This window comes from Larimichthys crocea, chromosome I (genome assembly GCF_000972845.2).
Source record: "Larimichthys crocea isolate SSNF chromosome I, L_crocea_2.0, whole genome shotgun sequence".
Classification (NCBI taxonomy): domain Eukaryota; kingdom Metazoa; phylum Chordata; class Actinopteri; family Sciaenidae; genus Larimichthys; species Larimichthys crocea.
The window spans coordinates 15,858,279-15,930,367 of NC_040011.1; the positions used below are offsets into that span (position 1 = coordinate 15,858,279).

Sequence of the window (72,089 nt, forward strand, 5' to 3'; positions counted from 1 at the left end):
AAAAAAACTGTTAAGATACCATACAAATGAAAAAAGCTCTTTCTTTGTCGCTTAAATTGATATTGAACTTTGTGAAAGACCAGGAGACTGTTTTACTTTTTCATAAAACCTTGATACACACAATGTGTTATGAATAAATAAAAAGTATTAAGTGACCTTGAGTTATTCATACACATATACGTACACTAAAACTGCAGAGCAATTACTGCTGCTACATTTTGGAGCGGGTGTTCACCGTGGCATTATGAAAGCCTTTTATTTTGTATTTGTGAACATGTGAAAAAGCCCTCCTGTTGTGCTCCTCAACATATCTAAAAGATAATTTTCTCATGCCAGAGGAATTCTCAATTTTCTAAACTAGAATAGACCACAAGAGCATGGACAGTGGTACTCCAAAGAAAAGCTTTCATATATTTCATTAAAAACAGGACATTCAGAGATCATTTGCATACATAATAGATTGCATCTCTTCTAAGATACTGTAAAAAACCAAACAGGGAGGTCAACAAGGGGTGAAAGCGAATATGCAACCTTTTCTGACACATAAGCGCAAGTTCAAATCACGTGTATTGTGTATTACTAAGAGACGACCTCTGGTCAGGAATAAAGAAACATCTATTCTTTATAGATACTCTACCTGTGTGGGGCTAATGATGGGTAAAATGCACAGCAGAAGCTGTGCTTTGATGAATCGGGTGATTATATTCTGAAACACTCCTTTGCTCTACAAACTGCTGTGGCATAAAGTAATCCTGTTTAGATCTCACTGACTAAAAAGGCCTGCTCGCTATTGATGTGCGAATCCCACAAGCAGAGGATTTCTGCCGTTCATGCCTCAGATTATGGAAGGATGCACCTTTTACTTCAATCAAGCACTGCTCAGATGTTACCGTTTATGTATGAGTTAATACATGGCATTTACACATTAGATTTCTCTTGATAACTGCAAAGCTACGGCAATTAACTGCGCTGAATTATTCAACAGCAGGGTCTATAGATCTATAGGTCTTCTGGTATTTCTAAATGAAGTACATGTAGTGCATAAAAGGGTCATATTAACGGTGCACAGGCTTTCACCTGTAGCAGTCCATTATGTTGTTGTGCTCAATTTCTGTGCATAATGGAATGCTCTGAGTTCCAGGAAATAGATCTTTAAGAAAGCCCATCATCATTACATTTGATAAGATGAGCATGGTTTAGAGAAAATTTAGTCTCCAGTTAGACTCATTATTGATGCCCTATGGACCTGGTCTGCTCGCTCCAATTTTGGGGCTGACTTTAGATAAGGGCTGGATGATAATTCAATATGATTCTTTGTCTTCTTCTGAATTAAACATTACATTTTGTTTCGTATAATCCATAACAGCGATGCACACAGTTCATTGTTTAGTACATAGAAGCTAATTACCATGTTGTCATATCAGGCTGTCATCTTTAATGTTACTTTTATAGCATCAAATCATAACAGAACAGAAACAGAACTTATCTCCTGTCACTTTACCTATAGAACAGGTCTAGGCTGTACTCCCATCATGACCAAACCTTGCACAGAACACAGTGGATATGTATTGATACGCCACCATTGCCAAGTGCTTGCTTGGTGGTGGAAAGGAGAACTTCCTTTTTAGAGGCAAAAGCCTTGAGCAGAACTCGACTTATAGTGGGTATGTATTGATATAGGAAAATATCTATAATAATATTGTTATAATTATCTCAAACAAATAACTCCTGCTCGGACGCTCCGGGGAAAGTCTTTGCTGTTGATCCCACCCAACCTCCTTTGAACTTCTTGCAGTATGTAGAGTTTGTACCTTGTTGCTTACAAATTCCCATTAAGTACAGTGCAAACTCTGCAGCTTCATTATTTGCCCAGAGATTACTTTGTACTTCCCAGGCCCTGGTGTGTCAGTAAGTTTGTGGTAATTCTTATTAAACTGAACTACACTGAGAACAATCTAAGCAAAACTAATAGAACTCTTAAAAGTAGACGAGAGCCCAGGTAAAGCCAAGGGCATTGGCTATAATGCATACCTGCCTTAGTTGACACTGTACTTTAAAAAATGCTATAACAAATTTGCAATTACTCAATTATTAAGTAACCAAAAATCAACTGACATTTAACTGAACTTGGGGTGTTGAAGATACTGAGGGATTTGTATTTGTATTTTTTAATGGAAGAAAACCGTGTGTGTGTGTGTGTGTGTGTGCGTGTGGGTACAGAAGCAGGCAAACAGTCCACTGGCTGGAATAAACATTTTTATTAAGTTATAGTTTTAGAAAAAAAATCCAACACAAATTCACAAACAATGACTAACATGCACATTTTTAGTATACAAGACAAAACAGTTACTTTTCAATATGAAAATGCCATTCTACATGTCAGTATCTCACAGAGATCATTGATTAATACACCAGTATTAAGGTCGGAGAACACACTATAGAAAAGCAGTAGGTTTGTCTTTGATGGCCATGTTTAAAAAATATACGGAAGCTATTTACACTGCACCAAGTACACTCCTTTCTAGCAACAACAATCACAGAAACCAATTTAAACAAACCGACCTTATGGATATAACAGATATGTTGTTCTGAGATCAAATATTTCAACCATCCCAGATGTTGGCTCCAATCATCTCTAATTTTCCTTCAGATTTGTACTTTTTGTAGTTTTTTTATTAAAGCACAAGGCCAGAAACACGTTTATTTTTTTTCTGATATGAGCATGAGCAGAGGTCAGAAACATTAGGCTAAATTAAACTATGTAAATAATAAAGAAACTCTGAGAAACTACCACACATTTAAATGCTGCAAATTAATGACCAATGACTCTGCCATCTGGCGATGAGGTTGCCTTATTTCGATATTAACGGAAATATTAACACCACTCGGATCACGTATTTGCGCACACAAACTGCTTTGGGGCCCGGTCACACCAGAAAGCAATACTCAGCTGAACATCTTTGTGAAAACAGGCATTGCTAGTGGCTTGGTGACATAGTGAATATTCACAGGGCTAGTTGATGAAGCTCTCAAGCTAATGGCTAAATAAGCTAGACAGGTGGGAACATGCTAGTTAGCTAGCTCATTAGCTTGGTAAATAACGGAACATTATGTTCACATAGTTTATTCAAGATATATTTATACCATCAAAACTGGTCTAAAAAGCCAGACCTCCTCATTTGTGTAGCAGGTTGTACTCTAACACAGGAAGATTTAATGAAAAGTGTGAGTGCAATGCAGCTAAAAAGCTACATTAGCTTTGTCTATTTCGGATTCTCTGGTTCGCTAATAGTTGAGGCATAAATGTTGAACACCACGCAAAAAAACCCCAACAACTTTGCCCTACATGTGAATCTGCCGCAAAATGTTACTGTTGTAAATGCTGGTGTGACTGGGCTTGAACACTGTAACGCTGGAGCATGACAGCCGCAACAATGGTTTGCGTTCGACGTGTAACTCAAAAGAATCAACCAGCCAATTAATTTCAGGTCGCTTGCTCCAATTCAAAGTCACAATCTACCACTACACAACAAAATACTTGTAAAATATGTGATTAAAAATTTGAGCAAACACAGTGAGACTTCTAGCAAAAGCAACGACAGAAAAAGAATGCCTTTGAAGTTGTCTGATAGGGAGAAAAGTAGCGGAGGACATCTGAAACATCATTGACTGTAACACAACAGAACGAGTGCAATAAGAAAGCGGCCATCAGTCAATCAAGCAGTCGAATTGTGACAGCTGTAATAATGGGGCCGGAAAATCAATATCCCATTGACTGGTCTGCAGCAGTCTAATCAACGAGCACAAAGCTTTATGAAACCAGTCAAGGAGCAGATAGGACAGCCTGATTATGTCGGCCGTTTGGACTTTTTACGAGGCCTCTGGGGTCTGCACACCTGTTCAGACGGCTAAGTGAGGACATCCAGTCACCTTGCGTCAATTCCTTGTGCTTTCATTCGACTTTGAGGGGGGGGGGGTTGGGTTAGAGAGTGCAAAATACAGACGACGATGACAGCCTCCGAGCTAATGACCTACACAGCCCCATGTTTGGCAAAGGCACAGTAATGTGTAGCAGTTCAGTTGACTGCATCCTTCCACATCCACATGAACATTGTCAAGACCCCTGTAATCACACCTTGGTTCTTACTCGGGTGGCTTTTGACAGACCCATCCACATGATAAAAGGGCGTGAAAAGTAGCTCCCTCAGCAGAGTAGCAATGTTCTTTTGTTACTGTTCAGTCAGGTATGTGTCCAAAAGACGGTGATGGGGCGGGATGGCGGGTGGGGGTGGGGGGTAAAATGACAGCCGTGCCTTTCGCCCCATTTCCAGTCAGGGGTTCTTTCACTGTGGAATTGGCATCAATTATTCTGATGCCTTAATAGCCCATAAATTATGCCACGGATGGAGTCATACATTTATTATGCCACAGGCCATAAATACTGAAACCAAAATTTCCGGCTTATATCTCAATCCGCTGCAGCTTTCCTCAACTTCCAACCCTTTTTTTTTTTTGTCTTGGGTGGCCCGGTGTTCCCGTTCTGCTCTCATTGAAATTTGAAGCAACATATCCTTTCCAATATCGGGCTCCCTCTACGTCCTGGGCTTCCTGTCCTTCCTCACTTATTTCTTCAAAAAGCAAAAAGCAAAACAATGCCTCTTCTCCAACATGAATCTTTCTCCTCTTTTTTAAAAAAAAGGAAAATCAAACATGAGTGAGCTCTAGTGAAGGCACTATTATCCTGTAGTCCATTGTGCACTGGGCCAGCTGGTCATCGGGGGTGTAGATGTAACATATTTCGTCATATGATATACGTATCTAGAACACAGGTCGTCTAAATGGAGAGAAGGAACAGTACACATGGGATCTGCTTGACTTAGTAACACCACACGTCTCCATTCTCTGTAATCCCGGCTTTTTTCACTAGACTGAGAGCACAGAGCCTGATAGGCATTTATTATTTAGGGGAGGGTGAGATAGAGAACAAATGCCAGGATCTTTCAGAGCGCTGTAGAGAGAGCCTTAAGCTCAGGAGCCAGTGGCTCTTGGACAGACTTAATAATATTTCAGTACATGGTGATAAGTGAGTTAGCGGCACTGTTGATCAATTTGCTATGCATCTTTCATTTAGCTGACAAAGCCTGATAAAAGTTTTAAGCCTGTGATGGGTGTTTCATTTGGCAAAAGCTGCAAAAATGTGATATTGGTGGATATCAGTTCTGTTGTTCGAATTTGAGTTTCTTTTGGAGAAAATATGGATGTAACCAGTGAATATAGGCTAATCACCTGCTGAGTTGACCTTGAGAGGATAAATTCTTGTGAATACACTTCCTTTTTTTTTTTTGCAAAAGATTCTTATATAGGATTAAAGAAACCATAAAGCAAGCAGCCTCGGTCACCTACTTTGGTATGGACTGTATGTGTAAAATGGGTTTTAAGGCAGTAGTATCTCCAGAGATACTAATAAGATAAGTCATGTAGACATCATAACTCCTAAAATGAAACCTAGAGCATGGTGGCACTTACGACGCTGGAAGAAATACTGAAAGATATCATGCACGCAAATCGTCACGTCTCGATCCGATGGTTCCTTTAAAAGAAAGTGGCGTGGTCCCTTTAAGAGTTCGGCAGAGTCCAGTCCATTCCAGTCTTTCCTAGCCCTGCCACTGAGGCCCAGGCCTCGTGCCAGTCCAGTAGAGGGTTTACATAGGACGGGCTGACTGAAGGGATGTAGGGGGAAGGGAGGGCGCTCCGTGGGCTCTGATTAGACATCACCAGACGGAGCAGAGCAGTGCACTGATGAGGACTGCAGAGAGGTACAATGGGCTGAGGCGGATCGCTCCCGAACCCCGCGCTCCCATGCCTGAAACGACAACCAGAACCCCCCCCCTCCAATCAGAAAGAAGAAAAGCTGCACTCTGCTGTGCTATCCTCCAAATTTCTGACAAGTCATCATAAATCAAAAGCCAACTGTGATTTTTTTTTTTTTTTGTTCCATATCTACATTATTACTGGCTTTCAACAGGAGAGGCTATTTAAGTATCCTGAGAAGATAAAGTTTGTATCACATCAAAGAAGAGAGCGGCAAACTGAGCCGCCTCGCAATTTTGCACAGCAGTGAGACGGGAGCACAGAACTGCTTTATATGCTGCAGCGCTGCGCAGCCAGTCAACAAGGAATAATAACCCAATGGCAGAGATGGATGACACCGTGCACGCATTTCTAAAAAGGTCGCTTTTCTCGCACTCGAAATAAGTCTATTACACATGGTTGGAAAGGGATGCAATGAAGCCAAATTAAACGCTGTCTCTAAATTATTGAATCCTTACTCAAGCTTCATCCGCTCAGAACGGAAACGATATGCAGAGGGAAAGACAACAGGGAACTCACTTAATTTATGGATGTGGATGGGTTCACTGCCCACACCTTCTCCACCCTCGCTCATAGCCTTGATCTGAATGAGATAGTTGTCATTGGAGGAGAGGCTGAGCTCCACAGTGGTTTTGTTGGTCAAGATAGTGGTGATGTCATTGTAGCGATGCCTCTTCAGCAGCACCTGGGGCGGGCAGAGGGTGATGCGGAAAAATGAGCTCATGCAAAAAAGGAAAATTGTGGAAATAAATTGGAGCTTTGCTGTGAATTGAGACCTACCAAATATCCAGTGACCTTTGACTCCGTCTCCATAGCTACTACAGAATCCCAGTGGAGCGTGAGTGTGGAGCCAATCATGGTCCATTGTATGTTGAGTGGAGCCCGATCTGGAGCTGGAAAAAGAACCAAAGGTAAAGATATACCACAGGATGTCCTGCAGAACTAGTTCCTGTGTATATAAACTATTTACTGTGGGGCTCCTGCATCATGCAGTGGCTCCACTTGGAGAGATTTTGGATATGAAAAACTCTCGTCTTATCAGTCTGAATAATAAATCGCTGCAGCAGTGGTGCACCCTCGCTAATTAAGACGGAGTGAATTCTAAGGTGGCCCTGAGAGCTCGACACACTGCAACTTAGAAAACATATGCAAATGGACGAAAACAAAAAACGGCAAATGGAGAAAACATCTTCACCAATTTGGCGACACGTGTGCAGCATTTGGAAACAAGTGTGACACAGAGAGGAAACAACACCAAAAGCACTGACGTGCAATATTCACACAGAATCTGTTTTGTCACTTTGCAACCTTTTCCTGAATACTTCATGTTTAGAAACTGGTCCACAGTGATGTTAAGCAACTTAATTTTTTTCATTTGTGTTTTGTGTATCTCACTAATTTCCCCAAATACATTTGCAGCATCAAGTACTGGCGCTACGATCGCCGGCAGCAGATCTCTGACCACGGGAAATGAAAGAGCGACATGGCCAAAGGAAGCTGGATTCCTGGTGTCATGAAACATGAGCATCTTTGGTTACTTTATTACTGAAAATGTCTGTGGGCTAGAAAGAATCTAGCTGGCGCAGCACTTGTCTAGTTTAGCTTTAGCGTCACTCATCGCTGCAGTGATGTTCCACCCAACTCACAGACGTATCTCTTCTTTTTTGCTTTTTTTTAATGTCAATGAAAAGCTCTCTTGTCAGATTGAATCTCGTGAGCACGACCAACAAAGCAGATGAAATGCGGCGTCACGTCATGTTGAGGACAGCACGACGTCATCTGAGAGAGAACGAGGAGGCCATTTAGAAATGATTTCACTGCCCATCTGGGACGGACTCACGTGGTTTCTTTGTGGTGGTGTTGATAGGCGCAGACTGTGGCCCAGGGCCGGCTGTATTGAAGGCCGCCACAGAGAGGTAGTACACCGTGTTCGCTTTCAGCCCCGTAATGTTCACCAGCGTGTAGTTTCCAGATATGCGAACTTTGCCAATGGTGTCAGGTTTGGTGTCGTCTTCCCAGTACACGACCTGTTGGGCAAATAAATATATAAATAAATGAAAATGGTGCCACAAACATCCAGATTCTAGCAATGCATTTCACTGCATTATTGAAATTCATATTCCATCATGAAATCTAAAATGCTGTTTGTATTACAGAAGGGAGGGAGGAAGCGATGATGAATAATACATTTTTGACTAGCGGAGTCTCGATTACTGATGCACATCCTCTCTACCACCCAGGCCATATAAACAGGGCATTAGTGGGTCATATGATAACTGACCTAGGAAGAGAAATGATTTCACGATGATCGCTGCCTCTTCACTTCATGAAAACAACCTCAGCTCTAACTTTTAGGAAAAAACATTCAAAGTTTTCTTGGAAATATTTCAAAATGCTTAATTTGTACTAAGAAATCACCAAAACCGGTTCTCTGTTTAACAAGATGTGAGTTTGTTTTCCTTCAGGCTATTAGTGTCCAATTAAGGGATGTAGATGGAAGAGATATTCAAAAAAGCAAACGGGCTGATTTGCTGCTTGCTTTGGGTCAACCTCAGTATTTATGTGTCAGGTATTAAGTGACATAAGAGTTAAGTCGATGAATAAACTGAAATGTGAAGTCCGCCCTCGGGGATACTCTCTGCTATAAATTATTTCAGTTCAAATTTGTTATCAATTAAAGCTGTGTATGATAAGCAGTTTACAGTAATGTAATCTTTTCAGCAGTAATAATGATGATTACATTAAACTGAAACGTCTAATTAAAGGGCTGAGCTCCATGTATGTGCGGCTCCGTGGCTCCACAGATCCATACTGTCGGTGGCCTATTGAGATTCAGCAGCTTAAACCCACTTCAGGACCGTGTTTGGAGAAATAAGCTCTGTTCTAAAAGGACAATGTGGCCACTGCTATGGCAACTGGAGAGCTTTGTGCTGTGGGCCAGAGGTGACAGATATTGAAAGAGCACCGGGGGAGGAAAAGGAAGAAAAAAAAAACACAGCCCTCTTTGCATTCTTGAAAGGATGAGGGATTTTATTTTCCTCCTGTGGGTTTGCTTTTGAGGTCATTTCATGATATTATTACACTTATAACACAATCTTTGCATACATGAGACCATAGAGTAGAATATTTTATGCTTAAAAATAAAGAAAAAAACTAATTTTAAGAACAATGAACGGACGGTTATGAGCTGATAAACAAGCCACGGGGAAAGGCTCAATTATCATGCTATTTGAAGGGGGAAAAAAAAAAGAAAAGTCATAACGTACCTCATATCCAAGCACTCTTTCAGGGACGGTGGGGAGAGCTTCCCAGATCACTTCAATTTGCACTGCAGACACACTTCTAGTCCTAACCCTCTTAGGAGCCACACTGGGGACTGCAGAAATAGAGAATCCCAGAGACTCATCCAACACCATCACACACACACTAATAGCAATAAGAGGAAAGGCACAGAATAGACCTGTAGTTTCGCTGAAAAGCCACAGCTCTCTTTTAATGGGATCTGTGACTGACATAAGGGAAGACTATCTGCCCAGCAAATTCAATTAACAGAATACCTCCCTGACAGCACAGTGGAGTAAGTGTCTGCTAGGATTTCCTGTAATCTACCAGCATGATAACTAATATCAAGTTGACATTCCCAGCTTGAGAGAGGAGGGAAATAACAGTACCGGGAAAAAAAAAAAATCATTTCATCATTATTATTCCAAGGTCATAGTTGTAAGGAGAGAGATTATAGCTTATTTAAGCAACACTTCTGTCAGGGCAGTGCCGTACCTTCCTCTGCCGAGTACACGGTGCCAATAGAGCTGAAGGGCCCCTCCCCTCGGTTGTTGTACGCCCCCACTTTCACATCAAAGGGCGAGAAGGGTGGGATGGTGTCGTTGCGGAAGACGTAGCGCGCCACGCCAGGTGTGGAGATAACCGCCCGCGTCCACGTGACCGTGCCCACGGGCCTGAAGGCGATGATGTAGCCGAAGCCCTCTCCGTTCTGCATTTCCTCGGGAACAGGCTGAGAGCAAAACACAAAACTATAGTGATATTAAAACGCATACAGACAAAGAAACAGACAGGCCCGTCTCTGCTGCGCCGCGTCTCGACAAGGGCTTCTGCGATTAGACACAGCCACTCCTTCTTCTTTGCCGGCACCACCCAGAACACTCCACAATCACCTTTCTTGCCTTATCTTTTCCTTCTGCGCGGCTATGCAATTGTAGCTAAAGTGCAAAACTCTTCAGAGGCAGCGCTCTCTGTCCCTGCTTTTGGTGGGAGAAATGACACTGGGAGGCTGAGCTGGAAGAGAGGTGTCTCGCTCTAATGTGGGTCATAAAATCGCTCCGTTCAATTCTGCACAATTAAGCAAAACCATTACTCGGCCACGGAGAGAACAGTAAAATGTGACAGATGACTTACCTCCCATGTTATCACTAATTCAGACTTGGTGCCTCCTCCACCTCCAACATCAGTGGGAGCTGTATCAGGAACTGAGAGATAAAGTCCAGAGGGGAGCAATTAGAACACAGTTTACAAAGCTCAACAACAAATCTCAACCGTACCGGTAGCCTTATGACAAAGGTGCCTGCTGCAGATCCTCTTCTTCCAGTTTACACCCCACAAATCCCTCATTCTGTGCAAACATAAACATTTCACAGCGCCGCGAATTACTCATATTTCCCAAATGTCACTGTGCATAAATACTGAGCCAAGATCTGTCGTAGTCTGCAAACGACATTCGCCTCGCTCACCCCGATCCCATTCACACTCAGCTGTTTGTTGCACTGCAGTGTGATGACAAAGCTGATAGTGGAGGTGGAGGAGCACTCGTGCACGTCCTTATAGTATCCTTTAGTAAGTGGAGCATCACGTTTAATGTGTCAGTAAATGGTTGTTGGAGCATTTATGCCTGATGCCCATGTACAGTTGCTTATTAGGCTTGAGTGTCAGGATGCTTCCTGAAAATTCTCCGACTGTGTATCTATTAATTCAAGACTGTGCACTGAAACAGACGTTCACGTTGCTGTCATAGCTACATCCTGACTTTGAGATGCTATTAGTACTGTAATATGACCCTTAAATATTATTTAACCAAAAAAAAAGAAAGTGTCTGTGAAGACCAGTGTGTTCAAAGTGTTCTTGGGCAAAATACTGAACCCCAGACTGCTGCTGAAGGCTGTGTCATTGCTGTGTGAGTGAATGAGATTCGTTGCTTTCTAATAAGCAGTTGGCACCTTGCACGGCAGCCTCCTGTGAATGTGCTAGAATCCAGTGCTGAGAACGGGTGAATGTGATGTTTAGAGTAAAAGCACCTTGAATGGTTATACGAATAGAAAGGCACTTTAGTATAGTCCATTTACCAATGCCAAAGCCCGCTCCTTTATGAACAATATAACTACACAAGTCAGGGCAGGCACTCGGCTTTTAGTGACCAAAAACTAGATAGGCTCCAAAAAAATCCATTCACATCTAATCTCTTACTATCATTGAGGGTTAGCAAGTCACTACAAACAGAAACAGTGTGTGAAAAGTAAGTGAAAGAGAAGAACTAGTTCACAGACTGTGGATCCTGCAGCATTTTTTTGTCCAGAAAGAAGAAGAAACTAGTTGTTATTAAAGTAGAAAGTCAGCCCAGAAACAGTCGAGAGGGAACAAATTCTTATCTGAACTATTTTGTTTGGGTTTATTATGTCAGAGGTGTTGTGGTCACATTTTAACTGAATATTTAGTGATGGCTACAAAGACAGAGTGTCTTCTAACACACAGGGGGGAAATATGAATCTGCAGGTTAATGGACGTGTGGTGTGAGAGCGTGTGAAAAGGGTTAATTGCGTGAGTCTCTTGGTCATTGCGTGAGAGTTAGCAGCCTCTGAGCGACTCAATCTCATATGAGTGACCTCTGCATGACCTGCAGGCTACATTAATCTCAGCACAAAGATCGATCTATAAATATTATGAAGATTATGAAGCCAAAAAAAAACATTAATTCATTTTGGTGTTTTTCTTTGAGAGAGGTGCTAAAACACAGACTTGGCCAAAATCATGAAACCTCTCCTGTAACTTTTGCTTTTTTGACTTTTCTCTAAAAGTTTGCACGTCAATTAAAATGCAGCACAAGTCACGAGCTCTGTCAGAGCTGTCAGGACATTTTTATTTTCAGTAGACGATCAAAAGCTTCCCGGTGAATTATTTTTTTTTTTCACCTCAAAAGGTAGTGTGAAGAAATTGTTGCTTTAATATCAGAAAGTTAAAATTAATATCATTTATAGAGGTAATTAACCACATGACTGTAATTACAGTGTAGGGCGAGAATTCTCAAGAAGACTATCAAACAAATCCTTCAACACGAGTGTGTTTGTGTGTGCAGTGAAGTGTGTAGTTTCACATACTGGTGTCCTCTGTCCTGGTCTTGGTCGAGGCCGGGCTCGGCTCTCCGAGGCCTACGTTGTTGCGGGCCACCACCCTGAACTCGTACTCCACCCAGGCGTTCAGACCCACCACTGTGGCTGTCAGCATGTTGCCATTGACCACCTCTGGCACTGTAAAGTGGAAATTAGTTCTCTATAAAATCAGGCTGCCTCACAAGTGGACTCAAATTGAATGATTAATGTATAGAAACCCACATAAAAAAGCAGATAAACCCTGCGGGGGCGACAGGAGGAGTGTTTCACGGTACCTGTGTCAACAGCCTGCCAGCCCACTGTGAACGGCGTCCGAGCCTGGATGATGTAACCGGTGATGGGGCTGCCGTTGTCCCTTCCGGGAGTCCAGGAAAGCTGCGCCGTGCTGTCTGTGATCTCCTCCACTGCTACCTTATCCGGAGGACCTGGCGGACCTAAATCAGTCAGACAACCGGACGGGTGAACCTGAGGTGAGTCTGACCCATTCCGAGAAGCCTCTCCATCAGAGTCATAAAGATTTCTGCAGCTGGTTACATATCAAGGCCATCACGCTCCCCGTAATTAAGGGCTACGTCCTTGTGTGCATGCAGGGGCTTTTTATTCACTGCGTGTGTGATGCACAGGGCTATGAAGTGATTACTGAACATGGGAACACCAGCAGAGGAAAAACACACGGGATGGAATCATTTATGAGGAAAGGAAAGAGGGGCTACATGGGAGCAGGCCATGGTGGGAAGAATAAAAGAAGAGCTAATGGAGAGAGAGATGCAAGTGTTTGTGATTATTACGAGCTCTGGCCCTACCATGTTGCTGTTGTTTGCGCTACTGCTCAATTATTCAAATGCTTTGCATGATATTTTGCCGATGTGTAAATGAGCCAATTATAGTCATTTTCTGTGATAAACATTGCCTTCTCAAAGCACCTGGGACAGCTATTACAGTTTGTCAAGGGCATGAATACCGATGTAAATCTCCAGAGATGAGCCCACACAGAGAGCCAGATACACCGAGCACATATCAACGAAGCTGCCTCAGCCTCAAGTCACACATGTGCGTCACTCCTGCGACACATACAGTAGATAATGCAAACAGAAGCTGACAGTCATTGTGACTGAGGTAGCATCCATTCTTGCTTCGCTCCGGTGTATATTTACAGGAAGCCTCTGGGATTGCTCACATCTTTCTCTGTCAAACTTCTTTCTCCTTGAATACTTGTGCAGATGCTTCAATGCCACATCGTTTTACAGTAAATATGCATTCAGGCACTGGCGTACAATAGCGAGTTCTTGAAATGAATTGGTTCTCTTACCTTTGACGACCAAGATGGCAGAGGTGGACAGGCTCTCGACATCGGTGTCAATAACGCACACATATTTCCCTCCATGGTTCAGCTGGATGTTACGAATCATCAGATCCCCCGATATGGTCTATAAGGGGACGTGATCGTTGAGAAAATAAGGCTAAGTAAGCTTTTGGCTCTGGATTGTTTCAAACATTTATAATGCTTTGCACAATCACACTGTCTCCAGGCCACTGATTTTTGCATCTCTTCAAACACCACAACAACAGGCATGGCAGATGTACTCTGCACAAATAACGCTATTGGCTGCCCTTCAGGCTCTACCCGGCCAAACCAGCCCCCCTCCCCAACACCCAAACACCCCCACCAGCTACACACAGGACACACAAAACAAACACAGTCCTGTTAATTGGCAAGACTTTGCTAATTATTCTGTAATTACACAAGCTCAAGCGAGATACGAGTATCTGTCCCAGCGTAAAGAGCAAATATTATTTTACATAAGCAAGCTGCATGAGGGAGCACGACAAAACAACAGTGAACTTTGAATCAACTTCTTCTTCTGTGTGAGGACAGTTTTTTTTTTTTTTTTTTTAATCTGTGGCTGCGCTCAGGAGAATGCTTTAAAGGATGAGGCTGGTGTACTCTATATTTTTTTATTATCTTAACAAATCCCACCAAAAAAAACAAAACCTCGTCCACAGCATGCTCCATACACTGTCTGTGCAGTCCTCTTAAATAACAAACACTGAATGCAGTTTCCGTTTTTAAAAAGGCTAAACGATGTCCCGTAAAAGCTGGGCGCTGTAGCTTTTAGTGAATATTACTCATACAGGAATAAATATTGTTTTTGTTGGGGACTATTTTCAGCTGTGGATTACACTGACCGGCCACTTTGTTATGTACACTTGTACAATCCAATGTGATCCAATACACCAACTCTGCATTCAATTCTACTGTTACAAAGCTTATTATGTTTCACTTTTTGGAGACACGGTCAGAGAGGTCATAATTCTACTTTATGTTTATTATTGAGGTCGTAGTGCGTGCTGCTGTTGAACGGGAGGGCATTATACTGAGAGGTGTTTTAATATTATAGCCCTCTCATGTATGTAAATGGTCAAAATATTTGAAAAACCTCTCAACACCACTGCAAACTACAACCTCAGTAGTTAAACTAATACCTCTCTGACAGCGTCAACAAAACCTGAAACATTCAGAGCTTCATTACAGCAGAATTTATGTGAGAGATGTTGTACTGGATCATATTTTATTGTACACGTGTACCTATAATGGCCGTGTTGATCAGTGTAAAAGAACAGGTCATCCAGTACAAGTGTGGCTCATTGGTGTGTAGGATTTCATGGCACCCTAATGATGAAGTTGCAGATTGCAACCAACTGAATACTCTCTCATGCCTCACCCTCATCCACATCTAGTCCACATCTAGATCAGTGTTTGTTTTGTCTGTTCTAGGCTTCTGTATAAAAATGGCAGATATGAAGACATAAGATAACAATCCTTATTTTCCGGTGACTATAAAAACATAGTTATAATTACTCTACAATATTCCATTTGTGCCAATAGATACACCTAAATCTTACACACTGGACCTTTAATGGATAGCAACTGAGCTTGGGGGCACAAAGGAGAGAGCTGTCCCAAACAAAAGTTGACAACTGTGGCAAAATCTTTGGTCTAAATCACACAGTGTGACTCGTCTACTCACAACTTGCAGAGAGAATTATTGCGTTGTCTCAATTCTCAGGTTGTAGTTTTTAGTCCAAACTGTGTCTACAAACCAACTAATCAGAAGACTGCATTAAATGACACAGAATAAACTGTGATAAACTAGATGCCATACTGGTAAATGCCACTTTTAAATGACATTACAATTCATCAAACAGATTTTGTTAGACCCACCCTGCATAGTGTAACATACACTGAACCTTTAATCATCACAGTAGGACCAATTCATTGCTGGTTTAGTAATGCTGTATCATTGTATCCACACAATACTATTCTCTCATTTTGACGGTGCATAGGAATCCAAAGCCACTTCTTGAAGTGGCCTGTCACAAAGCATGTCAGCCTGTGAAAAGTGGTGTGTTGCTTTTCAAAAACGAGTCACCTGAGGGGCGAGACTCCCTGCAGTCATAGCAGATTTCATCAACCCCGGCAGCTAGTGATCACAGCCTCACTCTGCAGCAACTGAGCAAGAATGCCCGTTGATCTCCACCTCTCTGCAAAAGCTGACAAAGCTGGCACTTCTGCGCGGCCATGGCCCTTCCTTTCATCTCCTCTCCCTCCCGCCTGACAGTTTCTACGCATGGCTCTGCCATGTCTGATTCTCTCTGCAATGTCAGCCACCACCTGGCCGACCTGAGAGCCCGCAATGGAGAGCAAGTCGTTCCTGCCTTGGCAGGAAGGGAATGATGAGGCAGATTTGCTTTAATTATGTTAATTAATTCATCAGAAGCTGTTGAGCAGGGGGCTGGTAATCTCTCTGGACAGGGGAAACACATTCTGTGAAAACTATATCTCATTATATGTGCGTACACAGTTCAATGTCATTAGTAATTGCTATTCGCATTCATGAAGATATGAGTTTGGCATGCCCACAACACTGTGAGGGCATTCATTCAACCTTTTACAAGCGAATGGCAGTGATCGAACCACTGACCTTGGATGATAAATGGCAGTCTGACAAGCTATGAACTTTGTGTGTCACCAAAAGGAACAAATATTCTACAAAGATTCCTCACTAAGTGTTATTTCAGAATATAGGGATTTCAAATGAACATTAACTGCTGCCAGGGCTGCCCTTGGTGAATGCCAGCCAGCTCATTACTTAATTATTTCGGGGCTCAAGATTCATAAATAGGTATGCAAATTCAATTATGGCAGAGGCAGACGATAAGAAAATGTTCTCCCTTGAGGTGGGGGAATTAGAAGTTGAAGGGATGAATAATATAAAGACTTTAGAAATGAAGACCCTCCGTGTGACTGAAATGGCATTTCACCGATATATCTTTAGAAGTGTAACACACGGCAGCTCACACTGCCAATTCAAAAGGTAAGAATCCCGATTACAGACCTGATAGTGTCATTCATTGAGGGCTCGACAGCATGTGAATGAAAGGATGTAACTGACTCTTAACAGATATCTCTATCTTTTTCGATATTCCATCCACCACTGACCACTTGGAAACTTTTCAAATGCATGAGTGTTGGCATACATTTCTCTGCTTTGGTATTACTGGTGTCTAAAAAGCCCTCAGCAGGGCAGTGGAGCATACCCTTGCACATCACACAGTATGTCCCAATTAATCCCAGAATAGCCAGAAAGTAGCTGAGTTTAATGCTTGAGATGACTCACCCCGCCCACTCTTTCGAAATGATCGCTGTCTCGCTGGAAGTCGATGAGCTGGCCGTTGAATGCCCACGAGAAAGACACATCCAGAGCTGGATCGCAGGCAATCTGGCAGGGTAACACGATGCTCTCGCCAACAATAATCTCCATGTTAGTCGGCCTCATGGTGATTCTTGTGGGCTCTGGCCAGACAACAGACGACAGCGTAGCATGTTAATATCTCTGCCGTGGGAACCTTTAACACCACCGTGACCCTTGCAACTGCCATCTCACTTCAATTCACAGCTAAATCAAGTCACTATCATTAAATTAGCCATGGATACGTGCTTTTTCCTGATTTTAATAAGCACTTAAATTCCAAGCCTGTCCATTAGTAACATTTAATGACATCTCAGGTTCGCACTTCATGTTCGGGGATCAATTTGGAAGAAAATGTTTGAAACAGGACTACAGAGATGGGAGCACACTCCCACTGGTGGCTGTGGTGGATTGGAGGCCTCAGAGTATGTTGAGGAAAGGTCACAGTAATTAAATTCAGTGACATTAAATGGTTCAGCTGTCACTGCATGAGAAGAATAGAAGCTAATGAGAAAAGTAAGTCAGGTGACTGCACACACGCACACACACACACACACACACACACACACACAACAGACTAAACTGGAGTGCATGTACGTGTTATGTCACAGTATTCATAAATAATGACCTTTAACTAAATCAGGGATAATGTTTTGTTGCTTACTTTACTGCTGTTTTGCATAATGTATACCAGTCATATTAATTTGACAATAAACTTGATTGTTAAAGTTACACATGTAGTATAACCGGAATATGGTGTAAATGAAAATGGTGAGAAATGGTTGACCTTTATTTTGGAAGACTTGAAAGGAAATTTGCTAAACCCCTCCTCCCCTCCCCCCTTTTTTGGATTTCTTCATGTCCATGTGACCATGACACTGCAGAAAGACAGACAACAGGTTCCACATCATTGTATTAAGTTATTTAAACTCAAAAATGTAATTTAACTGAACCCCTAATATAACATTTTTGAGTTTAAATAACTTAATACAATTACATGGAACCTGTTGACAAAATACATTTAATTAAAGCTAGAATAATTACCTCTGAGCTTTGTGATCTACTCATGGAATTCTTAGCGAGAAAGCACAGAAAAATATTTAGAGTCAGTTAGACCCGTTGAGAGGCCTTCACACCAACTCACACATTTAATAAATCTCCGCCTCTGTTATCATGGTAAACTGTACACTTGCTGTGTGTGCTTGAATGGGAAGCTAGACGGGTATATTATTGACAAATGAGGGCAGGGTGTAGCGCAGGGATAATTATGGGTGAGTTGTTGACGCTGAAAAGTAGGACTCACCTGTGATAAGCAGCCTCCCGGTCGTGCTTGCTGTTCCAAACTGATTCTTAGCGATGCACGTGTAGCTCGCTGCATCCCGTCTGGTTACGTTGGCGATCTTTAACGTCCCATTGGGAAGTAGAGTAATCCTGAGGGAGGCAGAGCAGCTTTTCAATGTATCGACTAAGGCGGAACAAAAATGAACTCGGCTTTGTATTTGCATCTGCCTGTAGTTATTATTTTGCCTGTGCTCATTATTTTGTGCTCAGCATCTTCACGTGACAGTGTATTTATTTTAGTCTTCGTGTAGTAGGTCTACTGTACCTCTCCCCAATTGTATCCTTGTCAAAATGGAAAAGCCTCTGAAGCACTCTGACTCTCGTGGTACTTAAAAGCTCTCCGCTGAAGCCCAGGGAAATGAAATTCTTTGAGGTGGGTTAGCAGCAGGAAGGGTGACCCAGCACCCTGACTGTGATGGGCTAAACTACTAAATGAAGAAATATTTTTACAAACAGCAACACTGAATAAAATATGCTTTACTCTATCATGCTGGGAGGTCACTCACTTACTGGATATTTAATAAAAGCCAGTATATAAGCTAAAGACATAGTACAGTGCATTGCAAAAAGATTTATCAGACGATTAAAAAATATACATACGTCATGATACTAATGAATTATATTGTTGCTCTTTGAAATAATAATATACTGTATGCCATGTTTTGTTTGGAAATAGCCATCTTGTGAAAAACAGCATCAGACATATTGAAAGCTGGTTCTCTTTTAAAGATTATGTAACTTTTGCTAAGCAGCAGCTACTACAGCTGCAAGACATCAGACAAAGACACCAGACAAAGTAAGGCTGTTTTGACCTGAGCAAGGGTGTCTTTTATTGCTAATGAATCAAACTTTTCATTTGTAGGTGGAGGAATGTGTTATCTTTTCATATTAATATGTCTTATTTTCACATTTACCTCATGTGGTATAGTTATGCACAAGTGTTTTATTCCATTTGCCCAGGTATTGGACTATGATATCTACGTCTGTGAGTTCTGCTTCCATCCCCAACATAATGAAGATGAATAGAATTTGTGGTGCTCACACAACTGAAAAACTACGGGGAAAAAATTAGCAAACAGCGATGTGTCTTTCCAGAAGTAATATCTGGATGAATAACAGAGCTCACAGTTATTGGAGCTACTTTCGACTAAATAAATAGTCCCAGTGAAAACTGTTGACAGTGTGTTCTGCAAATTATCCAGACAGATATCTCCAAACCTGGGTAAATTAACCTATTATTAAAATTATCTGCATGGCTAGACACGGCGAGAGGGTAATTGAGAAAATATGTTTTTCATAATTTAGGTGAAACTAACATTAACTGATGTGGTATTTAGTGACAAAAACGTGTACACAATTCATACTTTCAACCCTGCTCCAATTTACGGCGTGGCTGCATAGATGAGAAAACAATTCCCATCCCGTGTCTACATACTGTAAATCCAGCGCCGTGCACCTTAAAACACTATGTGGGGCTTCACATACAGTGTACTAAATGTCAGTCAGCTTGGGAATTTCACCAGCTATAGATGTAGCTCCCCATCTGGAGCCAAAGAAGGCGCCTCTGTGCTGTTTTGACAAGATGCTTGATGCTCGTATTGTTCTCTTTCAGACCTCCTTTTGAATAAGTAGCATGGGAGTGATTCAAACAGCACAAAGTCAAGTCATTTCTTCAGTGTGCTGGGATGCCAGTGCTGGAGTTGTTCTTATTCAGTCTCTCCTGCTTTTGTGTGTGTGTGTGTGTGTGTGTGTGTGTGTGTGTGTGTGCTGTGAATTCTCTTGCAGCTGGGTTTAGTCCCCGTCTAAGCCCCCCCCCCCAATCGGGATGGTGAAAAGTCGGCGGATAGATTGCTAAAATGTGTCACTCCTTGCCTCTTGAGCTGCTTTTGGATTTCTCTACCTTTTATTTGCCTCTTTAGTATTGTGTGAAGTCTCTTTAGCAGATCAAATTCAGCTTCAATAAGAAATCAGACACGAGGAAAACAAACTAAATTAAGCACCATTTTGTGCCGCTTAAAGTGGTGCTTAAAGCCTGCCCATTGTCTTCAATAATGTCTGCGTGCGGAGTTTTTCGTCTAGTGAGACGACTGCTCTCAAATCTGCGGTAACATTTTTGCCCTCTCAAACTCTGTTTGTGTGGCATGATGAAGCAACTAATTACAGGTGCAACAGTTTCCCTTTTTGCTTTTCACTTCCTTCGTCTGTCTCGAAGCCGACAGAGTTTATCTTCAGCGGCGGCTCCATTTGCTAATCTTTTATCTTCTTAAATATTTCATGCATGCAGTGTTGATACGACCAGCGAGCATCTTCATCCCTCACACCGAGCTATTTGCACACGAGAGTGCACGCAGTATATTAGCCGTGTGCAATTTTCCTGGTGGGTGCCCTGCACTCATTTTCCTCATTAGCCTTTCTCTCTATGCACCTGCACAAATGCCAGATACACTATTCAAACAAGTCGGCTTGCAGGGAATGTGAATAAAAGCTGCTAGGAATATGCGATCGGACTTTCATCCTACCTTTCAGTTCTCTGCAGGATCTCATTCCCTTTCTTCCACAGGCTAATTGCTGGGGGCGAGGCCTGAGGCTTGCATTCAAGAGTGACTTCGCTGCCTGAGCGAGCTTTTAGCAAGGCCCTTAATGGACTTTTGGAGAAGCTGGGAGGTGAAGCTGTGTGTTGGGGGGGTCGGGGGAGGAGGGTTGGGACAGAGAAAAGCATGAGATTAAAGAAAAAACAGCAACGTGAACCTTCGCAGATCAGCCATGCTGTACTGACATTGACTATCCTTCAGCTTTAGCGGCTCAAAATCTCAGTGTGAGCTCAGCACGAAGGCTCTACTGGGCTCAAAGCTACGGACCCACCCTTCAACTACACCCTCGCCAGAGCTTCCAACTGTTGTCCGCACTCATCATCACATTTTCCCAGCCATCATTTCAACCCCCAAGTGTCATCACATGTATCAAGACAGAATCTAATTTCTCATCAAGCCAGTCAGATGGAATTCATCAAAGCTTTGCAAATAAATCAATACCCCATCTACATGAGAGAGCATGCACAATGCCACAAAGCAATGCGTTTGTACTATCCAAATCAATATGATGAAACGAGTGAAAGTAAAATGAGACACTCCATCAGATTCATATTTTTGTCTGGCAGAGCCCAAAGTGACATCAAATGAGTCTGCAGACTGATTGCTGAGGAGAGCTATAGCAGGCTGCTGGTTTTTATCTAAGGAGATGATCAAACGCACAGACAGATAAGCAGGATAAAAGCAGAGGGAGGGATGCAATCTTACCTAACACCATTAGTTGGGCACTGGAATATATAATGCCATGTTTGTTTTCAGCCACACACTGATACATCCCGGAATCTGACAGGTTTAATGCAGCTATAGAGAGAGCCCCGTTTTCGATTTGTACCCGGCCCTGCGGAGGAAAGAGAAACAGTTCTGCATATCCATTGCAAAGGCCAGACTATTATGTCCAAAAGCGCAGCAGCAATTTTCGGTGCACCATGAAGGGAGGAGGACAGCAGGAAAAGAGGAAGATAAAAAGGAAAAAAAAAAAAAACCCACACCACACAGCTAAAGAGCCTTGTGGCATTCTACGTATGTTCAGCTTGTAATAGGAGAACAGATGAGAAGGCAGCGGTGAAAAGTGCTAACCTGCGTCTTAGATACACAGAAAAGAGGCTATGTTGACAATAGCAGCAGCAGCAGGAGCATATTAAAAAGTCATTTATTTTCTGCGCTTGTTCAGTTGGAAAAACTATGATGACAGCTCGGATGATGACTTGGAATGATTTTTTTTTAACCCAATGATCACGTCAGAGATCTCAGTGCTGCAGGGGGGAGTAGTTTCATATTCTTCTGTCTTAATTACTGTACAGACACACAGAGAAAGATGGTGGGCAGTCAAACAGCATACATTTGAAGCATGTTTGTACAAATAATTTTAGCACTTGGATTTAGTGTCACTCCACTGATTTTACACATCGATATGTTTAGCAGTCATATATGGAGTCTTGGGGAGAGTCTGAAGGCCAACTCACACCGGACGCGGAACGGAAGCGGAACGGAAGCGGAACGGTACCGCCGCGGTCACCGTAGCAAATAGAATCCAGTCTAGTCAATGAGAGCACTCACACCGGGCGCGGTTCAGACGCGGATCAGAAGCGTCCCAGAAGCGGCTCTCCGCGCCACGGCGCGAGCTTTCCGCAAGATTTCTATTTCTTCCGCGAGCCGCGGCTGAACCTCGTAAATTTCAACAGAGCACTGCGCACCAGACAGGAAATCCGACAGAGAATCAACATAATAAACTTCCGCCCCCTTTCAAAATAAAACACAATACTCAGTTCATGTAGCTTTTTACAACTTCACATCAACGTTACGTCATGACCGGTGGCACCAGGTGATCAAAGATCGATCAAAGGGTCTTAACGAGAGACTAATTGTTGAAGTGGAACAACACACAATCATTTATGACACAACAGATGCTTTTTATAATCTTCTCCACGTCGGAGAAACAAGTCAGCTGTTTGTTGTTGTTGTTGTTTTCTTTATACACTGTTTATCGCGGGGTCTCGGGTATGTCCAGGATTCTCGCGTGATCTCGTGATCTCGTGTAATACGGCCGGCTCGCTCCGCTGGCCGTTCCGCGGCTGATCCGCGTCCGGTGTGAGTTGACACCGGGCAAAGTACCGTTCCGCTTCCGTTCCGCTTCTGTTCCGCGTTCGGTGTGAGTCCCGTGTGAGAAAGCTTAAGGCCAACTCACACCGGACGCGGAACGGAAGCGGAACGGAAGCGGAACGGCACCGCCGCGGTCACCGTAGCAAATAGAATCCAGTCATCAGTCAGTCAATGAGAGCACCACACCGGGCGCGGATCAGACGCGTCCCAGAAGCGGCTCTCCGCGCCACGGCGCGAGCTTTCCGCAAGATTTCTATTTCTTCCGCGAGCCGCGGCTGAACCTCGTAAATTTCAACAGAGCACTGCGCACCAGACAGGAAACCGGGCCTTGAATCAACGTAATAAACTCCGCCCCCTTTCAAAATAAAACACAATACTCAGTTCATGTAGCTTTTTACAACTTCACATCAACGTGACGTCATGACCGGTGGCACCAGGTGATCAAAGATCGATCAAAGGGTCTCAACGAGAGACTAATTGTTGACGTGGAACAACACACAATCATTTATGACACAACAGATGCTTTTTATAATCGCTCCACGTCGGAGAAGCAGAGTCAGCTGTTTGTTGTTGTTGTTTTTTTATACACTGTTTATCGCGGGGTCTCGGCTATGTCCAGGATTCTCGCGTGATCTCGCGTGAATACGGCCGGCTCGCTCCGCTGCCGTTCCGCTGCTGATCCGCGTCCGGTGTGAGTTGACACCGGGCAAAGTACCGTTCCGCTTCCGTTCCGCTTCTGTTCCGCGTTCGGTGTGACACGGGACTCACACCGAACGCGGAACGGAAGCGGAACGGAAGCGGAACGGTACTTTGCCCGGCGTCAACACACCGGACGCGGATCAGCCGCGAACGGCAGCGAGCGAGCCGGCCGAATTCACGCGAGATCACGAGATCACGCGAGAATCCTGGACGTACGCGAGACCCCGCGTATAAACAGGTTAGAAAAAAACAACAACAACAAACAGCTGACTTTGCTTCTCCGACGTGGAGGAGATTATAAAAAGCATCTGTTGTGTCATAAAGGATTGTGTGTTGTTCCACTTCAACAATTAGTCTCTCGTTGAGACCCTTTGATCGATCTTTGATCACCTGGTGCCACCGGTCATGACGTCATGTTGATGTGAAGTTGTAAAAAGCTACAAGAACTGTGTATTGTGTTTTATTTTGAAAGGGGGCGGAAGTTTATTACGTTGATTCAAGGCCCGGTTTCCTGTCTGGTGCGCAGTGCTCTGTTGAAATTTACGAGGTTCAGCCGCGGCTCGCGGAAGAAATAGAAATCCTGCGGAAAGCTCGCGCCGTGGCGCGGAGAGCCGCTTCTGGGACGCTTCTGATCCGCGTCTGATCCGCGCCCGGTGTGAGTGCTCTCATTGACTAGACTGGATTCTATTTGCTATGGTGACCGCGGCGGTACCGTTCCGCTTCCGTTCCGCTTCCGTTCCGCGTCCGGTGTGAGTTGGCCTTAAGTCCCGTGTTAGGGCATTATCTTGGACTTAGGTTTGGAAAAAAGCTGAAAATAAGTTTGAAGCATGGGAATTTTGGTCACATTGTGAGAAATTAAACTCACTAGGAATTCTTCCTGTTATTTCCCCTCCAGATTCTCTTATTTCCCTTGTTGCATTTTGATGTTTATGAAGCAGATTATCGAATAAAAGATTCAGGATGTGCGCAAACCCTTTACTCAAGCTGAAACATTTACAAGTCAGGCGGTTCTTCTGACACATTCAGACAGGATCAGGCACTGCGGCGAATCGCCACAGGGTTGTACGGTGGTGTGTGGGTGGTTGAGGTGGTCTGCTTGGCGTGTCTGTTTGTGCTGAATGTAACTGTGAAACAATCAGGAAATAGCTTTTTATTCCTCTGATTAGCTTCATCAAGGACGGTGCTATGAGAGTCTATGTCTCAAACCATCGGGCACAAACTGAATTACACTTCTTCATGTCTCTATTTTGCAGCATAAATTGTGAATCAGACTCAGATTTAGAAGCTGGGTTCGTGAAAAAAACAAAGTCATAACACAACAGGTAGAGTATCAGAGTTTAATAGGCTTTTTCAGGCTGACTGTGGAGGTTTGCCCAGTCTGAGTGTCTGATTGGCGGCTGCAGTGTGACATCAGGCTGTGTTTTATCCAAAAGTTGGATCCGGCTCAACTTCTTCACCGCAAGACACTGCGTTTGTTGGTGGACCGTCGCAGCCAAAACAGACCGAACAGAATGAATGGAAAAACCCGTTTTGCCCACAGCACCACATCCTGCCTGAATGTGGCCGTTGCATCTGTTTGCATCAATTCACCTCCAATAACGTCTTTCCATTGGCTTTACATAAATGTGCCTTGCATTCTGTCTGAACACGCCTCATTTACACCTGGCCTTAACTTGCGATCTGTATCTGGATGTCTCACAGAAAAGGAAAAAACACACCTTAGGTTGGTCTAAATGTACACATAATGCATTGCATGCAATCAGATCGACTGGACTGCGTCTGAGGGTGATCTGCCGTACAGTGTGATCAGATCTCAGCCACGCATTGATTCAATTTGTACAGTACAACAAAAAAAATGAAAGCAAGCCCAGAAGTAATTCCTAGCAAGTCTAATAAAAAAGGGATTTAAAACCAATGTATGCCGAGATAAAATAACAGTGCAGGTAGAATCGATTAAAACTTATTATAACCAGGTGTGAATGCAAAGCCCTGTGAATCAGATGGCATTATCCAGATAATGCGTACAGATGCAGATAACATGTTGATATCAGGTGTAAGTGGGACCTAGAAGCCTCATTTTTAAATCTGTCTGCAACATTATGAAAGCACAGCACTGAATCGCTGGAGTAGCCCTCGAAATTCACGAACGGCCGCTCTACTCTGCAAGTGGAAAATGGACAAGAGGATGATTCTCGTCACTGAAAGCCGGTTCTGATACAGACCACGAGTTCATCCAGAACCGTGCAACTTCACAGTTAATCTGTTTCTGTATGTTTTTGATTTATTGTTACTCATTAGCAGATCTAACTTGCTGTGTTACTTCATCAAATCTGGGAAACGTTTTAGGCAACACCAAAGCTGTGAAAAAGATATTATAGGCTTCTGCACCAATTATGTAGAGAGAGACGAGTTGAGCTTTAGCTTAGTTTCACAGTAAGCCCCAAAACAGCGTCATCGCTGCTTAAAAGAGATTTTCAAGTGTGTCGAACTCTTCTGGAGGGATGAACACCGCTTCCATGTGTATTACAGTGAGAAATCAAACAGATCTCCATACCTCTGCCATCACTTGGTCCCCATTCTTCAGCCAGCTGTAGGATGGTTTAGGCTTTCCGTTAGCTTTACACTCCCAGAAGAGGTTCTCCTCGATGGACAGAGCCGTGTCCGTTATTGTCTGAAGCCAGTGAGGTTTGGCTAAGAATAAATGAGAGGATTACCTTTTCAAAACATGCATTTTAATTAAAGAAGCAGTGGATTAGTCAAGAGTGCTATCAGAAATCATAAAGCTGTTAAAGCAGCCTTGCATTAAATCATCAAAGTTGAAACTCAACAAGTGGATTATCAGTAAAATGAGGAAGGCAGGCTGGTAAACCATGAATTTGGAGCCTCTAAAATAATGTTTACTTTTTAATTTTCAAGTCTGGATCCACAGCTTTACCTGGAATTTCATGGTAACATCATGCCCCGTGTTATACATTGTAGACAAATAGGTTTTTTTGTCACACAGATGAGATTAAAGCATGCATGTTTCCTGTACAAATGTGGATATCTGTTACAGACACACATTTCTGCATCTCCCTCCATTCACCATCATCCAATTTGAAATGGTTCACTAACCATGGAATGAAATACGACCCCGTGCAGCATTTTTGCCTCGCCGATTCTCTGCCATGCATTCATACGTCCCTGCGTCTTCTTGCTGGAAATTAGGGATTTCAAGGACGGCGTTTGAATTCTTCATTTTGACTTTGCTGGGGAACGGGATGCCGCTGGTTCTCCTCCAGCTTATCTCTGGGACAGGGCTGCACAAAAAAAAAAAAAAACAGACAAAGAAAAAGTTCCCATGGTGGCAAGTGTCAGTCGCAGTGATCAAAGTCTGATTAAGCACAGAGAAAAAAGGGGTTGAAGTGAGAAAGCCTTGTGAGTTATTGTTCCTTACAAATCAAACTGTGATTTCTCAGATTTCCAAAGCTCTTAAAAGAACTCTGATTTCTATTGCTTCCTTGTCTTCTCATGCAACAGCTCTTGCTATCCGATTGATGAATCTGAGAATGAGCAATGTTACGCTTGTGCATTCTTAAATCATCTTGAGTAGCACTGAGCCTACAGCTTATTACTCAAACACACGCACACACACGCACACACAGACACACAATGAAGCTGACTTACTTTCCCAGAGCAAAACATTCCAGTTTCACCACAGATTCCTTCGCAGCTGGAACTGAATCAGGGAAATGAACTTCTATTTTGGGTTCATATTCACCCATTACTCCTACAAAGGGGAGACAACAGATGACAAGCTTTACATCAATGATTAACAGCACACATTACACATGCCTCGGATCAGAGACGCGGTGGGACAGCTAACGTAAAAGTCTTCATGTGGATGGAGTAAAAGTGACCACTGAAGGGCTGGTAAAGTGGAGTAAAAAAACCTCAGAGGTGGCTTATAAAAGATTCAGAGAGCACATCAGGGAAAAGACTTGCTTAGTTGTAGAGATTTATCACCTGTGGCAATGTGACTTCATTTACGACTGTATTTATATTCACATCACTAGAACGGGTCAAAGACTTCTCCGCACAGATAGTAGTATGCCCTTTACTATTATCAATTACAACCCCAATGTCTGGCAGCGAGAGGTAATTTGGGGTCCAGTGCGTGTTTTCAGATTAAAAGGTCACAAAAGACTTTGAGAAGCTGTGATAAGTGCTAGCATCTTACACACAGCACTGAAAACATACAGGAAATGGAATCGCATCTCCCTCAACACAAAATCCATACCCTCAATGTTTAGTCAGTAATGATCGGTGACATTTTCCCGCATATCGAAATGTCTCGTTTCTTGATACAACACAACGGTAATTCAAACTATAAATCAGTTCATGAAAGCTTTGACATTTGTGCGTTTTATGCTTCAAACCAGTGGTTTGAAAAGGCTGAACCGAGAGGCGCACATCTAGGACTAAAAGAAATACAATGTACCAGCTTCTAACAAGGCACTCTTTGTAATTTATGGATTCTTTTATTGGTTAATTAATTATTTATTGCTTTATTGAGGCTTTTTAAGCCATTAATAACAACTAACCGGCTATGAAAAATCTGTATGTCTGGTGTTTACCCTTTCTATTTTGTAATAACACTGTTAAGTTGTTGGCAATGCATTGCTGAATTGTAAAGTGTCTCATTTTCTTTTAAAGCTGCTGCAAGTAACTCACACATGATCTTGACAGTAACACACAAGACAGATTATGCGTGAAAACAATAGCAGGTTTCTGTGGTTTCTCGTGGTGCTCTTAATGACATTTGCAAGAATCCACAGTGTCTTGATAAAAACAATCAATCCGAGCTGAGAAAGATAGTCATTATTCGATGACCTGGGTATGAGACAAAAAAGTTACCCACTGTTAAGTTCATAAAAGTTACCCACTGCAGATTTAAGCCAACAAGTCTGCAGCTGTCATTAACATACAACAAGTTGTGGTCCAGATAATAAGTATTGTGGGTGCCTAATAGAAAGCTCGTACCAAAAAACACATCACAGTGACTGCAGACTGCAATTTATTTTGTAGCTTCATCATTATGTCTTAACAACTGGTCCCGAGTGAACGGTTTAATCAGAAACTGCAAAAGAGCAAAAAATAAATAATGGTTGTTGTCTGGTTGCTCCCTGCATGCTAGTAGCAACATTTACACTTAGCCAGGAATGGCTGGAAAAACAAACTCTGCTCTGTTTCATTTTGAAAAAAAAAAAACAAGTATATTTTTGTATTGCTCCTAAAAGAAACAGACACGTCTTTTTCTACAAAAGAATCCAGGTGATTTAGCCTCTAGTCGATGTCAGACAAGTAGCTTAGCAGTAAGCTCGGCACCTGTCAAGCTCGGAAGCTAACAATAACGTTAGCTCAAGCTGTTTGAGTGAAGAGCTGTCAGTAATATCATTAATCCAATATCAAAGAGTTGTTTGGTTGGACTTAACCACAATTTTATTATTACTATTAATATATCTTACTAAATATGTATCTGTTATCAATGGATGTGCCTCTTTTACTATTTCATAATCATATCTAAGTATCAATAAATAATGCTAAGTAAATTACTTATTATATTTTATATTTTGATGATTTGATTCTTTGTAAAGTGTCTTTGAGTACCTTGAAAAGCGCTTTTAAATAAAATGTATTATTATTATTATTATTATATTTTTCAAAAATGGGAATAAAATTGATAAATATTGTGAGTTCAGGTAATTACTTCTCTCTGACTGCTTAGCTTAAACAACAAAAATTGAATTATTTTATTATTATGTTCTGTTTATGTAGAAACAGTATACGTTTGTGAGTTTGATCATATCTTGTTTAGTGGACCACAAATACAGACCTGTACCTTAATTAGTCAGAAAAAAATCTCAATTATAATGTTTTTCTAATCTAAAAAAACATTTTTATCTCACCTTTTCAACCAAATGTAGCTCAGTTTTAACTTAAACCAAACAACAAATTGACGCATACTGGGCAATGACCACTCACAATATCTAGACTATCTTTAAATAAAGATACTGCAAACATGGCTTATTTCCATGATGACTGATATAAAGGTAAATCTGACACATAAACATAACAGTGGGATGAACCAGGGAGGTACAAACTAAAGGTTGTCTGCAGTTTTAGGCATTTACCGTCACTCCTGAGGACTAGCGGTGTAGGAGAGCTGAGCACCTTCTCCTTTGTGACAGTGTTGTTTACCACACAGGTGTAGTTTCCAACATCTGAGGGCTCCACTTTGGCGATGTACAGACTGCCGGTCTCTTGAGAGATGAATCGACGACTGTCTTGTTGGACGAAGTACGGGTATTCATTGAAGATCCAAGCAAATGTCAGCTCTGGAATAGGAAGGAAAATAGACCAACTTAGAGAAGCCTTGGTCCACTGATGCCTTTTCAAAGCACAGATTCCACACATGCAGAGTTAGATACATCTGCTGGGATGGCAGAATGTAAAAAAAAAAAAAAAACTACTTTGGCCTAAAAATGTTAGCATATCACATCATTTCCTTCCCTTATCTCAGGTTTCTTGGGAAGAGATACTGTGGCAAATGTAATAGGTAACAGTGCAGAAGAAATGGGAGACCTAAGGAAAGGGAGCGAAACAAAATGGATTACAGCGCGTCAGTGGCCCTCGCCTGACACGCGGCCCCCATTCTCCGGGTCCCTGACTGACTGGGTTGATTCACGCTAGACTCGAACGAATGGACGGATGGATGGATTGACGTATGGAAGTACGAATCTGTTGTGATGCCTCTTCGCAAGCAGCAGGTCTACCATAAAGAAAGGAGAGACCTGCCATGATGAATTACCATGTCACATTTGAGAAGTGCGTGCTGCACAGATTTGCAAGCGCGTGGAGACACCCTGTGTAATATTCCACTTCGGAGGTGAGGGGCCCCGAGTCAAAAGGTGTATGCAATGACTGTCAATCATAGTCGATGCCCCCTTCCCCCATGGGGGGCAAGCCGCCCAGCTTTGGATGTGATCGAGCGTCCGAGCTGGGTGCAGCGATGCAGACACAAAGCTTCTTCTTATTAAGCAAGCATGAGCCACAAAGTCAGAGTCAGCACAACCTCTATCTGAACTATGTGACTGTAATGAGCAGTGATAGAAAGTGGTGAAAAAAAATGTAAGTCAAGTAAAAAGTGGTAACACAAAACAACAGCTTTTATATAACAGAAAAAAGTGACTTACTGTATGTGCATTTGAGTAAACAAATGTGTATGACGGAGCATAAAAGTGATACGATCGCAATTGCTTCCGACAATAGTGTATTTAATTCATCATGTATGAGCGATGTGATAATGGATGCGGTAGTGGAGGAAAAAGCTTTTGCAGAACGCAAAGTCAATGAAGCATAATGAAAACCAGAAGGGATGCCTTATAGGTGTGATAAACTTCAGTGGAGTTCAAGGTTATGTAGCAAATCGATGCTTTCAAAATTCAAGAGAGAAGAAAGAAAAAGAGGGGGGAGGGAGGGAGAGAAAGAGGGAGAGGCAGAGAGGGAGCAACAGGGCAAGAAGGGAAGAAAGGATCTGCAGACTTACTTTCATTCTCCTCTGAAAATTGGAGAAACACAATAGCGCTACGGTTACAGCAGCCAACCGCGTATAAGCCTATGTCAGAGGAAAGCTGTCAAACTGTATTACACACAAGTACTCTGACCCATTATCCTATAGACCAGCTGTACAATGCACCATGCTACAAACTGTTCTCTTGTGAAGGAAATTGGTTGTTCCAATGTTTAAGCTACTGTATCAAGAAGGACACAAGCTAGGCACCAGCCATTGTCCATGTCCTGAGTTCTCTGAGGATACTAACAGAGGTGGGGCTGAGTCTGCATCTTTATCTCCAATGTGTGGCCTCAATTTAAACATCTTTTTTGAATGTGTGCCCAGCTAAGCTAGTTAGTTTAGCATAAATACTGGAAATGGAGGAAACAGCTAGCTTAGCTATGTCTGAAGGTAAAATCTGCGTATCATAAAAAACTGAAGCGTACGACTGAACAACTGTACTTTACGGGAGTAATGAGGAAGTTACTAAGTCAAAAAGTAGTAATTGTTTGTTTAGGACATAATCCCTCGTAAAACGGCAACTTTTAAATGGGTTAAACAAATAAGCATGGTTCCCACGAGTCCTTAAAATTCTTGAAAACTTGTGAATTTGAGTGGGGCCTTGAAAGTTGTTGTAAAAAAAGTGAAAGTGCTGCAATTTATATTGTGCAGGAACATATTAAAAAAAACTTTGTTACTTGACGTTCGTGAATAGGCTACAAGAAAGTGTGATGCTAACGGTCACCTTGATCTGTGTCTCAAACTATGCTATGCTGGGTTCTAGCGGGAATTGAGCCCAGAAAGTAAAAAATCTTTAAATCTGATGTTTAAGAAGGTTTGGGAAACCTGCAATTGGGTATACCATGTAAATCATCGAGCCTGAGGGGTGCTGATATGCTGATAATGCCACTTTGGAACAGACTCATGCTAGCTGTTTCCAGTCTTTGTGCTGTAGCTATTATTTAATATTATCTAACTCTCAGCAAGAATCCATGTATATATATCCATGTATATTTTCCAAAATGTCAAATATTCCTTTGAGACTTGCTTAGAGACATATTGCTTTAATTAGAAACAGTCAGAATCAAGAAAGAAACACCAAAACAGGGATTTGCTTGGTAATATTCAGTATGAAATACATAAGAGGATGATTATTAAGAGCATGTGTACATAGAAATTGGTGTAAAGACAGATTAAGTTAGGAGTCAGAGAGTAATCCTTCATCAAAGGTTGCCATGTGAAACCGGTGGAGGTAATTCCTATGAGTCAGGCACAAAAGCAGCAGATCCAAATATAGCGAGCTTACCTCCAGAATGTGCAGGTGGTCCACATAAGAGAACCACTCCTTGGCCTTCGCGGACGTTGACAGCGCTCCTCACCGTTTGAGTTTTGATATTATCGAGATCTGATGAGTCAAATAAAAACCAAACAGGATTAGACGGCAGCTTAAAGAAGTAACATCATCAACAGCAAAGAACGACAAATCATACACAGAGAAACAGTGTTATATTATATTTTGTTAATATTTTCAGGGGTTTCTTTGAAAATGATAGTTTTGAAAATAGGAGACATAAGTTTTCCTCCCTTCACTGATTCACTGAGGCGTGTTTTTGATGTTACGTTCTGAGCTCTGGGACTTTAATAGGGCATCATTGATTGCCCTGGGACACCTCCTGACAGCCCCCGATGCTTTCAAAGGCATCTGCGGTGCTGATGAAATAGATGGACCTGACTTGGTGACGTTTATCCTGCAACACTACACTTTAACACAAGGAAGAGATTAGGCCGAAATGGGATAAAATGAGCAGGGGAGGAGGAAACGCTGTGCGTGGACTGTGCAAACACTGGGAGCGTGCATGACAAATGACAGTTTGCTGTGCCAGCAGCAATAAGTAACATCATTATTAAATGTGGTGTAATCTTGCACTTAAAAGCATTAGCTTCCCCATCAATACTCTCAGCACAATCTATCCCTTGCAAATGAATGAACAGTTGCTGGCAGACAAAACCTAAACCTGGGATGATAAACCACCCCTGGCCTCATGACTGATGGAGGGAAGCTGCCGCAGTCCGCTCTGTACTCTGTCTGCACCCTCTGGCTAACAGCCTAGAGTAAGCCTTCCAAACACAAACAAAAGAAAGTCAGTGTGACCGATAAGGGAAATTAGGAGAAGGAAGATTATGGAGAGAAGTGGGACAGAGTGTTGGTAAGATTAATGAGCAGCTCTCCGATGACCGCAGTGGAATCAAAGAGAGCCAAGTCACGGCAGGACACTGAGGAGGCCACAGGAGGAGATGGCTGACTTGAAATACAGACAGAGGCGATGTCCTTCTGATCTCACCAGGCAGCCTTAGTAAATACAGAGTCCATCTCCTAAAGACATTTAAGATTCTGTGGAGAGGCGCTGGAGCGAGATTCATATACTGTGTATGATTGAAAAAGCCCAGCACAGCGGCTGATAATTATAACTGCAACGCTTTTGGAAACAGTAGGAGGTGAAAAAGGGAGCTACTGATAATTACTTAATGGACAAAAAAAGGATGACTCCTTTACTAAGATCGTGCAAAATGGCACAGAAGAGGGTAGAGATGTAGCTGGGCTCAGTGCTGCAGGGGATACACTCCTTTCTTCTCTGGCCTCTGAGCAGAAGAATAATGGGCTTCACCGGAGTGAACTGACCACACACTGTAACTCTGAGAGCTAGAGGCCAAACTCACTGTAGCTGCAGTGATTCCTTTGTAAGCAGAATCCGTTTCTGCCCTACAAGAATGGCCGGACTGGATATTAAAGAGAGCAACCATTACGGCTCCAAGATGATTGGTCTGGGCAATGGCGCCGCCATATAGACATTCCCTGTTATAAATGGTGTCCAATAGTATTCCTGAGCAAAGCTACTTTAACCTGCTTGAGAGGGGATACAATACAAAACTCTATCAATGTTTGGTTGCTACTTTAACAAAAAAACAAAAAAAAATCTGCTTTATTACAACTTGGGTCTTCTTTTTGTAGCTTTAGTCATCATCAGTTTTGATAACCCTGTACTTAGTGGTGTAGTGGTGCCTGCACTCTTCATTTATGCCCCAATTTTTTGAAAAGCAGCAAAGGATAAATGCCCTGTGTTATACGCAGTGACAAGTAAGACTACTCTTACATAATTAGCTCTTCCAAAATGGCCCAGAAGTATTTGAACATTGTCACTGAGTTTTATAGCTTGACTTCGGAGAGTAAAGATCATTACGGGTGAGACGACTCCATAATTATGGATTTTGAGTGAGTATAAGTATGGCTATGAGAAAAAGAAAATATGAGTGGTCAGACCATCAGACAGGATGTGAACAAGCCAACACTGTAGCCAGACTATTTAAAGCTGTATTTATTTTGTGGCCTCTTGGGAGCAGCAGTGCAAGCTGTAAACGCAACGCTGACATATTATCACCTTGAAAAGTGGTGAGATGGTGTTTGCCAACAGATGTTTACTTACACATCAAGCAGTCACACAACTTCATTAACATTCTCTTTTTATCATGTTGGTGGCACCCAGATGAATGAAACTCAACCCAAAACCCAACATTCACTCTCTTTTAGCTTAGTTTTTGGTCTCCACCAACTCCTGAGGGAAATATCTGTCTCTCTAGCTGCTAAATGTTTCACTATGCTGTTTGTTGCTGATGCAGATAGTCCACAGCGACGCTGTCATTAAACACAACTGCCAGTTATGGCTGTAGACAACATTGATGAGAGCGCTGAGACTGAATTAATGAGGGCAAACACTCAAGGGCCAATGAGCTAAAAGATGTTAAAATGCTCTATAGAGCTGGAGTCAGAGCTGTGGGTTTGTCTGCGAGGGACACCGTTCACACTGTACACACTCTATTTGATCAAATATGATAGCTAATGCGAGTGCAGTAAACAGTGCACATGCAAAACTACAGCATTGTGCTGTAGATGAAAAGTTGTACCAGTAATTCTATCTACAAAACTACATAGATGTATTAAGAGAGCTGTGTCAGGTGTGGCAACTTAGGCTCAATGATAATTTGTTCCAGTGGTCAATCGTGATACTGCAAGTGAAAACAACTGTTTAAAACAGGGCAGGACACCTCCAATGGCAAACAAGATCAACCTCTACTCTCTGTATAATGATTTTTTTTTTCAAACATTAAAGTTTAACATTTGCTAAACTTCCACAGGACCTAGAAAAGCTATTTTCACATGCGTGACATTATCAAACTGTAAAATCTGGGTTGACTGAGAGGAGGGTGCCAGGAGAGAAACATTAATGTGCATGTGCAGTAAGCTAATGTTGCCATGTTTCCAGATCCCAGCCACTGACACTGTTATCATAACCAATGAGGGCGGCATGACAGATTGTATGACACCAGTACTGGGAACAGGGCCGGTCCTAGCTATGGGCAATGTGGGCGGCCGCCCAGGGCGCATTCTCCGTGGGGGGCGCACGAGCGCCCGAAAAAGAAAAAAACCTCGCGAATTTTCGATACCGCCCATTAAGTCAGCGTAGCGGGCGCCCCGGGTGTGGGGTTTTGACAAGGCAGACGGGAGCGGCGGACAGACTGATGGGGGCGCACGGCGCATCCAGGGGCGCACCAGCAGCCGTGAGGGCGCACGAGAAAATGGTCGCCTCGGGGGGGTGTTCGCCCAGGGCGCAAATGTGGCCAGGACCGGCGCTGACTGGGAAGAAGGAGGTGTAAAAAAAAAAAAAAAACTAAACTTTTCAGTCATACAGTCTATATGTTGATGGTGTAGACTGGAATTTTGTGTTTAGTTCTCCGCTTTATGTCAGCTGTTTTTATTGCAAATGAGAGCTGAGGGATGACATGTTAGCTTCTAGTGGTTGCAGCTGCATTTTGAAGCCAAGCATAGCAGCAAAGGAGGCATGACATTTCTATCTTAGGGCAGTGGCCTCATTACACGGAAAAAAACGGAGTATCAGCCATGCTGATCTCCTGGACCTCCCTCACTGTGCATTAGGCAAGACAATAAATGTCAAGCATCTCTGCTCTTCACCCTGTCCCCACAAGTGAGATTCATTACTGGGGTATAGGGATAATAGCAGTCCATCTCCTGAGAGGAAGTGAAAGGCTCTCTATCCTTGGGACATGATCAATAGTCGGCAGGCTTGATCAAGAGAGGAGAGGTGCCTTTACAGTGCCTGTCTGGAAGGTAGGACCCTACTCCACAGCATCACTTTCCAACACGCTTTTTGTCTTCTAAGCGGGGAGCTGACAGAGCAGCAGACAGCCTGTCACTATCTGATCCGCTCACAATCTGCTGTATATATTATACGAAAAGAAGTGGCTGGTGATTACACAGACGCAGAGACACTTCTTAAGCATTATTTGTGTGCGTCTTCTTTAAAGCACAGATCACAGGGGCCCGGGGTATCACTTGGCAAAATATGAGTCAATTTGGACCGAGCATAGATGCCGTCAGAGTTGGAACCACTAATGAGAATCAATGGAGTTCAGATGCCGTCAGAAGCTGCCTCACCCACTGTGTTTGTTGCATCTGACATTTCATTTGATTACCATTTCCCCCTCGTGAAAATCTATTCACAGGCAATCTGAATGAAAATTGGAATAGTAAATGGAGAAAAAAAAATATAACACACGTCAGACTGATTTACAGCAGATACAAAGAGATGCCAGAATGTCATAGCGGTGTCGCAGTCGTGCCAGTAACGTGTTAGCAATTGTAGGATCACTTACATGCAAATTGCAGGCTGGCTCTGCGGCTGAGGACGGAACCCCACATGTTGAAAGCCGTGCACTGGTACACTCCTGTGTCTTGGTCCTTGTCCAGGTTGCTAATGATCAGGCTGCCCCCAGACATGTGACGCCGGTAGTCATTCCCCAGATCAATGAGTGTTCCGTTTAGTGACCATCTGGAAAAACGCAAACACAATCAGTAGCTGAGCCCCCTGGAGATGCCCGCTCAGTGTTTATAACAGAGATCGATTTGATCAGTCCACCCACATCATGCTGAGAAGATAAAAGGTGAGTAATCAGAGCAGGGTTCTGTATTATTAACAGAGCAATCTGAATGTTGTGAATATCCCTTACAGCAAGTTAAGAAGAGAGGAAACATGTCTTGACATCGGGGACAGCTATAGCTTCCAGTTTTCCACAGTCTGATTTAATTTAGGTATTTTGTTTTGCTATTAATTTAGGCAAAATTCCAGACAGAGCCGCTGTGATATTGATTTTCTTTCCTACTTGCATGGTGAAGTGGATTTTATTTCATCTCATTTTTAATTACTTATACTAAGGAGGTTGTTTTTGGTGCGATTTATGAGTCTGCTAGCAGATTATCGGAAAAATGTTCACAGATTTCATCCAATTCAATTTATTATTTGTCACATACAGTCATAAAAGAACAATTGTTGACATTAAATGTATTTCTGTGGGCTGTGCTACAATACATTCTTATTGAAACTAAATAAGTAATAATGATAACAGCATAATACAACAACCGCAATAGGAATAAGGCATATATAGTATATGAGGCAGTGTCCTCATTTAGGTTCCCAGTGGTCTGAGCCTTTCAGTACTGACCCGGTCTGTACGGATAATTCTTCCTGATTGCAGCAGGGAGAAAAGGTCGTTATCCTGGTGGTTTGGATCCTTAAAGATCCTCCTAGCCACCTTTTATTAGCATCTGGTATAGATGTCCTTTAGGCAGGTAAATCACCGCCTATGGTACATGCAACTCTCTTTGCAGGACTTTGTGTTCTTTTTCGTTGCTGTTTCTGTACCAGTTGAGGTGCAGGCAAGTTACATGAGATTATATTTCATAGCATAGTGGGGGAAGGTATTTTGTTATCCACACTCTTTTCTGTATGGATGTTCATTGTACCCAGAGGATGAATCATACTGACTTGTGATCCCATGACTTTTCTTTTAGCGCCACAATGAGATTAAGGTTTGTAATATCACAACAACTTGAGCATGAACCATGAAATGTGGGACGGATATTAATGTTGCCCAGAGGATAAATTGATCTTGACTTTGGTCACCTCTGACTTTTTTATCTAGCACCTACAGCGGGTTAAAGTTTTCGCTTGTCGAGTTGAATCTAAACATCTACAGGACGGATCAGCTTAAACCTTCAGTGATTCATTAGAAGGATCCTCTGACTTTGCTGAACCTCTGACCTTTTCTCTAGCACCACCATGACATTCACATCAATGGAAACGTCTTGACAACTTTACAAATGTACATTTTGCACGTAGATTCATGCCCTCCCTCAGGATGGATTATGATAATTCTGGTGAGCTCCTGTCTTTTTACATAAACATTTCACTTTGTCCAATACTTTGGGTTGATGATATAGCCTGTCAGCAGAACTAATGACATTTTAATTGTGCTAATTAGCAAAATACAGCAGTGGAAAAAAAGGTTTTATCAAGTAGAAGAAGGAACATCACGTTTTAAAAATACTGAAATTATTATGATTATTGATCCAGTAACATTTGAACTGCATTTCAATGTTTTCACTGGCTGTGGCCGAGATCATTTCACACTGTTGGGCGGTTTTATTTACTGTATACGATTGCGTTGTAAGTTTCTAATCTTCATCTGCAGAGTCACTGCAGCTGCCAAATAAGTGTAGTGGAGTAAAAAGTAGCATAAAATATAAAAGAGCAATTACTTTGAGTACAGTGCTTCAGTAAATGTGCTTTCCACAACTGCTGCTAACACACTAAACTAACATGATAAACATCGTACCTGCTAAAAATGAGCATGTTCACATTGTAATCACAAGGATGTTAGTGTGCTCACAAAGCCTGTGAAGCTGTAGCTTCTGCCACATTATTACAGCACTTAAAAGAAGTTATAATATATGGTAAAAGCATCCCGTGATTATGTCTCTGTGCACATTTTGATGCATATTTGGAGCCACATGCAGATTAAAAATGCCTCGACATTTTGTGTTATTAAAACTTTGAGTCTAAAGGACTGTGCAGCCTTGGTAGTACCCCCTGAGTGCTTTCTAATTAGTTTATGTTTGTGCTTTTGTGTTTCTGACTTATTGCTTTCTGACAACTTCATATTGCATTGTCTACGGACCATTCCCTTCAAGGAAAGGTCACGGAACAACTCTGTCATGCCAGCTCAGTTCAGGAAGTAACAGTTATTAATCATGGCTACCAAAAGAGACAAAACATTGAATAGTGTTCACACTGAATAATAAAAACACTGAGTGATACCTGTAAGAGTACGGAGGCCAACAAGACTGTATCTCAGAACATTAACACGGGTGAAAAATGACTTTTCTTCTTCCTAATAGAATTTCAGAAACAAAGAATTATTGGGATGCCATGTGCCTCAGCGACAGGACTATGAGATGACAATTCTAATGATAAGGAGAAGAAAAAAATCAATATAATTTTTTTCCCCCTCCCAGCCAGTTAGAACGATGTTTCATGCAGTCTTAAAGCCAGTCATGGCTCTCCCCAGTCTCCTGTCTGACAGACTACAAAAGACAAAGCTGTCTTTCATCTTGTAGCACACATTATTCATCTAACAGTCTGTGCCAGTCACTTAATCTGACTGATTTTGTCACTATTCCAACAATATCACTATTAAACGCACAATACTTGTCATGAAAAGCACTTGTCTCTAAGAATATATATGAAAACACACACCCTGAGAGCCAATATAAACATCCTGGACACTATACACACTTGACTGTTGCATTTAAGTCCTTGTATTCCTCCATTTGAATCCGCCACTATCTTTTCCCACCTCTGTTTTTGCCAAAGGGAGGATTATTGTATGTGGAGGAGGGGAGGAGGTTAAATGGAAAAGGATGGGAGGCTAGTTAGACTTGCAGCCACCCAGCATGATTGAACTTAATGGGAAAAAAAGGTGGGCAGCATGGACAGATCACACACACCCCTGGAGCAGACAGCTGGCTGGGTGTGATGGTGTCTCTACACCGCAGACGCAATCAGTAAAGCCACCTACATACTCTTGTTGCAGAAACACCTGAGACAGGCTATGATATTAGACGACACGGTGAATCAGAGAGCTCGTGCTGAACTGTTTCATGTGAGCCTGGAAAAGGTGGATGCGATTCATAGATGAGGAAAGATCAACAGGAGCTGTTTTCATCCTCTCATATACAGTGTTGTATTATTTTATGTATGGTGTACTCGTTAGGTAAATGTAACTGAAAACAGCTGAACGATGCAACTTGCTAATTTGCCTGTCCCACGATGGGCTTTCATGAAAATATGAGATTAAAACAGTGAGGTAAAAAGATTAGGATAGACTGAATACAGAAAGATTCAATAACGCACATATTTAAAGACATGAATGTGATCTGAATTATTTAAAGCACTTTCTCACAGACAGTGACAGTGAGAGGCAAGTGAAAAAAAATAATGTGAATCTTCACACTCGGAAAATCACAAAAAAACATTGCGCACAACACACCGTGCACGGGTGTGATCCATCTGCACCACAGGGACAGAAAGCACGAGCGAGAACACTAGCTACCTTCTCTTAATGGATTACAATTTCACCGCTGTTTGGGGGGCTGTTTGCAGCTTCCTCTACCGCCAGTAATGAAACACAGCAGCGTGATTTGATGTAAGAAAACAGCAGGAATAACAGCTCCTGTCCACCATGTGGTGGTCAGTGAAGGGGCAAAATTTCAGTAATCAACTATAGCTGTACCCAGAATCATCGTCATCATCATTTGTTTCTGTATTCAGTAACTGTATACACACATCTATGTCTGCATAATGCACGACTGTAGAAAATAAGTACCACTTTCTCATAAATGTATAAATAAATGGTTACTGATGACTTCATTAATAGTTATTTAATTGTTTACTAATGCTTAATATCCACTTAAAAATCATTATTAACAACGCGTTTTTAGGTTTGCAGGTTGTGAAATATCTCTCTGGCTGGTCCAGCATTAAAAAAGTAATGTTAATAATAAAATATTTTCTCACTTTTTAACAAGCCATCAAGTCTGCAGTTATAAATGTTCCTAAGCAATTCATGAAGGGTAATAAGTCATCACCTAAGCAGTCAAAAATGTTACTAGGAGGCCAATAGTTTGGAGCATCAAACAATTTAATAAGTCAGCAGTAAATATTGGTAGGTCATAATTATAAATGTTAACAAGGCATTAATGAAGGGTAATAAAGCATTAAGTAAGCAGTTTAACACTGTTATGAGAACAAGACTGTCCTACTCGCTCGTAAGCTGACAGCAAAAGTTGGTAGGTCATCTGTGATTATAAATCTTATAAGTTATTAATAAAGGGTAATAAACTATGGAATGTAAAGTCATTCATGTGAGTAAGTCTACACCTGAAAATGTTGTTAATGTTTACGAGTTATTAATCAATGAATATTTAAAGCATCTGATGAATTACAGACATAAAAGAAACATGTCATGCTGCAGTTACGACTGATCTATTAACAAGTAATAAATGATTTATTCACCATTAATAAACCCATTAGATGCAACATAACGTGTAAATAATTCACAAGATGTGCCTCACAAGAAAGTAGTCCTGATAAATGTTGGTTAGCGAGCATTGATCGGAGTGAGTATAATAATACTTATTAATTATATTACATTGAAGAAACACTACAAAAACGTCTGTCTGGAGGACTGTATCATGAAACAATCTGAGAAGGAACATCTCTGGCAGAACTGTTTTTTTTTTGGCCATGAGCCAAAAAGAGGCCAGAGAACCCCACGAAACAATACCGTACTGATGTGGATAGAACCGAAACAACTGTAATCACAACCGATAAGCAGCCTTTTGCTAATGAGCACAAGATGTCACAGCAATATTTGTTGTCATTTCAAAACCAACAGTCCCCGTCCTCCTCCGTTATAATGCCCTCTCAAACACAAAATGCAGGAGTAAAAGCAGGACGGTGTAGCAGGCAGAGCAGAGGTCTCAATGTTAGCACAGCCCAAACTGAATCATATTGAATCCATCACCACCATCAGGCCAAGGGGAGCTTAGAATAAGTCCGACAGAGTCCAAGAGAACAGCCCTATTTGCTGTGGAGTGCTGCAGGCGCAGGCTGATCTGAGCATGCTCCGAATGAACTCCCTGTGACCTTGAGGTGCACATCAATTTTGCATGAGGTGTCCTCATCAAATAGACTGGGGATTGTACTGCAGCACTGGCTCACCTGGCTTTCCTCAAGGCCAGACACACACAGAGACGGCAGTGACCACACAGACCACATACTGTTCGCTTACACACACACAGATACACCTACACACACACAGACACACAAGCTTAGAGCTGATAATGGAAATACAACTGCTGACCAGGGTACTCTCTACAATTATGTATAGTAGGTTTTTGCTTTTTAATAAATTGATGTTCATTTAGCCTTCAAGCCAAATGTAACATGATAAATATTCCTAAAACCACCTTGTAGCAGAGTGTGTGTTTGTGTGTGTGTGTGTGTGTGTGTGTGCATGAATCAGCTTAAAAATTCCTATGGAATTAGTGAAATATTCATGTGCATACACACACACACACACGGTCATAAACCCTCATCAACAAACATGATACCATTAGCAGTTTCAATGTATAGCCCAGATATATGATGCTTTTATTTAAATTAAAAGAGAAAGAAGTAAATAAATGATGGATTTACAGCAGGCACCAACAGAAAATCTAATCAAAGTCCATATATCTACCTTTGAGAAAGACCGCAGGCCTGCTTTCTTGCAGTTTATCCCCTCAGTTTTGAAATAATCTCAAAAGCCCTTGGGGTCATGGGATTTTCTCACCCCATAAAAGAAAAAAAAGTAACCCTCCAAAAGATAAAAATCGATTAAACAATTTCTGGATTCAGCCCCGGTATCTGCCTTTTATGTTGCAACTAGACAAAAAATAAAATAAAAAAAATAACATCTTCTAATCACATCCTCCGAGTTCTATTTATGTCCCTGTTACCCTGTACCGACCCGTAAACAAAGGGAGACTCATACATCTGCCTGAAGTCACATTACATGATAGCAGACACCAGCCAGAGTACTTTTTTTTATTCCCCCTTTCCAATCACTGCTGTGCCCTTGATCCTGTGTTACAGCAGATTCATAGTAAACACAGTGACAGGTGTATTCATAAAGCACAGCTCTAAGCCCTGGAGTGTGCTCTGGCGCTACACTGGACTATTTGTCAACTGAAGAACTGTCAGGGTTCCCGTTCGTATATTCACGGTGTCATCGAGTGGGTGGAGGTGGGTGCGGAGCGAGGTGCTGGAAACAAAACCAAGAACGGTTCAAGCTAACTAGCAAAGGTTATGAGAACAGACACAAATAACAAACTGATATTTCCACTCTTTCACATTTAGTGATTTCTATGATGAATTGATCATTGACGTGCTCTTTGATTGACAGTCTACAGTTCATCTACTGGTAATGATTTATCTCAATCAAAGGATACACAGATACACCCCTTCATTGGATTCACTTGTAGTTTATTATGTTTCAGGTTTTGGTGACACTGTCAGAGAGGTTGTAATTTGCAGTATAGTGTTAGACTGGACCACATTATACTGGTGTATGTAATAATATATATGTAATATTTTGCCAAGGCCATTTACATACATGAAAGGTCCATGAAAATGGAAATGCCTTTTAATGTAATGCACTCCTGTTCAACAACAGCACCTACTAAGAGCTCAATAATAGACATAAGGTAGAATCATTACCTCACAAATACTGTAAAATAAACACTGTTGCCCATGAAGTTGGAATCATTTTATTTTTATTCCTCTTTTTATTCCTATTTATACTCATCACGTTAATTGTGGTTTAATTTTCACTGTGATATGTTAGGAAGAGATTGATCAATAAAGTTTTGAGAAGATGCACTTTATCAATTTAACAATTCACGTTAGAGTAACTAATGTAGTGGCCGTTGGGTGTATGCACGTTCATTAAAAGTGGACCTGACTAATGTTTTGTGTAGCCTAAACCTGATATAGCTAAATTCCTCTGCAGAGTAAAAGTACATTACATGAGCACTATAGCTGATTTTGACTCAGTCTCACATACTCACAGTCTGGTTGCTGTAAAAGTTCACTGAAGAAAGACATGTATTAATCCATTGCTTAGAATAGTCCCCAACAAATGCACTTTTTTATTTACAGCTTATACATTTTATTTTTGACTTGAGAAAACAGACTATTGTGGACTGTATTATTTAGTATGTAATAACCCCCAGGACTGCTGCATCTATGTACACATTAACATATTGTCTGAATAACAAACATAAGCCCATATGTGCTGGACAGTTGAATGTTAATGAAATAAATAAACAACTACAGCTCCCATACTGTACTGTACCCTGTATTATTTCGCTCTGTGTTATAGTTCATTGCAGCTATGCTGGAAATATATTACCTTTGGACACTATCCACCAATACCTGAATAATAATTTAATCTTCTCTTCATTTTTCATACATTTCATCACTGTAGGATATGCAAAAAAAGCTGAACTACCCAATTCCAAGAGAGCTGACATACTACAGTGCCTCCCATCATCTTTTCTGACAAATTCAATATTGTATGACCCAATTTTTTTCTATGGACACTAAACCAAATGGGTGAATTTTTCTTAATAGCTGCAGTAACTGAGGAAATTAAGTGTGGAGCTCTGAATGTAATACCCTCTCGCTTGGCATATCTAATTATACAAATACTGTTCATTTGCAGGGCCTGGGCCTATGCACAGTTTGCAGACTCTGGTGAAAGTCACAGCATCACCACTTCCTAAAGGCATTTTTTCAGTCAGCTCAGGACATTTTGAGGTTCTAATTTCAATGTTAGTAAAATAAATTGCCAAGAATTTGTGCTTTCTATTTTATCATCGGGACCAAACAGTCCTCCTCCTTGCCCGAAGGGAAACAAGTCAAGGACGATCAGTGTCAGAAAAACTGATGTAACCCAAATAAAACAAAAAAATAAATAAATAAATGAAAAAGACTCCCTCTACAATGTAAAATTAAGGGTAGAAATCAAGTGTCTTTAAAAGCATTTCCAGAAATGTCAATCCACAGTGGTGAGACTTCACTTGCTAAAACATCAATTCTTCCTTTTAAACCTGGAACCAGATTTTTCATTCATAATTGAGGTCAGTGACTCCTAACAGAGGAACTACTGACCTAGATGAGTATCGCTAGAGTCAGATATGTGTTGTTTTGTATTACAAACAGAAGCTGAGTGCTTCCAAATGATGGAAATGCAGTGAACTCTGCGTACTAAAGCTCCAAGAAAACATTAGAAACAGACAAAATAAGAGAGAAGCTACAAAAGGATCATAGAAGAAGCAGGATGACTTCAAAGAATAACATCATGAAAATGATTTTTATCACCAGTTTGTGGGTAGTATATATTTTCTATTTGGATTTTAATTAAGATACAAAATGTCAAGGCTATAATTAGCAACCATATACTGGAGTGCATCACAGTATCTGAAACTTAAAGCTGCAGCAGTTTGTCGTTGTTTTGGTCCAAATTGAGCTAAAAGTCACATGTTTGACCAATTATTGCCCCTCGTGAAGATGATATGTCTAACGCATTAGCAAACTATTACATATATACATATGCAGACAAATGTTAGCATTCATTCATTTCTCAGAACTTCTTTTGTGCTAAAAAGGTTTGATGAAAGTGGTGGGACTAAATCAAAACAGTAAACGTTGCAGGATGTGCAGCAGAACCAAAACAATGAGATAAAGAACATTCAAACACGCCACAGAGCTAAAAGGAAGTGCAGAGTGGGTCATAAATCTCTGTGGGTTTGTCAGGACGAGCGAGCCCTTTGCCATTACACATAGTCATCCTTTTGTTCATATAAAATATTGATCAGTGCAGCTTTAATATGTGGCTGACATGTTACACTATAATAGTGCTAATCTGTGGAGGGCTGCTCTTGTACTGGAATATTACATGCTCGCTCAGCTGGAGAAAAAAAAAGGTTGCAGCTCATACTGACAACAACACCAGTTCCCACTATTGCTTTAACACCACAAAGCACCCGAAAGAGAAAGCCTCCTCAACAACACCATTGAACGCCAGAGTGTTTTAAGTTGCGGGTGATATAATGCGAGTGATGGTTTCGGCTTCATCCTGGGATAGCTCGGGTTGCACAACAAGTATAATGATACCCCCCGCTGCTGTGCCTGGACCATGTTTTCAGCACAGACGCATTATAGGAAATGTAAGCATTTAACGGAATGTCACTCACAAGGTTATTGCCTCTCCCCCCCTGCTTGCTCTGCATCTACATGGTGCTGACCAAGCTCCGAAACACAATCTACCACTAAAAAAAAAAAAAAAAAAAACATCACCAGCTGCCATTTTCAGGCAGGCTCCGTGCACCGCCAAGGAATAACCAGGGAGATATCAAAGGATCTGTGGTGCAAATGAGCCTCTGGAATCTCCTTTTCTCCCCTAATGATTTTTTAAGCCGTGCACCGTATTATAAATCACCAGACTTAGGCGTACACTGGCTTAAATCTTATCATGAATAAAGTTAACCTCACTCATATCTGAGGTGTGGGCATATTCATAAACCGCATGAGTCTGACTCTAACTCTCCATCATAACTCAGGCTGAATATAGATAAGCTTTGTTCAATTAGAAATAGATGCTCAATTAAGCAGATGCTCTTTGAAGCCCGTCTTTCAGGTGGATGGTGCGTAATTTCTCTCGAGCATTTATGTCCAGAAAACGTTCTTTAGTAAATCAATAGCAATCAACGCTATCACTACCCTCCTTTGATTTCTGTGTGAGCAGCAATGAAGATTCACAAGCAATTAAGCAGCAATGGATTTCCACCATGTGACATGGATGTAGAGTGAAATCGGGCAGACAGTTGAGCAGAGGCTTGTGGGGGAATGTAACTTTGATGTGGTAATTTACCTGTACTGCGGCGTGGGGCTGCCTTCCGCCTCGCACATGATGGTAGCCTGCTGGTCTGGGGAGTTGATCGGTAAAATGAGGTCACTTGGCTCCGTCCTCCATCTTGGCCCTTGAAATATGACATCCTCTGTACAGGCTGGGGAAAGGGGAGAAAGTCTATAGTCGTACAAGCCAGGAAAATTGTCTCTTTGACCTTAAGAGAAAATACTGGAAGAATAAAGCAGACGCACAGACTATGTGAGGAAAAACATTAATCTTGCTGCAACTTTCTGACACTGGGTTTATACTACTTTTTCAATATACTTTATATGTTGCCGCCTATTCTCGGATCGGTGTTGCTCTTTGCATAGAAAAGCAAAGACTCAGACGAGATGCGTTGTGTACACCCTTTGCCTCTCTTGCATTAAGTGCAAATCCCACTTACCCTTGTTTAGCATTAATGCTGACAGATTTTGGTATCTGCTTTTACTTCCTGCTACTACATCTTTTAGATGAAGCTGCCACACAAAAACACCTGCGTGCAGGCCCTGTTTTCCATAGTAAGAGGACACACTCTGTCACTTTATCATCATGATAAATCATCACACTGTTGCTACTGTCCAAGATATTAATCTCCCTGCTTAAAAAATGCAGGTAAATAAAAAATACTGCAAATATGTCACCAAATGAGTTGATTACAGTGTAAATATTTAGCTGGCTAAGGGCTTTGAGAAAGTTTCATGCAGTTGCAGAGAGCTGACATGTACTGAGTGATAGAACTTCACTGAGATTCTCAGTGTTAACGGCTTGCCCAGAATGATATAATGACAGTAAAAGTCGAAGATTTAAGTCGTCTGCGAGAGTTGACTACTGTTAGAGAAAGCCAATTTTCACATATTTCCTCAGTAATTAATGATTTCCCTGGAAGTGACAGTGATAAATAAAATAGAGTGATCTATTCTCAGAACATCTATGTCATTCTACACATGCACCGGTTAATTGAGGCCATAAGGATACACTCATCTGCCAGAAGCTTAAAAGGAAAGGATGTGGAACACAATCTGGTACTAAATGAAAGCGGAGTCAACAGACGGCCAGAGTAGGCCTAATTAATATCCTACTGCTAACAGATTGCAGCATGTGGCTAGCTGTTCTACACTTTTTTTTTTTACTGGTAATATGTCAATGAATCAACATATATTCCACTGTGCAATAGACTTAGAAAAGATATGACAACAAATCACAGAGACGCTTGGTGGTTGTCCAGAAATATGGAGGAGCTGTCCTTAGCTTCATATGAATTCTCCTCACGGTTCGGTTAATCAGCTTCATGTGAATTTAAATAGAATGCAACATCTAAGCTGTCTGTGTATTTTGTAAAGTCCCCAGACAAGAGCCAGACAACATGTCACTTCAGATGTCATAATGATTGTTATCATCTGCAGTGATTTTTCAAGGGTTTCCAAGTCTATGATCACAGCGCTGAATAAGAACTAGCACCTATGGGCAACAACCAAGACCCTGTTAAAAACACTTGTCTGCCAGGAAGGTGAGACTGCTTGGATCTCGCTCCCTTGAGCACTGGGTGTGAATTACCCATGAGCCAATTTGAATAACATTCATTGGGATTTACAATGTCATTTGAACAAGGGTTGACATTCTGGTGGAGTGTCTGCGCTTCTCCTGCTCAAATCCCAGGTGGCCACACAAGGGCAGAATAAGGCACGACGGCAAGTGGATTGTGCAAAAATGCAGGCCTGGATTCATTGCATGGATCCTGATAATGATCTGGACAGGCCATAAACAGGAATGGGATCGGACTCCCAGTTGTCCCTGACGGTGTACTGTAAATGTGCAGGAGGACGCTGCTCTGGGGAGCGGTGAAGGACACCACGCTGGAATGCTGTGCTTGTAACGACTGCAACTTAATCAGCGGAACCTTTTTGGCCGAGAAGAAGATATTTTCTGAGATTATTTTCAACACTAATGGATGAAACTCTATATCTTATATAAACACTGCTTACTAAGAATGAAATGCTATTTAAAAACCTCCAACTAGTTTGCTGCGAGATTATAGAAGAGCAAAAAAAGACCAACAGGCACAGTCTTCTATAATGAATATGCATTAGAAAACACACATTTATTAGGAGTTGTGGTGACATAAGCCTTGACAACAAGTGCAGTAAGACTCAAATATAAAATGTGTTAAAATATCTTACCTGCAAGGCATCCAGTGATTGATAGCAGAACAATTTGTTTCCATGGTAACATCATCTTTAGTTGCCGAGGGCTAATAAGTCTCTCATCCAATTGCTTGTGAATGGAATGCTCTCTCTTGAATACAAGAATTTTAATCTGAAGGGAAAGTAATTATGGATGTGATTAAAATATGACATTTTGATCCAAATACGACAAGCATTCATCAGCAAAAAAAACATGATTACAGCACCGCTTCGTTACATAATTGGTTCTTATTATTTAGGAGTTACTGTAAGTGATGAGAAAGTGAATATTGAGGAACTGAGAAGCGATGGGGGCTAAACAGGAGCAGACAAAAAAACCCGGGGATGCAACCCGCTGTCGGTGTGATTTTCAGGTGGCACACGGGAAGAAACAGCTGCTAAATGAGTATGTTTTCCACTGCGCGCGTTTCTCATCCCGCCTAACAAGCTCAATTCTGCAGCATTACAGAGATGTGAGGAAGGAAATGATTGACCTCAAAAGATACTTCTCTCCCTCCGTATTTGACTATTAATAGGAGCTGGCAGACTGTGTACCAGCACTCCACAAAATGCCATTTCATACTCAAACAAAGGGTTTGGTGGCCGACTCAATGCAAGCAAACTGACTGTTTTCATTTTTATATACATGCATCATCGGCTTAGATCAACAAATAAAAACAGGGCCATATACTGAAGCAATAAATTTCAATTGGTACATTTCATTGTCAGCTATTAGTGCTGGCTGACATAAAAATATATGGTATACTGTAAGAGGCGTCAACGTAGAACTTTTCTTTTTCTTTGCTTTATAGGAGCGCTCCAGCAATTCCGCACATCAAGATCAGTTTACTGGGTGGGTAGCTCAGCCTGTGACAACAGATGTATGTCTTCTGTGGCTCTGGAGGAGTTTTGTCATGTCTGAGACAACAACTCCGTCATTAGCGTTACCATCATCAGGACAATACACTAACACTCTCCTTCATAATGCATTATAGCACTGTGATCACTTACCTCACTGTTGCTAATCTCAGTATTGCTGATACTTTTTACATTTTGCACGTGGGTTTCTGAGCTGGACTGACCAGTTGGTATAAATCTTTGAAACGTGGTGTCAAAAAAACTGTTGGTGAGTCACGGTCAGTAAGAGTTAGAGCTGTCACTTTTCATTTAAAACTCAAACTACCACATTTGGTGTGAAAGAAAACCTCTGACCTGACCATGGCCATTGCAGACTCTGTTGCTCTTTCAGTAAACTGGCCTACCGTTGTTCTCTTTATTAACACAAAATAGAGAAAAGCTCAGATAATCAAACCATCTGAGAAGTTCAAAAATAATTTTGAGTTCAACACTACAAACAGAAAAATGTTGGACAATGGTGAGACTTTTCATTGGATTCACATCAAAGTTGGTTTGTCACTCGAGGGAGGCATCGCAACATGACTTTTATGACCCTTTATTGTTACTTTACATGGGTACTTTGTTTGTGTTCAATTTAATTCAAACAAATGATGCGTTCTTTGTTCCAATGCATTTTTGAGTGACAGACATAAAAAATTTCTACAAACTGTCAGCTAGGATTAAAGCTGAGTAGAGATGCTTTAGAGTAGAATCTGACTTCTACATCAATATGATGCTGTGCTTTAATTGACCAGGTGCTACCATGTACCTGGACTAGCCAAAAATACATTACACATTTCAAGTAACTTCCCCAACACAGCTTGTAACAAATCTATAACAAGCAGCAGTAGAAAACGTGCTCATGGTTGCATTATGGGAAATGGATTATGGGAAAAGTCAGGGTATCTCTGCTTCTGGTGCACTAATTTTTATTACTCTTTTAAAAATATGTCTCTTGTGAGGTCCCTGACATTGTGGAAACATGATACGTAATTGCTGGAGTACCCTTTTAATAACTCCGGATGTATTGTGTTGGCAATGTTGCAAAAAATTAAGTAGAACTGCTTTAGAGTAGTGTCTGACTTCTACATCGATCAAGTGTGAAGAAGTATTTAATTCCCTGGACGAGCCAAAAACAGATATTCTAGTCTTAATATCAGCACATCTTGGTAGAAAAACGTATTCTGATAGAGGATTGCATCGTTACAGGTATCTCTCACCCCCATCAACTATTAGTGTCACATTCAAATGCTAATCATCCACAGATTTCTTCATCTGACCTGTGATCAATAAACCTACTAAACCAACTTTTTTGTGTGGAGGTGGAACGAAGAGCCTTTAATTGTAGAACCAGTGGCACAGGGGGGGCTTAGCCCAAGCTCTGACCTACATCGCAGTAAGTGGAAACTGATATGCCTCTCAGGATTAAGAATTAAACCCAACCCCTCATCCTTACAACACAACCCTGTTGTGCGGATTAACCCAGGGCTATCTTTGGAATTCTTGAAACAGACCTAAATACTAACCGCTCACTTGTCCCACCAAATTGTAACTGTACGCTGGTGGCTGTGAAATGATTTGAAAATCATGACTACATAATCTTGTGGAGGAGTATGAAGCAGCATCGTGATGCTGAGCAGACACAAAGAAAAATCTACAGGGGGTGGAAATCATCCTATTTGCCTGATCATAACTTAATGGCCACTGTTGGCTTAGCTCTACCGCTCTGGCACCAGTAACTGTTCCACATCTGGTGTAATTGTAGGCACTGTGAGATTCAGAGTGGATTTCCTGGTGTCTTTCAAAATTTAGGGGGCGTTTTGCCACTGTAAAAACCCATCACATTGGATTACATTGGATTATTCTAGTGGAGCAAAACCAAAAAAAATGTGTGCTGCATTTTTTTTAGTTTGAGTGCAGTATTTAACTGCCATCCACTTTCTGGAGGGTCCGACCTCGTCATCCCAACCCATCAGTCCAAAAAAGCTTCAAGATCCTGAGAGGAAAATATCCACAAAAAGACTTTCTTTGTGAGTTGGGTGTTACACAGTTCATGTCACAGTGTCTCTGTGAATGAATGTTTGCTTGAGCACAGCTTCATTCTGCAGTCCGTAAAACACACGGTGAGATTTTCCTTTTTGAGTGTTTTCTTATTTAATTTGTTACTGACTTAATGGTTCTTTAAAAGGCTCAATATAAAGTAATTCCTGTTTTTCCAGCCCTTATGTAAGAAAGGTGTGTCATAGTGCCTTGAAGAATTTCATTTTCATTGTCTCTCAGTGGAGAACGTAAGTCTCTCACAATGCTCTAAAAAACATTTGAGAGTCACTCGAATTGAAGAAAGAATTGTATCACTTTTGACCTTCAAAAAGATGCACCAAACCTTGCTGAGCCGCATATCAAGCGAAGATTTAGCAAATCCAAAAGAGAAAAAAGAACAAAACAAACTGTGGACACTGAGGAAACTGCACAAAAACTCTGTCTGGGCTTTAGGTGAGGTGGCACTTTCTTTCTTTGGCTTTCTCAACTGAAATGATGAGCAAAAGATTGCTCCACCAAATGTAATGAGGCATCACACTTTCACCTCCACAGAAGCTAAATCTAATGGAAGTCATTGGCTAAACGCATTCCAGAGTAAATGAGATGACTTCTTGGTTAGCGGGGCTGTTGTTTGGCACATAATTGATAGGAAAGGTGGTTAAAGGCATCCACCACCCCCCCTGAGGGCAACATAATTGCAAAAGAATCTAATAAGGGAGGGAGGAAAGGAGAGAGTTGCTATCATGCTCAAGGTCTGTATTCAGATCACATGCAGTACACACAGGGCTGGGAGATCCAGATATATCAGATCATGCAAGAAAAAAACCTTCACCTTGCCGGGAATGAATTCACTATAGTATGATGCATTCATTTCCACTAAGTTACTGTCTTTATGACTATCCGCTGCCATCTTCGTTAAATCACTCAGCAAGACAACCTGGGAGACAAGGATCCGCCACCAGGGACGGACTCAATCTGAATACACAGCTGCTCTGTGCTTTTGCAAATGAATGAAGAATTCACGATCAACGGTGCACTGATGCCTCCTAATTTACTCTGACTGACTGAAGCCTTGCATAAGTCTGAACAAGGGAGGATTAAAAGAAAAAGAAATAAAGGGAAAAAAAAGAAGAAGAAGACATGATTAACAAATAAAGGCAGAGCATAATGATGTCTGTATTTCATGGCTCAGGCGACAGCGAAACACTGAAATGAAAAGAAGCAAAGTAGGAGTAATTGTTCGGTATTGATTGTGCCATAACTCTTGCATTATCTCAGGTGAGTGAGCAATGCATCCCATGGCAAATTATGCAGTAAGGTTTCAAATAAAAAGGAATTTCATGTAATCCCCCCTCTCCAACCTCAACCCCCAGCCCAATCTCGACAGCTGTTACATTAACATTCATGAAAGAATTGGCTGAATGCATATTCTCTCCTGAGATGTTTCTTCCATTTCGTTTCGAGCACAGCCTCGCAGGCTCAAAGAAAAGTAGCCACTTCACACGTGTGACTGCCGTGTCACATTGTGCACGTACGTATAAGACGGCGTGATTAGAAGTGAGGCTCTGGTCACGTTTGAATTATGGAGGACGACATATAGCAATGAATAAAGTAAAGGGCCGCCCCGCGTAAATAAACATGTCACTCAAGTGAAAGGCAGAGATATCGATGCACTTCACGTGAGGGTTTTCACACAAAACTCTTATTTCACACTGACTTGTAAGCTCTTATTTTCACATATTTATTATCTGTTTACCACAGCAGAACTAAACATCTGGGCAGGACGCTCTGCAGACATTATCCAGCTGTGTATTTTCATGCAAAAAAAACAAAAAAACAAAAAAAAAAAACCCTGGAATACAACAGGACGCCCCCAGTGACTTCCTTCAACGTTAAACACGTCTGCATCCCTCAGCTGCTGCCTAAAGCTGGGGCTGGGGCTGGGGCAGGAGAGTAAGTGCACTTAAAAGAGAAAGAGAAAGAGCCCGGCATATCCCCAGACCATCATCCTAGATCCAGCCACATGACTGGAGGTCAGGGATGAGGAGCGGGGGCCACTCATGCAGGCGCTTTACATGGGTGTTTTTTTTCATGCTATTCAATCCATTTCACAGCCTTGCTGGAAAAGAAACTGTATGTATAATGTAATTGCCACTCTGGTTCAATCAAAAGGTTTTTTTTTTTTCATTCCTGTACTGCCATGCTGGATATTGCTGCGTTATAAAATAATTCACTGCATGGCTTCAAAGACGTGCTTCAACTCTCATTTGGCTATTTCTCAAAATGTGTGCAAAGGATCTATAAATAAACATGAACAGAGGGGAGAATGAATACAATCCCGCCTGAATGGTAGGATACTTTGAAGAAGGAGCAGGCTGAACGTTTTTCTCTCACTGTTGGGTCTGTCCTTTTGTCGTCTGGGTTGGTAAAAAAAAAAAAAAAAAGAAACACTTGTGTGCAGACCACTGGTGGCCAAACATTTGCTTTTTGAGGAAAAAATGAGACTGAAGCTGAGCTGTTGTATTAATTTCTCTAATAAGCCTCCCCTGTAGGCTGCAATTACACTAATCTATGCTTCAAAATATCAGAAAATGATCTTAGGTGGCATAAAAATCACAATTAAACACAAATAATCAGCGCAGGGACTGAAATAATTGCTTTAAACAAGTTGAGAGAGCGAGCTTTTTCTCCGGGAGGACAGTCCTGGTGCTGTTTCTCTGTGTGACTGAGCAGAGCAGCACCATATGGACTTTGTCCTAGATGAGGGAAATAAGCCCCAGCAGTAGAAATCCCAGTAGGACCATCCAGACCATTTGAGGTTCATCTAGAAACGCAATCATCAGCATCATGCATGTGTGATCACAATCAGCATGCACACTCCGTCTCTGTGGCCCCCTTTGGAAAAATGACAGATAAAGACATCTCGGCCTTTTTTACATTTAATTTTCAGAGTCAAATGAAGTTGTATCACCTTCTACGTTTGCGCAAAGCAAACTTAACACCGTTCTTTAGATTTTTCTTTAGCAAAATGAGGCGCAAACACGCGGTGACCGGATACTTACTTGTTCTAGGGTGCAATTTTTTTCCTCTTCATGAAACTGCTTTGATTGTAATTCCAGTATCCGCGTGTGTGCGTTCTTTCAGGCTCTACAGAGAGCGGATAACATTTCTCACAGCAACTCTTCAACGTCCTCTCAGCGGCAAAAAAAAAAAAAAAAAAAAAAAGAGGGAAGAAGATGAAGAAGAGGTTGCTGGTCTGGCTCCAGCAGTTTTGAAATTCTGCTCCGTCTAAGTGCGTCTCTCGGTCTTTAAGGATGGGACTAACAGTAACCTCTAAGCTCGGTAAATTCCACAATCAAGTGAGTTTGCGTGCTGTGAGACAGGGGGTGGTGGTGGTTTGATAACGCGGATGATCCTCGACCTCCTCGTGTTACACTCCAACAAGATGCTGCCAAGACGCAGAGAGGACAGCGGTGCCTCTGAGCGGAGACTCACATTGTGCGCATCCCCGGGCTCTGCTCTCTTTGTGCGCAGGAAGAGGCGCCCACTGGTGACGCGTGAAAACACCCATCGCAGCACAGTAATGCGCCACCAGTCTATAAGCACCTGCCAATCCCTTCTGCTTAAGTGAGTGCACATTTTTTTTGTCTTGATCTCCGGATATTTATCGTTATGAAGAGTAGAGAGGGAAGTGGAAATTTCCAGAAATAATCAGGGAAATATTACCGGCTACCGGGTTTAAAAATAAGACGGGAAACGCTGAGAACATGGGCTCAAACTGATTAATTCATCACAAAAATCAAACCTAATTACTGATGCTGGTCAGTAAATCTTTTCACAGTGTGCTGGGGTTGATATGGTGCAGGGATTTTGCAGTACATGTGGTGAATTGCGGCTTCTGCTGACCAGAGGCTGCTGATCAATGAAAGAAGGAAGAGGGGGGGCGGTTAAAAAAAAAGGTGATGTGCACTGTGGTGAAACTGACCCACAAGAGATTTCTATACATCAAAACCACCAGAAATCATTTTTTATTGGAAGTTGAATGATCCCACATGGTGTATGAATCATGATGGGCTTTAAAGCTGTGAGAGGGGTTTCATCCTCACACTGGGTAGATGTGTAGAGGAGACCACACAGACAGGTACTTTAAATATGCTGTCACCTAATTGAAATTTCATTGTTTTCATGATGCAACCATCCGAAATCACACACTGTTTTGGGTGGATTTTTTTTCCACAGCTCCTAGCAAAGTAGTAAGCGTAGTTCTGCGAGTGTCACATGCTTATTAAGAAACACGTGGAGTGTTATACATACATGGATGCACGTGTTCAAACTATAGGCCCTGTGACCTCTGTTTCCTGCTCCATTGAGCTTTTTTGTTTGGGTTCACTGACCTGCAAACCTTGTGGCTTTTTAAATCAGCATTGTAAGTAAGCTGTTACAGTCAGTTGAATTATTAGTTTGACAATTTCTTGTATATAAAACAATTTTTTTATATACCACCAAATCGCAACAGAAGTTATCCCAACAATTCTCAACAATTCCCACCATGAGCAAGCACTTAGAGCCGGTGGCAAGGAGAAAATGTGTTTTAACAGGTATAAACCTTGAACAAAACTAAACAGAACAAGGCTCATTGGTGGTACTCCAAACTGCAGCAATGGCTGCATTTCAAAGATAAATCAACTCTTTAAAAAAAAAAAAAACTAAAGAAAGACAAGTGGGAAAAAACAAATATGGAAATCAACTATTTCTGATGAAAGAAAACATTTTGTGAACACAAGTTGCGAGCAGGGTTTCAGAACAGTTTAATATGAATAAACACTAATAATATGATGGATAACTTGCTGATGAATTAAGCAGATTCACCTTCAGTTTTGTAAAACTTATTTTTTACCTCCCAGTTTTATTCTGCTACTTTTAGGTTTTAGTTGAGCAGCACTGACAGTACCAGTCAAAAGGTTGCACACACCTTCACAGTGAATGTTTTTTCTTATTTTTTAAATAATTTTCTCCATTGTAAATTAATCCTGATAAAGATATGAAAAAAACTATTTTTTTTGTTTTATATTTTAGATTCCTTTGCCAGCTTTGCTCTTGACACTGTCAACCAGCTTCATGAGGTCATCGCCTGGAATGATTGTTGAGAGTCTTCAAGTAGTTCATATATTGTTTGGTTTTTGTTTACCCTATAATTCCATATGTATTATTTAATAGTTTAGATGTATTCAGTGTTGATCTACAATGTGGAAAGTACAAAAACGAAGAAAAAACAAAGATTGAATGAGATGGTTTGTCAAAACTTGTAACTCACGTGTAACTCACACATCAAACATGATTTCAGTGAAGTCTTGTTTGGTTGTCTTTTCTTTTGAAATACTTTAATACAATAACCTTTCCTTTTAGGTCGGCTTTCCACCATTTTACCCAAGGTATAATGAAGACTGTACTGATAACCCTAATAACCACTACAGCTGTGTACTTGATACAGACGTGACAATGGCTTCATTAAAGAGGACTGTGGCTGCACGTGTAGGCGCAGGCTTTTTGTGCCATGTGCTACAGCCACTGCTGTAGAAGCACCATTACTCATATGATAACATGTCAATATTATGTTTACTGAAATAAATGATTGCCACTTAAATTCATCTGGAAATGTCCGTCACAAGCTTAGTGAAAATAATTGCCAAACATGATTAGTAAAGCCTGCAGAATCATCATACGTCGGTTCCTCATTTCATCCATCATGATATGTTGATGTTGATTTATACGCACGAGGAAGTGAACCAGACTTTTCACCATCAATACAGATACTGTAATACATCTGCTACTGATAACCAATATAATTCATTGTTATGCTGAATAATTGATAGAGGCCAGTATTTTCAGGGTCAACTGACAGAACTGACCAAGATTTCCTCCCAATGGAGATATCTTACTTCCTCTCACAGGAGAAGAATAATTGAAACGCTCTGATTTCAGAATTCTGAAACATCACAGCCCATATTCAGACTGATATAGAGCCGTCTGTACCCAAGTAGCCCAAACAATGGTGGAACCAAACGTGTGGTTCACTATCAATGAATCTCAAGAAAAATAGAGCCGCCACTTGAAACCTTTTAGCCATTATATCCTTGACGATCCGCAGGACGGCACTGCTGTTTGTAATTCTTGTGTTGTCAGCCACTGTGAAAGGGTCTGTGTCACTTTTTGTTATAAGTGGATATCTTACTTTCAAAAACTCACTCACAAGCTCCGCCAGCCATTCTCTTTTAAGTTAAGGGAAGCCTTGAAAGACGCGCTGTTGTCATAAGAAAAAAAAAGAAAAGAAAAGAAAAATAGGCAAAGAAGAGGGAGAGCAGCAGACATTCAGCCTCATGTTTCACCAACTGTCATTCATGACACTAAATAAATCTTCCTATCACTGCATAGATAATTGCTGTTAGTTTTATCTGGCGCAATCCATTTGATTGACTTAAATATTAAAATGATGGAGATATGAATATTTAATGTTTCTGGGCAGAGGAGAACTCCAGGGGGTTTTCACAGAGACTGATGGAAAATACAGAGGAGGTGAAATGCCATTAATTAAGGTCATTTGGTATCTTATTGGATATGGAGAGGTGTGTAGGAGTGGAGGGGGGGATCGTGTTTGGAAAAATGACAATTCAAGGTCAGCAGAGATATGAAGCTATCACATACATTGCCACGGCAGATAATCCACCTTCATCCATGGGTAACTAAGCTGGTGAAATGAGTAATGAGACTATTCTGCAAGTACAAGCGTCGTTTTCAGAGAGCAGAGGTTCCCGCCGAAGTGTCCTGAAGAAACACACTGTAGGTCAACCAGGTCTGAAGCTGCTTCAGAGCCCAATCTGAACTCTGACCTCCCTTTGGAGGACGGCAAAAGAAAATTAATTCTTCCTAAATTAAATGCTGAGGTGATGCTGCACATTTCAAATATTTACATCTTTAAAGTTTCTAGACCAAGTTGGCAGCTCAAAAGGAAGATTTAGAAGAGAATATCGCAGCGAAAACAAAGTGTCAAATGTCACCTTTTGATGACGGCAGAAAAGAGAACAGCTTATTATTAATAACCCTTTGAGCCCTCGACTATTTATGCCTTGTTTTCCCTCCCTTTATTCACAGGCTTATGGCATAGTCATTGTATGTCTCAGGCGTGTCATATCTTTACTTTCAAAATAAATAAGGCTACCCAGAATGCCAGAATTTGGTATATCAGTATACTGTATGTTGTTCTAGCATAGCTTTTTATTAAAAACACTGCGTGAAATTGCTCATTTTGTTGCCTGTGTGTCCACAGGCTTCCCGAAACAGGAGACATCAGTGTTTAAAAAAGAACTGTGCTGACAGGATGCTGCTTGACAAAGTATTGTTTAAAAAAGTATTGATAATATTAACAGAAAGCTTTTTATTTTTTTTACTCTGATCCTATTATTTCAAGTTGGTGTGTTAGTATGTTTTTAGCTTTTGCCACTGAGGTTCTGATCATGCTTTGGTAGATTCAAACAGGAAGTTTCTGCAGGGTTCACTTCCTGTATCTGTGTCATGTTGGGTTTAGCCATGAGACAAGTGAACGATTCTTAGTCACTGAAGTAGATACTGGACCCATTTTTGTCACAAGAAGCATATTTTGACACTAAAATGACATTTTTTTCAGACAAACAGACAAATCGGGATGAAACTTGGTTCAAGCCCTGTCTCTGTCTCAGCAGCAACACGCTCTCTTGAGATCTGGCAACACAGATATCTCTGGTCTGTTTTCAACAAAGAGCTAAATAAGTTTCTGAACAGTCTCTGATCCAACACGATCTGCTTTTATCAGTCCACACAATGTTAGGAGATCTGGTAAGCGAGGAGACGATGCCCACTTAGGGAGACAGGGAGCGTGTACCATTTCATATCATCAGTGCAGATTGTAGTGTGTTATCTTCTCTTAGAGAGCATCTTTGGTTAAATTCAATGCCACATGGATTGCAATTTAATGCTCGTTTCACAATAATAATGCTCCAAGTAGAAAAGGATGATGAAAAAGCAGTAAGGACAAAATGGCCTACAATGATTTATCATTATATCATGTTTAAGTACTTCCCAGCAGTACGCAACAACAATTTCAAATGATATAATAATTGATTAAAATAATGGAACCTGGACCTGGATAAGTGGCAGAAAATTGAACTAATTTTAAAATGATTTAAGCTTTTGCTAATACTGACACTTGCCCCTTATGAGACGATGTGACAGGTGTGACGGCGTTGATTGAAATGCCACAGGGAACCAAATTAAACAGCCTCTTGCAGCACAATGCACCAGTCCTGCTTTTAGTTCAGTGGCCTATAGCAGGCATAGAAAATATTTAAGGAAACTAAATTCAATGTTTTTTTAAGGCTTTTCAAGACCTGCAGATCCCCTGTGTAACGTTAGATGGAGGGTCTGTCCACCTTAACAACAAAAGTGCAGATTCACACACTGGGTAGCAAGTGTGTTCCATATCTGAAAAATGGCAATGCACAGTACAATTTAGTTCACACTGTATGCACACTTGCTGTATCCTAATAACATTTTGGAGAAGTATTCAGAGAGTATTCCATAATTCATCACCCGTCAGTCCAGCAGTGAACCATTCACCAGTGAACCTATTAGCTGCTCAAGAAATAAGAATAAGGAGTTCCAGAAACCAATCAAGATGCTATCATAACAATGTCTTCTTCATGTAGACCCATGTGCTCGTGGATAACTCAATTTAACAGCTTTATTAATTATATTACTACCCCCAACTCCTGATGGAGTGTTTGTTATTCACTGTCATCAACTCTAATGCTGCATGGTTGATCTAAATTATTTTGTCGGTGCGGAAACACAGAACCAACGCATCACCCGAGCTCAAGTCAACCATGTGTTTGTATTTGCGTGAGTGCATGTCCTTATTAACCACGGGCACTGCAGGCGGTAACTGGAAATAGTTACACAAGGAGGCACCTGACCACTGCAATACTGTGTGAGGGAATTATGATATATTATATGATTTCCTAAAGCAGTGTTTCTCAAACTTTTTGATATACCACCTCAGAAAACATCAGGTTCTCCAAGTACCACCATGGTCACAGAGGTTAAAACACAGCACCATGGGCTGATCCTATTCAGCTATGGACAGTTCACACTGGAGGCTGATTAATTCTTAATGAGATTATTTACTGGTGAATTCTGAATAGCTGCTTCAAGAACCAGGGCTACTATGGTATAAAAACGGTTCTCCTGATCCACACCTTCCTAATATTTTTATTATTTGGAGAGACGATTGTTTGAGTTGTTTTTGAACCATTTATTTTTCCGCCACTTCCTTGACAATAATCGTTCCATTACAATATTCTGTGGTCTGTATGTGTTTGTTATGGATGCAGTTCAGATCATGGACTGATGGATGACACACAGCAGATGAGATAAATTCATTTTTAAACCAAGAAAATTGTTTTAAAACACAGATTTCTCTAGTGAGTAGCCGTGTGATAAATGGGAAATTAATTATTGTAAAATAAACTCTGACAGGTTGACAGAAATGATGTTGTACTTTGGTAGTTTAAACTAATTTATTTAATTTATATTCTATATTTCAGATATTCTGCCACAATAGGGAGGTTGTGTACCTCCAATGGTACACGTACCGTAGTTTGAGAACCAGTGTCTTAGTGGATAAGAGGGCAGAAACAGAGATCACTGAAAATCACTGATTCCAGTAGTATGTGTGTATGTGTGTAAGTTTGACTGAGTTTTGTGCTGAGAACTTTTGCACTTTTGTTGGTTTGATCGAGGCTGTTGCATAATAATTGTGGGATTCTTTCATATTTGCCATATGGTGACATAAGTATACAAATCAATTAAAAGAAAACTCTTAAAAAGGGGTCACAAGGCTAGGAAGCTTTTAAGCTTGCTACTTCTAAACTCAACAATAAATCCCATGCTGTTCTGTAGCTGACTGACTCATCTGACCCCACCAAGCAGGAAATGCACACAGAAAGTTACATGTCTAATTATCAAAGGCCCATGCTTAATCTTTTTTCACACTTAGAAGTGAACTTGTTCTGCTGAAAGGACACAGCATGGGATGAGAAGTTAGAGGAAGAGAAAAACAAGTGGAAAGTGATCAGAAAGATAAAATTCACCTGAAGGTGTACAGTGCTTTCCAGTGAGATGTACAGCTTTGACTGGGAGAATGCTGAGGTTTTTTTTTAAAGCTCCGGGCTTGGCAGCATACAGTACTGCTCTCATTGTTGTTACTGCCAGTTCTCTAAAGTTGGAGGTATAACAACATCCATTGGCGAGAAAAACACTTTATGTTTTATTGGTGCACTTTTGGTCTGTGTTGCAAAGAAAAACCAAGAGATGTAACACCTCACGGTGGACTTGTCAAAGGTGGAACAAGTGGAAAAAATGAAGAAGAAGAAGACAAAGAAAAACAAAACAACATCTTAATATAAAATGCAAAAGATGCTAAGGAAGAAAATATTCAGCATGCACACAGTACAACCACAAACACAATATGATACAGACAAAGAAACACATTGGCCACAGCTGGTACTACTTTTGATGTATTTTTAATGCATTTCTGAGACTTTTCTTTTTATAGTGAATCAGGTTAAAAAAAAAGATCAGATAATCATTTATGTATTTCAAATTTCTTAAAGGGTAAGAATTAAGTGGCATCTAGTTGTGGTAATGCTGATTGAAGCTCAAAGTCTGTGGCTCTGGTCACCTTCCAGCTAATCTAAAAATGGGCTCACAGTGGTCATGCTGTTAACTATGCATAACTTTAAGCCTTAATATAATTTGAACAGGTGAGTTGTATAAATATTCACCCTCAGTACAGTTGTCATGAATGGGGAAATTAACTATAGAGACCAAAACTGTTTTTTGTACCAGGCTGTAAACATGTTTATTTCTGCTGTGAAGTTGGACATTTTAACATGAGGGATAGTGGAGGTTGACTCTGCCTGTAGCCAGCCTCAAGTGGCCATTCAAGGAACTGCAGCTTTTGGCACTTCAACATAGGCTTCACTTCACAGCCTCGGGGGTTGATGCTCGATTGCAACCCCCTCATTCATACAGCTTCAATATTAGTTTCAGTTGTGACATGACAACTCTGGACATTGTAAATGTAAATAGAACCAGTAATAGTGTATAAACATAAAATATGACAACTCTAATGCCAAATCAGGGTGCTTATGATGAAAGTACTGCAATATCTTTATTTTTGCACTATTATGAAGTATTATGACGCTGCTTTGTCACGCTCCTTTGTGTCTCATACAGACACACAAAGTACCCTTTAGCGACTGTTCGAGACATCTTTTTAGCATGTGGATGACATTGTATAGTATTAACTACATTTTATATATATATAAACCGATCAGCCATAAAATTCAGAGCACTGACAGGTGAAGTGAATCACGCTGATTATCTCGTTACCGTGGCACCTGTCAGCAGGTGGGATATATTAGGCAGCAAGTGAAAATTTTGTCCTCAAAGTTGACATGTTAGAAGCAGAAAAAAATAGGCAAGCGTGACAATTTGAACGACTTTGACAGGGAGTGAACTGTGATGGCTAAACGACCAGGTCATAAAACCTCCAAAACTGCAGCTCTTGAGGAGCGTTTCTCAGTGGTCAGTGCAGTGGTCAGTACCAATCAAAAGTGGTCAAGGGAAGGAAACGTGGTGAACTGGTGACAGGGTCCTGGACGGCTAATGCTTACTGATGCACGTGGGTCCAATTCAACAGTCGATGTACTATAGCTCAGACTGCTGACAAAATGAATCATAGTTCTGATAGCTAGGTATCAGTCAGGGTGCCTAATGTGCCAACAATGGGCATGTGAGCATCAGAACTGGACTCAACTTACAGGACTTTAAGAATCTGCTGCTATAACATTTTGATGCCAGATACCATAGCAAACCTTCAGACGTCTAGAGTCCATGGCTCAATGGTTCAGGATTGTTTTGGCGGCAAAAGAGGTTCCTGCACAATATTAGAAAGGTGGTTCAGTTGTCTTATTTGTTGACCATAATGATATTTAGTTTCTTTGCTGTGAAAACATACAAGCAGTATGTTTTCAATTGTATTGATGCTTTTGGTTTAAGAAAATATCATGATTTGGATTAAAATAAGTATGTTGCATGACAAAGTCATTACTATGGCAACAAGTCACATAACATAATGTTCCAACTTAAACCAATAAAGAAGTTAAAGTTTACTTTAGGTTTCACACCGGACTCAAAGCCCAGTCTCTTAGGTAAAAGTCCAGTGTTTGTTTGGCCCATCCTTCCAACATCACCTGCCGTATATGGGTTATTTTGGAGTAGAGCCTAGAGTGTCTCATACATAAGCTAAAGGGTGCATCTGTATGAGATTGAGGGGCCGTGATCGGTAAATGTCGGTATTTGACCCCCTGGAAATGAGAACAGGATGGCTATTTCCCCCAGAAATGTTGTATTAAGTTACTTGTAATGCAAACTGAACATTTCATACTGCTGCTGCTTCACATTAAAATGATTTAACTGGTGGAACATGAGTTGACTTTTATTATGTCATAGTCACAAGACAGGCATCGTGTTTGTCAGTGAGATTGATACTGACCTCTATCGTTCATCAAAAATGCATCTACGAAACAAGATGAGCGTCATTCTTGACACTTTTTGACAGCCGATGAGTCTGAAATATTGCAGAGGGTAATGGAAGTAGAAGGAGCAGCCACAGTGAACCGTTAGATAAAGAGCTGCAGGCGAGAGGCTGCACACCTCCAACTTCTCAGCCAGGAAACTAACTCCTGTCACAGTGCCCTGCTGTTTGCAGGCTCATGCCGTGTGCAGCATGAAATCAGATCACGGTTTCGCACAGAATGATGGAAAAAGGCCAATTAATGTCTGTCTCCTTCAGACGACAACAGATTGCCACCAGAATTCTGTGACCAGTAGTAGAACTGCACCTGCCGTTAAACCTACCACCAGTAATTACAGGTGTTGCCAAATCAATCAGGATTGTAACTTGAACATGTTAGGATGCTGTTATCATTACACAACAAGGTCAGCAGAGACATCACCTGCAGAGTACTGCACAAGCTGACGTTAAGCTGAGCCTGAAATGTCCTGAACTGTTCACTGTACATTGGAAACAATAAACAAGCGTCCTCCGTTCCTGGCAACCCTCTTACACCAAACTGTTTTGCTTCACAACTGCGAATATGTTTTCTGCCTCATGACACAAATATATTACAGTTTGTATTTCTTTCGCTGTATGAATGTGTGATTCTGTAAATTCAAGTTATGATAGAAACCAAACTGTATACAAGAGTAAATTAATTGGACAGTTTGCACTGCTGATTATTCACTTATGCTGGGAGAGACAGTGTTACTGATTTGACAGCTGGTTGGCTGTTGTGTATGTGTGACGGGTTGTTGCTCAAACCCAAACATAATCGTGAAAGCACGAGACAGTATCCTGGCATCTTAACATGAACATTTGGCAATGCGCGGCCCACCTGCACGGGATCTATCTGTTATTACAGAGCACATGTCTGCATCTCGCTCCCGTATTTTGTTCTTCTTCTTAATCAATATCTTCTTTTCCTCCCCATTGTTCAGCTCGCCGCCGTCATGCGTAGATACTGCCAAAATCATACATCATACAGATTTTTGGAACTCCATTTTAGTGAGAGTTTTATGACCTCACTTGTGTGTTTTTATGTGAAGACAGAGAAACTGCAAAGTGCGTTCGAGTTTTTGTTGAACAATTTGTTGAACTTTTTATAATTAAGCTGCGCTGTCTGTCTTATGCTGCGATGTCTGCTCAACATGTACTCTCTCGGTTGCATGCAGTATATTGCGAAGCAGCAAAAACTGTCAGGATGTGTACTTATAATACTGAAATAGTTGCGAGTGAGTGTCTTGTTTGAGTGCGAATTCCACAGTCTGACAGCTGTTTCGTCACATTTTGCAATGCCTCTCACTGGGTTTTCTTAACTTTTAGTGGAAAATTCAGTCCCTATTTGGTGTTGCAATAGACCGAATGCTCACATTGTGTTTCCACACACTGAGTTGAATTTTCTGACCACTTCTGCCAGTGAATATGTAGATCTGAGAATGTGTCAATGTGTGTTTTGTATTATTTCAGTTTGCATAAACAGTGGCACTTTGTTGAACATTCTCTGTGAACTACTGCATATTTATTTGTTCCTCGAATACGGCTAGAATATTTTCATCCGTGCAGGTGATGCTTTGAGGGACCTCTGACTTTATTTTGGGTTTAGCAATTTGCTGCTGACTGATATTTTGGCAGTAATAATTTCACATCTCGAGAAATAAACTTGATACTATACAAACAACCAGCAGAAAATAGAAATGACTTTAATAATCCCACACTGGGAAATTCACTTGTCACAGCAGCTTATATATGCAAGGTGGATAAGAAATTACTCATAAATAATACAGTATACAGAGGAAAAGTCATGAAGTCATGCTGGTGTTAAAGAGTCTGAAAGCTGTTGGAATGAAGGACCTGTGGTAGCGCTCCTTTATATGTGATGGGAATAGTCGTCTGTTGCTGAAAGAGCTGTTTAAAACACACCCACGCCCCATTAGCTTAGCATAAGATCAGAAAGAAATGGAAGCTCAATAACAGACCTCCAAAGGTCATTAACACACTGTATCTTGTTTGTATTATTCTTACTTACATTTTTTTTTTTTTTTTATTACGTGGATGCAAGCGTTGGAACTGTTTCTCTCTGAGCACAGTTGTCAGGTAACCAGAGGACACTTGTCAGGGAATTAACTGTCCCTGACAAAGATTTAGTCCCTTTAAAAAAAAAACTTAATTTTTTTTGTTACATGAATCTACAGGCATATGACCTACCAGCTATTTAAAATAGAAACAACTGGGATATCTGGGACACCACAGTCCCCAGAGCTGATCATGTGATTATTGCTCATTATGACCTCTGTTGGAAATGTGACCAAGTCAAATCAACATAAGGAACAGTGTGACATGTAACCTCATCTTAAACATTTTGAGGCCAAGGCAAAGTGTAAAATAAAACCACGCTGTACAAACAGCTTAATTGCCATTACTTATTCATCACTACTAAACCAACATTGCTCGCAATAGAGGCTTGAACATGGCATAGTCATGCAAAATTAACAAGGTAACGTGCAATACTGTAGTTAGCTTTAGGAATTCTCAACATCTTCATACAACAGACAGAGAAAGTAAATCAAATGCAGCCACAGAATAAGACAACATTTCTGAGAGGGGAACTTATAAATTAATAGGCTGCCATGGTGACACTGAGTCATTGGCCATTTGAAGTTTGTTAAATCAAAGGTTTTTTGTGCTCCAAGGCAGTTAATGTCGGTAATTATTTTAATCACGGTCTCATTATTTTTTTTTATTATTGCGTAATGCTCTTACTACATGTGGCAACCACCCATGTAATTATGACAAAAATATCACTCAGTCATATAACATTGCAGCGTTACCAATGGTTTCATAAATCATACTTTACCTGCTACAGTACAAAGGCAGCAATGACTACGAAGGTGATTAAAAAAAATTGTATTTCAAGGTCGACCAAAAAATGTGTAATAGAAAGTTTATGCCATCATTTCATGCCTTTTTAGGTTGATTACTTTACCACTCACAGTCTAGTATATTATTTAAAGTTCAGAGGAATTCAAATTCTTTGTCTCTGTCTGTCCAGCTACTCAAACTGTGTACTGTTACATGCTAAAATTATTAAATACAAATTATTTACGGTGTTATACATTTAATTTAATCATTTCATTTACTCAAAGGTTTATGGCACCAAAGTTCGAAAAAACTCTACGCTACTTGCTACTATGGTCAGCTCATTTTCTTCAGCAGGAATTTATCAAGGGCACTGTTTTCTCTATTATGATTTAGCTACCGTCTTATTAAGCTATGGTTAAGTATGAATTTCAGTACCAACATGTATTTCATGTTTACTGTGGTTACCATAAATTACATCCATATTAATATTTTTTATTGAATAAAAATGGAAGCTATAGAAGTTTTGGCATTTTTTTTGCATGCATGGCAAGTTAATATATTGTAATTTTAGTCGTATAAAGTTGTTTATATTCTTGGTATTCCAGTTACTGAAATACATTTCTATGTCATCATTATTTGTTATTGTTATATGGTAAAAAAGCTTGAGGCCAAAAGTTAACTTGACCACACATATCACTGCATATATTCTCTTTGATATTCCACATTTCTTTAAAAAGTTGTTCCAACAATAGCATTGCATAGCAGAGACCTTTACTGGACTGCAGTCTAATGCCAAGCTTAGTATTTTCTCAATCTCAACCTGCCACCACTGACCTGTATGTGAACTTCAGTAACATGTTTTTACCATTGAACTGAGAAAGTGCTGCAGAGTCATGCCAACCAAAGACTGCATTAAGAGCAAAAAGTAGAACGAAAGGGGCCGGGAGGTTATAGAGGGAGGTTAGGGAGGCATGAAGATGGTGATAAAATGTGGACAAATTAGACTGTCTGGAAAACATTAGCCATTATACACCTCCAAGCAACCTTCGACAAACTAATTCACTGCAGGCAGATACTGGAATTAGGGGAGGGAGATTGTAAAGATGGAATGCAGACCCAAAATATCGCCAAAGTTTTGGAAAAGAGCTTTTAGAGTTCGAGTTGGAGATTTACAGGTGCAGACTTCATGGAGAGCTGAGAACATACTGAGGGATAAATGAAATGTGTTTCACCTTACAGTATGGAAGAAATCAGATTCCTTCCATGGGTTATTTCAAATAATAAATCAGATGAACTCACATGTCAAGTTAGATATGATCTTTATTGGCAGAATATTCAGGTTCTGTACTGACAGATTTCACTCTATCTGGGTCAGCCATAGTGGCTCGTTTCATCTGCTGCCTTTCCCCCGGGTTATGCTCTTTGAATATTTAGTTGTGTTTTTTTTTTTTTATTTTTTTTATCATGTTTGTGGCTAATGTTGTCATTCCAATACCCTTGCAGGAAAGGGACAATGATACATTAGTTTTATTTGTATGTGTTAAGTCATGATGTCTGCTGTTTAGGCTGCTTTCTTTTAGAAACACTAATAAACAGATTGAGGAAAACTTGATGAAAACATTCAGTTATGTTTACCGGTGTTGTATAACTCTTGGAGGAACATGATGGTGAAGAAAGCTAATGTTTTCTCTTCTGCACCGAACAGCCCCTGGGTGTCAATTTAGTCCCGTTAATACAGGACTAAAAGAACCTTGTAGACTGTTTAATTTTAACATGTATGGATGCGGTTTCTCGTGCTTGAATGAGTGATGATCAAGTATTTTTGTTTAATGCTGTTGACTGGCAAGGGGTTCATGTTTTTATGATTTATATTGTGCTGCTGTAAAACTAGATTTCATTTGCAGGCAATTACCTTTGAGGTGTATTGAATTGAAATAGAAGTATTGTTTTGTATCTTGAGTTGTCATACGTTAATGAAATTATTGTAGAGGCAATGACAGAATGTGTCAAATCATGACAGTGCAGACAAACATAACCTTATGAATTGGTTGTTTATTTCCATGAATGATAAGGAAGAGCAGAGACCTCTTCGAAAGAAATATAAATAGTCCATGAAGCTGAGAGCTTCTCAATGTTCACACGTGGCCTTTTCTGCAGATGTTGATACACTAATATTCGGCGATGTACTGCAGGGCATTCAAAAAGAGAACCGATGGCGGCATTTATCCAAATTTGCCAGGAAGGAAGGATCATGAGGACATTAATTGGTATGATTCACTCCGGCGCTGAGCACAATAAGCAGCTGTGTTTTCACATCTGAGCGAGACTGCGATCCTCTGCGGCTGCGACTGTGCACAGCTGTTTTTCTTTACCTGTGCGATTTTTGGAGGTTGAGCCGGGGCTATGAAGATGTTCCTGTTGTTCCGTCACATGGCCCTGCCAAGCTGGGGCTTTTGTTCCTTGGCAGCCTGCCACCCCACAAACCACTGCCAGAGGAACTGTGTCATGCCCCACTCAGTTTGGTTTGTAGACAGGGAACGCAGGGAATAATCCATTCCATTTGATAGCTCTCTGGCATGAATTTGAGTGGCTGTCACGGCAACTTAAGAACAGATTTGCTGTCAAAACTGAAATATTATGTATATCACTACCCATCTATTAAGGCACATGCTCACCCCGAGGCCTCGCTGCTCTCTGTAAGCTGAGAATAGCTATTTATCCATGATCTCGACTCGGCTCGGTATGTGTAGCTTCAGCAAGAAAGTTTGAAAAGCAAGAATTCAAAGAGTAACTTAAAAGAATCCAATACATGCCTCTCCTGTATAGAGAAACAGCAGACAGCCATCTAACATAGTGGCAATTAAATTATCTTGTTTCTAATCAGTCACTGAAAAAAAAATCTAATTAGGTCCACAATTTGGGTGTCCAACTGTAGAAAGAGAGAAATTAGAAGCTGATCAGATGGCCATTACACGACTCTCAAAAAATTTCCTGTAGCAGAGCTGACTGATCTAGGCCAAAGCCAGCCAATACAATATTGCACAGTTGGACATAAAGCATTGATTTAGCTAATTATTCCTTCTGTTATTTTTTCAGTGAAGTGGAAATATCGAAACCTGGCTTGCGTGTTAGAAAACGCAGGGTGGTTGTCAGGGTCAGCAATCAGGGTGAGAACAGTGCCAGTCTTAGTAAATTGTCGCATTGCTTTACTAATTGCACCTCTATCCTGGTCCAATCGCAACTCGTGGTACAGGTAATAACAATCACAACAACATTAATCTCAATAACGGTGGTCTAATGGAACGTGCTGGAAACAGCACATTTGTCAGTTAAAAAAATACATGAAACCAAGAAGACCAAAGGCAGAGCTCAAAGTGCTAAATGGTTTTGGGTTCAGCAGTAATTACTGAAATAAGAAAGTTCAACTGTATAATTTGCCAAAGATAACAAACCCAGTGTATGACAGAAGACTAAAAGACCAACAAAACCAACAAAAATCTTCTTATTCTAATACCAAAACATCAATACTGTATGCTCACACAAATACAATATATTCTACCAAAACATCAATACAATTAGCTGCTGTGTGCAGACCTCTGTAACTCTATGGTTGAATGAGCACCTGTCTTCCATGACTTCTCACTCAGAGGCCTTTGGAGGTCCACTGGTATTAATTAAAACCAGATCGAGCTTCTCAACACATCTCTGGCACAACCTCAGAGCTCCTCAATTAGCTGCCAAACAACTTGTCTACTAGTTGGTTTCTGAGGTTACACAGTTTCAGAAAAACAAAGTGACTCGGGAGACCTCCAAAGGAACTGTTAGGATGTCAAAATGTTCTCATTGTTCACTCTCTCGTAAGGCAGCATATTTTCACTCCTTTGTCCTTGTTGTTGCTGCCTCCATCTTCCTGTTCAGTGGTAACAAATAACTTTGTCAGACAAAATAAACTAAAATGTAGGTTAATGACGTCAGTTGTGCTGTGAGATGATGGATGCTGATGAGAAGCAACAGAAGTCCAGCCACAAAGCATCTGTTACCACATCTAAATGTGTATTTATGCTTGAAAAATATCATCAAAGCAACATTT

General features: G+C 41.0%; 1 protein-coding gene across 1 annotated transcript; it reads right to left on the reverse strand.

Moving 5' to 3' along the window:
* Nucleotides 1–5,267: 5,267 nt before the first annotated feature.
* cntn3b (contactin 3b) lies at nt 5,268–56,039 on the reverse strand. The gene is made up of 23 exons (XM_010734936.3): nt 55,488–56,039; nt 49,486–49,621; nt 47,288–47,423; nt 37,067–37,242; nt 32,646–32,744; nt 29,919–30,122; nt 27,412–27,514; nt 26,860–27,044; nt 26,300–26,436; nt 21,655–21,784; nt 20,878–21,028; nt 18,321–18,448; nt 16,946–17,121; nt 13,576–13,693; nt 12,542–12,700; nt 12,255–12,404; nt 10,285–10,355; nt 9,649–9,883; nt 9,138–9,247; nt 7,712–7,898; nt 6,652–6,764; nt 6,391–6,556; nt 5,268–5,863 (listed from the first exon to the last, which is right to left on the reverse strand). The coding sequence occupies exons 2-23, from the start codon at nt 49,538–49,540 to the stop codon at nt 5,772–5,774; spliced, it is 3,081 nt and encodes a 1,026-aa protein (XP_010733238.1). The 5' UTR covers nt 49,541–49,621; nt 55,488–56,039; the 3' UTR covers nt 5,268–5,771.
* Nucleotides 56,040–72,089: the final 16,050 nt, after the last annotated feature.

Bases quoted from the DNA above. Each gene is read 5' to 3' on its own strand.
- cntn3b (XM_010734936.3), bottom strand. From the start codon at position 49,540: ATGATGTTACCATGGAAACAAATTGTTCTGCTATCAATCACTGGATGC. The intron at 32,745-37,066 runs GTAAGTGATCCT...TTGACTCATCAG, and splicing joins AGCCAGCCTGCAATTTGCAT to ATCTCGATAATATCAAAACT. The intron at 30,123-32,645 runs GTAAGCTCGCTA...TTCCTATTCCAG, and splicing joins ACCACCTGCACATTCTGGAG to AGCTGACATTTGCTTGGATC.